The following is a 72,089-nucleotide window of genomic DNA, read 5'->3' as shown; positions in this document are numbered from 1 at the left end:
GACCAATTTTTAGTTTTCAGCGCTGTCGCACTTTAAATGACAATTGCGCAGTCATGCAACACTGTACCCAAATGAAATCGTTATGTTTTTTTCCCCCCACAAATAGAGCTTTCGTTTGGTGGCATTTGATCACCTCTGCGATTTTTATTTTTTGCGCTATAAACAAAAGAAGAGGGACAAGTTTGAAAAAAACACTAGGGGCTAGATTCACATAGATCAGCGGATCTTTAGATCCGCGTGATCTATGTGATTTAAGATCCGCTGGCGCAAGTTTGAAGGCAAGTGGCTAATTCACTAAACACTTACCTCCAAACTTGCGGCGGCGGATCGTAAATCCCCCGGCGGAATTCAAATTCCGCGGCTAGGGGGAGTGTACTATTTAAATCAGACGAGTTCCCGCGCCGATTTAAATGCGCATGCGCCATCCGCGAATTTTCCTGGCGTGCATTGCTCCCAATGACGTCGCTAGGATGTCAGTGGTTTTGACGCTTACGTAAATGACGTCCATCCGTATTCGAGAACGAGTTACGCAAACGACGTAAAAAAAACAAAAATCGACGCGGGAACCAACGGCTATACTTAACATTGGCTGCGCCTCATAGAAGCAGGGGTAAGTATACGCCGGGAAAACCGCTACGGAAACGTCGTAAAAACACTGCGTCGGGTCTGTGTACGTTCGTGAAATTCCGTATCTCGCTGATTTACATATTTCTCAGTGTAAATCAGTGAGAACGCAGTTAAAATCCGACGGTGTAACACAGTTACACCTGTCGGATCTTAGGCATATCTATGCGTAACTGATTCTATGAATCAGGCGCATAGATACGACCAGCCTAAGTCAGAGATACGACGGCGTATCAGGAGATACACCGTCGTATCTCTCTGTGAATCTGGCCCAATATTTTTTACTTTTTGATTTAATAAATATCACAATTGTATTCTTCTACATATTTTTGGTAAAAAAATCACAATAAGCGTTTATCCATTGGTTTGCGCAAAAGTTATAGCATCTACAAAATAAGGGATAGATTATTTTTTACTAGAAATGGCGGCGATCTGCAATTTTTTTATTGTGACCTTGACACTTTTGACAGGTTTTTGGGACCATTCACATTTATACAGCGATTAGTGCTATAAAACTGCACTGATTACTGTGTAAATGTGACTGGCAGGTAAGGGGTTAACACTAGGGGGCGATAAAGGGGTTAAATATGTTCCCTAGTGAGTGATTCTAACTGTAGGGGAGGGAACTCACAAGGGGAGGCGACCAATGTGTGTTCCTCTGTACTGGGAACACACATCGGTCTCCTCTCCTCTGACAGGACATGGATCTGTGTGTATAGACACACAGATCCATGGTCCTGCCGTGATTGCGGGCAATTGCGAGTGCCCGGTGGACATCGTGGCCGCCGGGCACGTGCACTGGGTCCTGAGCGATGCGGTGGTCGAGCGCGCCATCTGGCCGCCCGGGAAGCCCAAAACGTCATATGACGTTCACCCGGAGGGAGGGTTCCTGCTGACGTCATTTTACAATGACTCGGTAGGGAAGGGGTTAATGAGAATCAAGTTAAAAACATAGGAAAATCAGTTTGTTCACTGGTATACAGCGTTCATCAAGAAGATGGTCACAAAACAAGTATTTGGCTACAACAAAGGTTTCAAATTTGTATATTATCTTAACATGTTTCGCCTAGAAGCTTCATCAGGGGATATACGAATCAATCAAGGAATTTGTGAAACTATACAGAGACACAAAAAAGAAGAAAATAAATAACAGAGTAACCAAATTTAAACATATAGATGTCATTGTTATATCAAAGGTATGTAGAATTGTTCCCACGTTCTCCCCAAGGAGAGGAGAGATTACCGCCCCAAAATTCCCAGAGGTGACCTCTGCCAAAAATGGGGTAAACCAAATCCAGAGAGAAAGGTACACAGTATTGTCAAAAGAATTGGGACACCTGCCTTTACACGCACATGAACTTTAATGGCATCCCAGTCTTAGTCCGTAGGGTTCAATATTGAGTTGGTCCACCCTTTGCAGCTATAACAACTTCACCTCTTCTGGGAAGGCTGTCCACAAAGTGTATCTATGGGAATGTTTGACCATTTATCCAGAAGAGCAGTTGTGAGGTCAGGCACTGATGTTGGACAAAAAGGCCTGGCTCGCAGTCTCCGCTCTAATTCATCGTAAAGGTGTTCTATTGGTTTGAGGTCAGGACTCTGTGCTGGCCAGTCAAGTTCCTTCACCCCAAACTCGCTCATCCATGTCTTTATGGTCCTTGTTTGTGCATTGGTGGGCAGTCATGTTGGAACAGGAAGGGACCATCTCCAAACTGTTCCCTCAAAGTTGGGAGCATGAAATTGTCCAAAATGTCTTGGTATGCTGACGCCTTAAGAGTTAATTTTACTGGAACTTAGGGGCCAAGCCCAACTCCTGAAAAACAACTCTGAATGATCCCCTCTCCACCAAATGATTTGAACCAGTGCACAAAGCAAGGTCCATAAAGACATAGATGAGCGAGTTTGGGGTGACAAATCATGACCTCAATCCAAAAGAACACCTAAATTAGAGCGGAGACTGTGAGCCACGGCTTCTCGTCCAACATCAGTGCCTGACCTCACAAATGCACTTCTGGAAGAATGGTCAAACATTCTCATAGACACACTCCTAAACCTTGCGGACAGCCTTTCTAGAAGAGATGAAGCTGTTATAGCTCTAAAGGATGGGCCAACTCAATATTGAACCCTACAGACTACATGCCCTGTACACACGATCGGTTCATCTGATGAAAACGGTCTGATGGATTTTTTCATCAGATATCTGATGAAGCTGACTTTCATCAGTCTTGCCTACACACCATCAGTTAAAAAAAACGTTTGTGTCAGAACGCGGTGACTTAAAACACTATGACGTGTTGATAAAAATGAAGTTCAATGCTTCCGAGCATGCGTCGATTGATTCTGAGCATGCGAGTATTTTTAACCGATGGACTTGCCCACAGACGATCATTTTTTTTCTATCGGTTTTTTAACCATCAGATAATTTTAAAACAGGTTCTACGTTTTTTCACCGATGGGAAAAAAAATGATGGGGCCCACACGTGATCGGTTTGTCCGATGTGTACACGGCATAAGAGTGGGATGCCATTAAAGTTCATGTGTGTGTAAAGGCAGGTGTCCCGATACTTTTGGTAATATAGGCCCGGATTCAGATACAATTGTGTATCTATCGACGGGCGTAAAGTATCTCAGATACGTTACGCCGCCGTAACTTAGGGAGCAAGTTTCGTATTCAGAAAGAACTTGCGCCCTAAGTTAAGGCGGCGTAGTGTATGAGTTCCGGCGTAAGCCCGCGGAATTCAAATTCTCCATGCAGTGGGCGTGTTGTATGGTAATGAAGGCTGACCCCACGTAAATGACGTTTTTGGCTAACAGCGCATGCGCCGTCCGTGAACGTATCCCAGTGAGCATGCTCCAAAGCCAATGCTTTCGACGTGAACGTAAATTACGCCCAGCCCTATTCGCGAACGACTTACGCAAACGACGTAATCAACGGAAAATTTAACGCTGGCCCGACGTCCATACTTAACATAGGATACGCCTAATATAGCATATAGTAACTTTACGCCGGAAAAAGCCTAACGTAAACAACGTAAAAAAATGCGCCGGGCGGACGTACGTTTCTGAATCGGCGTATCTACCTAATTTGCATATTCGACGCGGAAGTCTAGGGAATCGCCACTAGCGGTCAGCGTAAATATTGCACCCTAAGATACGACGGCGTAGGAGACTTACGCCGCTCGTTTCTAGGCAACATTGAGGCGTATCTGATTCTTTGAACGCCGAGATGCGACGGCCCGCACTAGAGTTACGACAGCATATCTGGAGATACGCCGCCGTAACTGCTTTCTGAATCCGGGCCATAATGTATATCTACCTGGAGTTCAGCTTTATGGCATATATTTTATTTTTATAATCTGTCCTAGGCTACCCTACCATTCTAAGCATTTTAAATTGTACTTGTTCTTTTTCAACGAGTCCTACTATTTTTAATTTTTAATTTTTATTTTTTTTATAGTATTTACAAAAAAGAGAAAAAAAAAAACAATTTATTTCACTCCCCCAAGTATAGAGGGATAGTGGTATGATTATTAGTAAGTAATTCAATTTATTTCAGTGACCCACAGATATATAAACACATTGAAATGATTAATTACAAGCAGGAGCCATTTCAATGGAAACCTAATCTAAATAAAGGGATTTATTTCCACGCTTGAAGCGTAAATCTCACTTTTTTCTCTCTCTCCTTAGAAACTGCAAACTGAAAAAAAAAAGAGAGAGAGAACTTAAGGTTTTGGGTTTGTATGACGAGGAACATATTGAGATCTATAAAAATAGATTATACTGGCTTTTAAAGCAAACTTCTTTAAACTTTTTCCAATTCCACCAAGAAGTGAATGCAGATACCTACAGAAGCTTGCACATAGGATTATTTTATGAATGTCCCAGCTTTATTAGAGAAAGTTGAGCTTTGGTCTACCCTTCTGGCCTTCCACACCACCCTATTGGTCAATACGTAGAATAATCAAGATTTGAGAATAAATAAAGATATAGGTCCAGATTCACAAAGCACTTACGCCGACGTATAACACGTTACGCCAACGTAAGTGCTAATGTGCACCGGCGTATATGTGTGCGGCAGACCCACAAACCAACATGCGCCTAAAAACAGGCTACACCCCGCCGACGTAGCTTGCATACGCCGGCGTAGGGTGGGCGCACATATGGGCTGGGCGCATGGTGCTGCTCCCATTGATTAGCCATTCAAACATGCAAATGAGGGAAATATGCCGATTCACGAACGTGCGTGTGCCCGGCGCATGCTACGCGAGATGCGCGTAAGTTGTACGTCCGGCGTAAAGTTATTCCCCATAAATGAGGTGCAACCCGGAAACAGACATGCACAGGTCTGCACCAGGGAACACAAGCCGGCGTATTGTGCATTGGACGTGTGTCTGGCTGGGCGTACGTTATGTTTACGGCGTACGCAATGATCCGGCGTAGCTTAGGCAGTTGTGCCAGCGCGGGTTGTGAGCAGGCGCAGGGGGGTGCTGTGCATGCATCAACGTCACGGCGCATGCGCAGTTCGTAAAACGTACCTGCTTGGTGCTCTGCCCATCATTTGCATGGAGTCACGCCCACTTCCACCTACGCCTGCGTGCACCTTCGAAACCTTACGCCACTCTGGCGCAGCGTTGGGAGCACTGGCTTGCTGAATGCAATGCTTGCCTCTCCGCGCTACGTTGGCATGGCGTACGGTGTTTGCTCTACGGCGGCGTAATGTGCGCCTTGCTCTCTGTGAATCTGGCCCATAATAGTGCAGTGCTAAAATCAGGATTTTAGTGGGGATTTCGACCTGCTGATAATTTAATCAGGATGCTAGACTGGCCAGTAGAGCAGGCCTTAATACATGCTAAAGAAATCTACTCCTGAATACCCTGTTATCAGTCCAGCTTCTGCCCAACTCTCACCTGCACAAACTCTGATAAAGGGGGATTGGCAAATCTCCTGAAACGCATTGATGACTAAAAATGTAACTGTCAACCATACATTTGATGCTCGCTTTTTCCTTTAATATTTTACTATAAACAGCTGTCTAAATCAGGGGTCACTGGCTGAAGAAGGAACCAATGAGCTGTTCAGAAATGCGTCCCGCCTCTATGACACACTTCCTGTCCACTTCCTGTTTGTGTTCCATGCTGGTTTCAGTCTTGCTTCCTCTGACGTCATCCCCAGGCTCCAGCGTTATTGTGTCCTCTGAACATTCACAGCACAAGTTGGCTGTTACCTTGTGGACTTCCCTGGAAGCTTTACCATCACAGACTGGGACTGCCCTGCCACTGGAACATCTCCTGGACGCACTTACCTGCTACATGCCTGTTTCATCCACTATCTTGTAAGTGTTTTTAACCCCTTTAGGGGATATTAAAAGTTTTATACTTCTGCACTTAGAGGCGCCTTGTTTGTTTTTCCGTTTCCATTAGAGATCGCTTGTCTCCCCAAGTGCTGCCTAAAGTGTGTGAAGATTTGCTACCCCCTCCAACACAGACTTTATCTATCAGGATTCAAATGCTTGGACTGCCCTGGATATACACATTTATCTGGATCTAAAGCAGGGGTGACAAACTCAATTTCATTGTGGGCTGCATCAACATTATGGTTGCCCTCAAAGGGCCAGTTGTATCTGTAAGACTAGATGTCCAGAGCATCCCACCCCCTCTTACATCAGATGTCAAGAGCCCCCCCACCATCAGAAGTCAAGAGTCCTTACCTCTCTTACATCACAGGGCACCCCCTATCTTGTACTGCCGATAGGAAGAAGCTGGGGGCAGGGCTGAGGAAAAAAAGTGCAAGGTGTGGAGGAGGACCAGAGTCTGATGAATGTTGAGACCAGGGGAGGCAGTGATGAAGAGGTGCTGTGGCTGTACAGATCTGAACGAAGAGTCCTCCCCACTGCTTCTGACTGCTGAGACGAGGGTGGGGTAGAGTGCAGCCCCAACAGTGCCCAGCAGTGATGCCAATCAGTTCCCATCAGTGATGTCAATTTGTGTCCATCAGTGCTGCATTTTAGTTCCCATCAGTGCCTGCTCATCAGTCCCACCTATCATTACTCATCAGTGCCGCCTATCCGTGCCGCCTATTATTGCCCATAAGTACCACCTATTAGTGCCCACCAATTACTTATTTACAAAATTAAGAAAATTTACAGAAACTAAAAAAAGTTTACATTTGATTTTTTTGGGTCTTTTTAGCAAAAAATAAAAAACCCAGTGGTGATTAAATACTACCAAAAGAAAGCTCTATTTGTGTTAAAAAATGTGTAGGTGGCGCAGGCTTTTTTTTTTTGGCTGGGCGGTGGGGTTGTGTGGCGGGGGTAAGCTCACTTGCTGATTACTGCCTCGCTTACCAGTGCCCATCAATGCTGACCACTAAACTCACCTGCCTGACACACTGATTATTACACTGACCTACCTGACATACATACACTGACCTACCTACCTGACATACATACACTGACAGTAGTGACATACATACACTGACCTACCTGACATACATACACTGATGTTAGTGACATACATACACTGACCTACCTTACATACATACACTGAAGGTAGTGACATACATACACTGACATACAAACACTGACCTATCTGACATAAACTGACCTACCTGACATACATACACTGACCTACCTGACCAGGAGACAGACTTCATGTTTCCTTCTGCAGCAGTTAAGCTCAGCCGTGGTCTGCAGTGTGCCCAATGCCCATCAACACAGCAGGCAGCCAGTCACGAGAGGAGAGCCGTCCGCCCGTGCGCCGGGTTAGGAGCGGGGATGTGGCACGGTGGCCGCATTGTAATTCCCGCCTTCTGTAGCCTGCAGCACCTATGACTGTTCATCATAGGCACTCCAGGCTCCTGAACGCGGGACCTGCTATGTCACTCGGCCGCACTCGGCCGCGCTCGGCATCAGATCGGTCCCCGCTCGGGGGTAACAGAATGCTGCATGCCTGAGACCCGGGGCTTTTCGGGACCTGTTTGGGGCTCCAGCCCCCCCCCTCCCGACGCCCCTGCTGTTATGGTAACAAGTGACCCCGATGTAACATTTGCCCTCTCTTCCTGTTCTGGTGGCAGCTAAAAATTTAGAATTTACTCGCAATTTCTTTCCCTGTAACTTTGGTGATCAAGAAAATTAGTTATTAGAATGTTAACTGGGACACAGACAGCAATAAAAACCTAACAGTGGTTCTAAGCCCTCACCTAATCCAATCCTAATAAAAAAAGGTTTGCCTTTGGTTAAACTTTAACCAAAAGCCTAGACATTCGGTCTTATGATCTCCATGGGAGATCTTCATTTGCCCATCTCAGTTGGGCCACTCAAAACTTTACTTTAGCAGAGATAATACATAATGGTTTTAGGTTATACAAGCAGTGTTTACTCTAGGAAAGTTAAATATCTAAGCCGTGTATAACCCCCTTTTATCTAATACAGCTTACTGATTACATGTTCTCATTAATTTCAACTTATTGACAACTTCGGACTTTTAATTACCCACTTCAAGCCATCTTTTGTCCAATACTTCTGGTGACTGCTTTGTTGGACAATCCTGTTTTACCCAACAATAAGACACCAGTAACAGTCAGAGAAACATATAGAAAAGTTAAAACCACAATTATTTTTACAAAGCAATGTAAATTTTAACAATCTACAACCCAATCCCACAAATCAACTCATCATTCATCCCTTATCCACAATTTATCTTTTGGGTCAAACAACAACAATACGACCACATGTCATGTTGCAATAAGCCAAATTTCTCAAACAAGGCCAAATTCATCCACAATGCATACAGACAGATTTGACCGATTTCCCTATGGGATCCCATTCCTTAACTATACTGCATTGCTTACTTCATTTGCGGTTTCCAAGTGCTTGTGGCTGGAGACACACAGTACATTCCAAATATTAGTGTTTGTAAATATATTTTCTTTATTAATTATATCCAGAACTAAAAATAAAAAAATTTAAAAAACGAAAAAAATATGTTATACGGTACATTTTTAATATTGCGCATCATTCTTCAGATTAACTACTTGTAGCTAACAGTAGGAGCTCCACACATGGTCTATACTCTTTCCAAATCTTCCTTTTATGTAGATGTTGCCTGAACCCCCCCCCCCACCCACTTTCACATCTAATAGCAAGGTGGCAGCTTTGAAATGTATTAGCTAGATTCAGGTAGAGTTAGGTCGGCGTATCAGTAGATACGCCGACCTAACTCGGAATCTGCGCCGACCTAAGTTTAAGTGTATTCTCAAACAGAGATACACTTAAACCTGTCTAAGATACGACGGCTTGCGCCATCCTATCTTAGGGTGCAATATTTAGGCTGGCCGCTAGGTGGCGCTTCCATTGCGGTCGACGTAGAATATGTAAATCACTAGATACGCCTATTCATGAACGTACGCCTGGCCGACGCAGTACAGATACGCCGTTTACGTAACGCTTTATCAGGCCTAAAGTTATTCCAACAAATTGTTGGAATAGTAATGTTAAAGTATGGTCGCCGTTCCCACTTCGAAATTCGAAAATTTTACGTCGTTTGAGTAAGTCATCCGTGAATAGGGATTTACATCATTTACGTCCACGTCTAAATCAATAGACCCGTGCGGCGTACTTAGCCGCAATGCACACTGGGAAATGTAGGCAGTCACCTTCGGACCGTTTGGACCGTTCTCATCGGATGGACTGATCGTGTGCCTCAGTCTTTCTTGGGCCCTTTTTACACTTTCAAACCTACCTCTTCTTTCATATTTAATTTGTCAAAAGATAAAAACTGCATACATTAGGGCTCATTTACACTTGCGTTGACTTTAACACACATTAAAGTGCCTACCACTTCAACATGCATTTTATTGTGTTTTTAATGCTTCTGTAATGCTTCTATGGTGCTTCAGTGGTGCCTTTTTGAAGCGTTAATGAAGCTTGGCAAATGCCCTGTGTGTGTTGATTGTCATGGATATGCAATAGCCTGGCAGCTTACCTGTGTTTCCATCTGCTCATTAGAGGCCTGACCCTGTTCTGGTTCCCTTTTTATCACTTCCTCTTCCTTTATGGCCCCACCAAGGCCATCCCAGGAAGTCTATATTAACTGTTGCTCTACAGGTCTGCAGTGCTGTTCAACAGTGTAGTTTTCCAGGTTCCTGTCTGCAGTGTGCTACGATCATCTTCCTCTGTACCATTTTTGGCTTGTCCTTGACTTCTCCTGATTGCCTGTGCCCCTGACCATTTGCCTGTCTCTCGGTTTCCCTTGTCTGCCTGTTGCCCTGACCTCGGCCTACCCATTACTACCGTTTGTCCTGCTGGCTGCTACCCCTCTCTCCCTGCGGAGTGTGGCCTAGGGGATCTCGGGGGTCACGACCTGGATCCAGTTGCGGCCAAGGCCATCCTCACCATCAGAGGCTCTGGTGAACACAAAACTGGGTCTTAGACTCCGCGCCCTGGGTGATCTTGGGTTCACGCTTCCTCGCTGATAGCAGCAGGCGGCTATAGGGTTCACTACCCGGTGGTGCATCCCTGACCCCAACGGGGTGCACATGTCACCTGGCCACGGGTGACCTGACATTGATTTTCGATTTGTTTTAAAGGGGCCCATATATATAAAATACATGATGAAAAGTGAACCCCTATGCGTCAACGCGTTTCGCTGTCTAGCTTCGTCAGGACACATTTAGGGATTGTTGGAAAGAGAAAAACAGGTGGCACTATATTGCGGAGAGAGGTCTGTATGGCATAATCTTTCCCATAGAGTTTCAGAAAATTACATCCGTTGATGTATCAGAAGCTCTGGATATTCAGAGGTAGGGATGAGCCAAACGCCCCCGATTCGGTTTGCAGCGGAACATGCGAACAGGCAAAAAATGTGTTCAAAAACGCTAACCCCATTAAAGTCTATGGGACACAAACATGAAAAACCTAAAGTGCTAATTTTAAAGGTTAATATTCAAGTTATTGTCAGAAAAGTGTATCAATGCAAAAAAAAAAGTTTTAAAAAAGGAAATTTTTTCGGGAGCAGTGATTTTAATAATGCTTAAAGTAAAACAATAAAAGTGAAATATTCCTTTAAATTTCGTACCTGGGGGTGTCTATAGTATGCCTGTAAAGTAGCGCATGTTAAAGTCATTGAAAAATAAAAATAAATAAATGCGTGGGAGTCCCCCCTAAAATTCCATTACCAGGTCCATCAGGTCTCTATTTTTGTTTATAGCGCAAAAAAATAAAAACCGCAGAGGTGATCAAATACCACCAAAATAAATCTCTATTTGTGGGAAAAGAAGGACGCCAATTTTGTTTGGGAGCCATGTCGCACGACCGCGCAATTGTCAGTTAAAGCGACGCAGTGCCGAATCGCAAAAACTAACCGGGTCCTGTAGCTGCCTAAAGGTCCGGGTCTTAAGTGGTTAAAAGCATCTTGTAAATAAATATTCCTAAATAAATATAAAGCTTGAGATATTTAGCTTCGTATGCTGGTGGAGATAGAAATGACAAACCTAAAAAGGCATTTTCAGGATTTTGATCAAAAACCATATATATATTATCTATAAGAACACATTACATATTGAATTGATTTTCAACAGTTTTATTCAATAAAAATCAGTAATAGTTATGGCTTCCATTTACAGCGATACATTTATTTATTCTGTTAGGCATTGCATCAAAAAGATCTTGGAAGACTTCTTGAGGAATGTTTCTCCAGACCCGTATCACTTTGACAGTCAATTCTTCAATACTTTGAGCCAGATGTTCACTCACAATAATGACTCTGCCAATCATATCCCAAACACTGGAGAAAAAAAAAGAAGTGATCTGCTAGGCCCACTCTATTGTTGTCTATGAACCTCAGAGAACATAAACTCAATCTTGCCATGTATGGTTAGATCAAGGAAAATGTGTATGTTTGTAGGCTCTAGCCAACAATGGCAGATATCCATACCTCCCAACATTTTGAGATGGGAATGAGGGACACCTACTAACAAACGTATGTAGGCATAGGGCACGCCGCCTGCCACACCCCCTTTAAAGGAGAATTAACCAAAAAAAAGGTTAATTAAATCCACAAGGACTTTTTTTTACCACTACTATTCCTTTATATTGACTTTTAAAATGTACAAATGCAGCAATTTAGAAATTGGATGAAATGTTTAGCACTGGGAAACACTTTTTGAAAGATAAAAAGTGCATTTTATATACAACTATATAGATCAGACCAAAATGAGGGACAAATGAGGAGGAAAGAGGGAAAGAGGGACATTGCTCCAAATCCAGGACAGTCCCTCGAAATCAAGGACAGTTGGGAGGCATGGATATCTCTTGCCTATATTTTTGCAGAGGAGCAGTCTTTTGGACAGAACTGGACTTTTTTTTCACTTTTATGGGACTTTTTATGGACTAATTTCTCATTTCTATTTCAATCACTCAACGTGCAAAAATACTGTACATTCATGTTATGGCAAGAGCTCCTGGGGGCCCCATAGACCCAAAGTCTTTAGTAAAGGAGCTATCTTCAAAGTACAGTTCCGTTGTCTCCTATTAGTCTGGTTAATCAAAATCCTCATCTCCAAAGAGTAGTGTAGTATGTAAGGCAGGGGTCTCAAACTGGTGGCCCTCCAGCTGTTGCGAAACTACAAGTCCCATGAGGCATTGCAAGGCTGACCGTTACAAGCATGACTCCCACAGGCAGAGGCATGATGGGATTTGTAGTTTTGCAACAACTGGAGGGCCGCCAGGTTGAGACCCCTGATGTAAGGTAATCGAATGAGAACATCACTACAATGGGCTAAGGACTTGTTCACTCCAGCAGCCTCATTATATGGTAACCATTGGTGTGCACTGTGAAGGGAACGGTGCATAGGATAACTAGTTGAGTAGCTGATACCTAGTGAGTTGCTTTTTCCTTTTTTTCCAACTTTATTGAGTTGTCAAAAGTGACAGTTTATTCATCTTTACTTACCACAGTGGGCTGTGATGTGGTGTAATGCGGTTACAGCTGAGCTGTAAAAAAATATAGCATCTCTTAGCGTTTTTCAGGGTACATCACTGCAGCACAGTACAGATAAAGATTGAACAGGTCCTCTTTGTTAAAATGTATGGTGGAGATGTTGTAGATCAGGGGTGCCCAACTTTTTGAAGAGCGAGGGCCACAATGAGCAGAACAGGTGGATGACATGTCTGCGTCCACTCTGCATATGTGGAGCGGACACAAAGACAGCCCACACTACTCTATGGGCCCTCCAATCCGATCCACCCAGATGGAAGGGGATGGATCCTTCTGTGTTTTTTTTTAGCGGATTGGATTGGAGGTAAATGGACACAAGTCCATTTACATCTGCCACTCCATAGAGGTGAATGGAGGGTCCAATTGGGTTGGACCGATCATGTGAAATGGGCCTAAGGCTGCTTTCACACTAATGCACTATGGTTTATCCACACCATGGGTGCATCTATGGCTTTCCTGCAGGTTATCTGCACTTTGCCATAGACTTCTATTATATCCTGCAGGTGTGGTGCACTTTCTGAAAGCGCACCAAACCACTTGCCTCCTCTACTACTGGCTTCATTCATGACACTAATGCTCTGGGATGACGGATGAGCAACCCGCAATCTGGGCTTGCCAACCCGCCATCCCAGAGCAGGAGGTTGTGGGCCACATCAGAGGGCTTTGCCGGCTATATGTGACCCCCGGGTCACTGGTTGGGCACCCCTGTTTAGATAAATGACTAGCGTCCAGGGTCCATGACAGTTAAAGTGTAACTAAGGGAAAAAAAAAAAACAGACACAATGAAGTTTATTAATAGAACACAGCAGTTATTTTATTTATATTTTATCTTAGGTCTCCATATACCATTGTTATTTTATTGAATAATTATGTGGTAGATATGCTCTATTTTCTACTTTCTATCAGACCAAGCTGTCCAGCAAAATGTCCAGTGAATCAAAATGATACAAATACAAAATTAATAGCAAGCTAAAAGTCCATATTGATGAATCCCAACACCAAGTAGTGATGCTCAAATTCGTTTTCTAGTTCTTCACCACGAGTGCTCCATAGATGGATGGCCACTCACCAGAAAATGTTGAACCCTTTTTACAGGAAGGTCATACAGCGCTTCTGGAATAACAGCAGATTCCACTAACAGCACAGTTCCGCTCCACTGGCCCCTCGAGTTGAAACTAGGATAGGAAAAATTACTCCACAAGAGACATAGAGATAGGTCTCATAGTGTAGTCATTTTAATTGATTAAAAATATATGACGACAACAAAACCAGGCACTAGGTGTAATCTGCATATGCAAGCTGGCTAGTCCTAGAGGGATAGCATGGAGACTGTGTCTCCCCTAAAGGCAAAGCCAAACATATGTCGGAGCAGTGGAGCGGCCATTCCAGGTTCTCATCCCACATCCTTAACCCCTTAGAGCCAGCACCTGCTGACACTTTAAGGGCTTTAGAGGTGGGGCTTATGGTTATTTGTCTGTCACAGTGGTCACATGATTGGGAAGCTTTTAGTTAGCCACTGGTAACTGTGCCAGAAGCTCACACTGCGTGCGCTCGCGGCACGGCTCTATCGGTGCTATTGCACGCAATTATTCTGCTGCCAAGAGGACGCATATTTGTGTGCGCTTGGCACAAAAAGGTTAACCTTTAAGTCCATCTATGACTACGCTGCACTATGATTTCACTGCAGTACCAACAATGTTCTCACCTTTTAAATAAAGTAAAGAAATAACAGATCTACTGGCAGCATCAGCAGGTAAAAAAAAAACCGATAGAATTTGTATTATATAGGCTCAGCCATCACTCCTCTGCTGACCATGTCCTCTGACGCATTTCATCCTCTGCCCACCAGGGGCTTAGTCATATGACTAGGTCCCTGTAGGTGGGGCGAAATGTGTCAGTGGGTGTGGTCAGTGAAGGAGTTCTGGCTGAAGACACCCAGAACATCTTCCATGGGTCGGAAGGGAGAGCGGTGTTCATGGAAGCTTGTCATGGCCACGGCATGATGTGATACTTAAACATCAGCGCCCCTACACCTGAGGACCAAGGGGAAAATCATCATACATTCCTGCTTGGATTGGTGCTGCAAAGTCTTTTTAGGTTGCAGGCAGGGCTGGCCTGTCTATTAATGGCGCATGGGCGCCACCTCCTCTATTCACTCCACCCCCTATATGATTAATAGATATATTTATGCATAGAATGAATCTATCCACAGCTGCCACGGCCACCCCCTATTCAGGCGTCTGGACCCTTTTCAGATGCCGGCCGCATGAATTACAGCGGCGGGGGTCTTTTTTTGAAACACCCGATTACAGCCATAGGCATTGCATCACAGCCCACCCAGGTATGTTAGAAAAGCAAATAAATATGTGTGTTTGTAACACTGAATCACCTCTCCGCCAATCATGAAGCATGGGTCTGATACCCATTTCCCGATTGGCTGAAAGGTCAGGCAATCCTATTGGACGCCTAGGAGGAGGAGGAGGGGGATGTACAGCGGAAGCCGCTGTGATCCAGGGCCGGCGCAACCACCAGGCGGACCAAGCGGCCGCTTGGGGCGGGCAGGTCCGCAGCCTGGGATGGGGCGAAAAGATGACTTTTTTTTTTTTTTTTTATTGTCCTGCGGGAACGGCGTCTGTAGAGGAGAAGGGAGGGAGAAAAAGTTTCACTGGCACCGCACTGCCCCGCCCCCTCCCCCGGCGAGCTGTTGCAGAAGAACAATAACATCATTAGCATGTGACAAACCCGAGTCTCTGCTGCCTGACTAGTAACTCCCCCCAGCAGGAGATCGTGGCCGTGCTTCCCTGCTTGTAATTTTGTTTTGTGATGGACGCTGATGAGCTGACCAGCCAATCTGCATGCACCTAGCCCTATCATGTGCATGCAGATTGGCTGGTCAGCTCATCAGCGTCCATCACAAAAAAAATTACAAGCAGCCAGCATGCTCCCTTCAGCAGGGAAGGAAAATAAGTTTAGCTAGTGCTGGCCACGATCTCCTGCTGGGGTCGAGTTACTAGTCAGGCAGCAGAGGCTTGTCACATGCTAATGATGTTATTGTATAAATACCAGGAAGCAGCATGGATGGAGGGTAAGTCACAGAAATTGTGTGTGTTACTGTGCCCCCCCCCCCCTGCAGACTTTATTTAAACTCCTGTTTAAAGGGAAACCTGGCTGAGGTTGACAGGCTGGCATTGAGAAAATGGATGAGGATGACTCTGGGTGGATATGAGAGTTACATTGTGGAGATCCTCTTCACAATGTAACTCTCATCCCCACAGTCATCCTCATCCATCTTCACAATGCAACACAATCATCTTCATCCCCACCCAGCACCATCCATCCCTCTCTAACGCATCCCCTGCACCATCCATCCCTTTCCACAACACATCCCCACCCAGCACCATCCATCCCTCTCTAACGCATCCCCTGCACCATCTATCCCTTTCCACAACACATCCCCACCCACACCCAGCACCATCCATCCCTCTCCACAACGCATCACCACCCACCCCTCTCCACAACGCATCCCCACCCACGCCTAGCACCATCCACCCTCTCCACAACACATGGCTGTGGAGGAGGCGGGTACAGAGAGAGGTGGCTGTGGAGGAGGGGGGGGTACAGAGAGGTGGCTGTGGAGGAGGGGGGGTACAGAGAGGTGGCTGTAGAGGAGGGGGGTACAGAGAGGTGGCTGTAGAGGAGGGGGTACAGAGAGGTGGCGGTAGAGGAGGGGGCACAGAGAAGTAGCTTTACAGCCCTCTCTGTACCCCCCCTCCTCCACAACCACCTCTCTGTACCCCCCTCCTCCACAACCACCTCTCTGTACCCCCTCCTTAAAATGACTAAGATTGTATTTTTTTTCTTTTTTAATAATTATGAGGTGGCACTGGTGGGCAGTAATGAGGTGGCACTGATGGACACTAATGGGCTGAACTGGTAGGCAGTGATGAGGTTGCACTGACAGGCTGAACTGGTGGACACTAATGAGGTGGCACTGTTGGACACTGATAGGCTGCACTTTACCTCTCCACCCTAAACAATAACCTCCTCCCCAACCTAGATTTCCTGAGATAATGAAAAAAAAAAAAAAATATCGGCTGCAAAAATCGGCCTAAAATATCGGCCTAAAATATCGGCCATCGGCCGCCCCAATTTTGAAATATCGGCATCGGCCAGAGAAAAACCCATATCGGTCTACCTCTAGTCTGCACTGTAGGGGTGTCTGCATTGTAGGGGTGGGGGTCTGCACTGTAGGGGTGTCTGTACTGTGGGAGTCTGCACTATAGGGGTGTCGGTCTGTACTGTAGGGGTGTCTGTACTGTGGGGGTCTGCACTATAGGGGTGGGGGTCTGCACTGTAGGGGTGTCTGTACTGTGTCGGGTTGGGGTCTGCACTGTAAGGGTTTCTGTACTGTGGGGGGCTGCACTATAGGGGTGTCTTTACTGTGGGGTATGGGGGTCTGCACTGTAGGGGTGTCTGTACTGTGGGGGTCTGCACTGTAGGGGTGTCTGTACTGTGTCGGGTGGGGGTCTGCACTGTAAGGGTGTCTGTACTGTGGGGGTCTGCACTATAGGGGTGTCTGTACTGTGGGGGTCTGCACTGTTGGGGGGTCTGAACTGTTGGGGGGTGTCTATGTAATGGGGTCCAGAGGTGCAGGGTGCTATGTAATGTAAAGGGGTCCAGTGGTGTATGGTGCTGTGTAATGTAAAGGGGTCCAGTATGTTTTACATTTAGTAGTATGGTGTATATTATACTAAGAATTTCTGGTGTGGCGTGGTTACAAAAGCACAAATTAGTGTGTTTTTTTATATAAAAAAATGATTGAAAGAATTTTTTTTGCAAGGGAGGTGGGTGGCCGTTGGGGGGGGGCGCCAAAATGGAGCTTCGCTTGTGTAGGCAGAAATCCTTGCACCGGCCCTGCTGTGATCCACACCACAGGAGGAGGAAAAAAGCTGCCAGACACGCTGCCCGCCTGCCCGTCCGCTTCCTAGATGGGGTAAGTGTGGGGCTATGATGTCCCGACTGTCCTCAGGGGGGTGGGGGGTTGTCTGTTTGCCACCCCCCAAAAGAAAAAAACACCAGCCACCACTGGTCGCAGGAAATAAATTTATGTTATGTAAGGGAACTTAAAAAAAAAAACCTGATGTGTTAATGTTTTGGACAGACTGCTTTATATTTATAATTTTGGTTTTGCCCCTACATACACTTTCATTTGCTGTTGGGTATTATAGTATTGTATGGGGCTATGGAACATGCATACCATATTAACGAATAAAATAAAGTAATTAAAAAAGAAGTCTAGTATTGTAGGCTCTTGTCATACAATGAAATCTCAGATCATGGAGGCCATGAAACAGTATATGTAAAGTCTCTATGGCATATATGATGAACTGCTGTGCGTCTGCCCTGTACAGTATGTGAGAGTTCAGACACTCGGCTATACAGCAGCTGTTTACTTCATAGATGGCTGACATCCAAAGTCATGAAGCGAAATGCTGAGTGACAGCTCTGTTTCCTGAGCGTCTCTGCAGCTGCTCTGCTAGTCTTCTGTGCTGGACAAAGTGGTCATTATAGGTTTCTTAATGTACGGAAAATATTGCAGCACATATGTAATTTATCGGGAAACATGCAACATGTCAAATTCATTAACTGCCGGGACTGACCTTGTGTGAAAAGAGCGCTATCACTTTCTAATGAGAAGAAAGACGATACTGCAGCACCTGAGAGTGCGTGATTTTTTTTACACTTGACCTATGGTGGTGCGCAGGGCCTTCATTTCACTTAAAGTGTAACTCATTATTCAATTATTTTTTAGTGTCTGCAGGCTTGAAGAGTCTGGTAGGAACCCTTATCCCTTCTCTTGCTCTTTCTTTTTTAACTTCTTTCCCTAAAGCAGAACTCCAGGCAAAAAAACTTTCATTTAAAGGGTAACTCCAAATAAAATGTAGAATTGCGACACAAGTTATATTGTAATTAAATGTTATTAATAATGACCTTTCCTTTTTTTATCTACAGGTCTGTGATTTTCTGTAAAATGCAATACAATATGGCTGCCTGGAGATTTTGTATAAAATAAAAAAGAAAGGGCAAAAAGTAGCCCAAGGTCAGACTTTCAGGGCAAAATGAGCAGTGAAGAATATACAAACTTACTAGAATAATATTTATTAGATACAGTACATGGTACAAAAATCATGAAAAGAGTCCAGGTTACATACAAGATATATAAACAAAAATTTCATTCTTCTCATGAACTGAAAAATATGTAAGTCATAACTCTTACTCAGCTATTCTTCATGTCATGCATGGGCGTCCGCTCCATAGGGCAAGGGAGGGCGCTTGCCCCCCCCCCTAGAAATCAGTGCCATGGACCTTGGTGAGAAAAACAGCGGGCAGGAAGCAAGGCGGCGGCACGGCGAATCCAATTAGAGCCACTCTCTTTCTTCTAGCTCCAGCTGACAGAGAGGGAGGGGGTTATTTCCTTGGGGGGGGGTCCATTTTTTATGAAATTGTGTTTTCAAAGTTGCTAGTTGCTTGATAGTTCAGGTTTCTCAAACCTTTGCATGCCTGCGCTTTATGTGATAATGACTAAGCCCCTCCCCTTCATGACATTGTCAAAAAGGGACCTGAGCATGGATGACCTTAAAATGATGCCCCCCCCCCCCTGAAAAAAGTTCAGCGGACTCCCATGATGTCTTGTACCTAGAAATGAAGATGTCTTTCCCAATCATAAGTAGCATAACAACTAAGGATATAGACCTGAAATATACCAAAATGTCCCTATGTTTTATATATATATATACCGTATATACTCAAGTATAAGCTGACCCGAATATAAGCCGAGGCACCTAATTTTACCACAAAAAACTGGGAAAACGTATTGACTTGAGTATAAGTCTAGGGTGTCCATCTGCATGCCTCACTGTGCCTCACTGTGTCCATGTGCATGCCTCACTGTGCCCAAGCCTCACTGTGTCCATGCCTCACTGTGTCCATGCCTCACTGTGCCCATGCCTTACTGTGTCCATGACTAGACTGACGTTTAACATGGAAGGGGTGCCCGGCTTTGAAAAATTGGTGCTCCCCAGCCGTAGGTCCCCCAGACAACAAACTTTGCACATTTGTAGAGGAGAAAATTGGCTACATGCCCTAAAGTCACCGGAGAAATTACCGTTTAACATGGGAGTCTATGGAAGGGGTGCCCAGCTTTGAAAAATTGGTGCTCCCAGCCGTAGGTCCCCGGACAAGAAACTTTGCACACTTGTAGATGAAGAGTGGAGCTACATGTGTGCCACGTTTGGGGTCCAGGGGACCTACGACCGGCCAGTTCCGGGTCCCCAAAGTCCAGGAGATCAGGCGCAAAAAGGTAACTCGAGTATAAACCAAGGGGGGCATATGATGCATGCATCCTTCCACATTACAGCAAGAGCCCACAACCAGCAAGTGGTAAAGTTTATCACACTTTTTAAGTGTAGTTACTTGTGTAATTCATTTCACCAAAAATGCAAATGCAAAAATACAAAAGCCTAAACAAACAGGTTTAACATGCAAACGGGTTTGGAAAAGAATGCGCTAATAGCCAGGCCTTAAGAGTTTTTCACCACCAGTTGCCCCACCCAACTCCTACCGTGCTCCACCCCTAATTCCACCACTAAAATAGCCGTTGTAAATGATCTCATGAAATTACACTGTTAAATGTTTAATGCAGAGTTAAGCTGCAAAAATAAATATTAATAACAACAACTTTATAAGTGCCCATCAATACAGCCTATCAGTGCTCATCAATGCAGCCTATCAGCGCTCATCGGTGCAGCCTCATCAGTGCCCATCAATGCAGCCTCATGGGAGCCGATTCTCCTCCCAGCAATCGACCAGATAAAGGGAGAGCAGAGGAAGAGGAGAGCCAGCCGCATCACTCAGAGAGGGGAACACCACTGTCAAACAAAGTCCCGTCTCCTGGACTGGCTCATATGATAGACTGTCCCTCTCTCCACAGGGTCCTGGCTCTTGATTGGATAGATTGATAGCAGCGCAGCCATTGGCTCCCACTGCTGTCAATCAAATCCAATGACGCGGGCGCCTGTGGGCGGGGTCAAGTCATACATTTGGTGGCTATGGGCACTGAATGCTGGACTCGGGAGCATGCAAGGTAACCCCCTGGGAGAGAGCTTCTCCCAGGGGGTTTTCTGATGCGCGGAGGAGGCGCAAGAGCCGATGAGGGACCCAAGATATCGGTGTCCAGGGCCACTCTGTGCAAAACAAACTGCACAGTGGAGGTAAGTATAAGGCCCCGTACACACGACCGAGTTTCTTGGCAGAATTCAGCCAGAAACTCGATCGGAGCCGTATTCTGCCGAGAAACCCGGTCGTGTGTACACTTTTGGCCGAGGAAACCGACGAGGAACTCGTCGAGCCAAATAGAGAACATGTTCTCTATTTCCTCGTTAGTCAATGAGGAAACTTGGCTCGCCGAGATCCTCGGCGGCTTCACAAGAAACCTCGATGAGCAAAACTATGTGTTTTGCCCGTTGAGTTTCTCAGACGTGTGTACGGAGCCTGACATGTTTGTTATTTAAAAAAAAAATTGAAGCTTTACAATCGCTTTAGGTTCCGCTTTGGCTGTCTACACTTGCCCTAGTAGTAATCTACTGCAATGATATGTTTCTGAAGCAGGAAAAAAAGCAGAAGTTGAATCATCTTTGACCACTTCCAAGATGATTGTTGAAGGTGACAGGAAATCTTGATGGCAGTACAGAGATGTCATTGTGATTTTCTATGTAATTGTAATACACAAATACAGCAATGAGATTATACATATCTTATAAAGTGATTTGCAGTATGACCCAAAGCCCAAAAGCTGATAAAATGGCAGTGATGTAGAACTTGAATGTCATTAACAAACTAGATCTAGTGAAAACAATGTACTGTGACCTCCAATATCCTTTTATTTTATAAAAGGGATACTTTAGTGGTAATCAAAGCCAGTACTTCCCTTTGCGTTATTATGAGTCAGGCCTTAGTTTGCATTATCATAAATACAAACGGCATACAAAAGTGCTGTGTTCTAAATAAACAATAAAAAAACGTCTTGACCTCGAAATTGTAGAAAATAGACCTATTTGGTAAATCTTCGGGAACTCTAGTTTGAGGTCAACACAATAAATCCCGCAAAAGGTTTATCTGTCTGGATTTCATTTATTTGGGAACAGCCTATTTTCATGTGCAAAACACTGAATGGAAAAACAGCTAACGCATTAGCATAAAATATGCCTAGTTTATTTCTGGAAAGAGGCTTTATCGTAGGAAGAGATGGGCAGAAACACAAATGTAGAAATATATTTGTCAAATCAAGATATTTTCTTTTATTCCCAGAGTGCATGGGATTCCGAAACCCCTTTGTAATGCTTCAGCACTTATATTTATGTAAATGTGTTTATGTGTATGCGGAGCACTTGTTAAAGCAGGTTATTTAGCTCGGTTTTATGTTTTTAGGGATGATTTGCGAAGTGTACAATGCAGAGTGGGAACAAAGAGCAGATATTTCTTCGAAATCTAAAGAGGAAAAAAAAAAACGTTCCATGCGCTCATAATGCAGGTTTGATTGGACCATTGTCGGCTGTATCATCTGTTACTTAAACGCCAAACTTTTCCCAAACATCCTAAGACGGAGTTGGATTTGTGGGCAAATTACTTGTAGGGTGAATAACGTAAACATCCATATAAATGGAAATATTGCTTGGAAATATTTAGCCCTATTTATAGCAACTAAATTTCCTCTATATATTTTAAAAGACAACTCAATGAGAAATTTTGTTGCATGATGAATTATTAATCTTTATTTTTTTTGCCTTTGTTTGCACTGTTTTGTATTTAAAGTATCGTCAACCATAATTTTGTTTAGCAGAAATATCGAAGGCCTCTGCACCAGTTGGCCTTCCAGTGAGTACACATAGTGACACAGTTAGCGCAAATAATGTTTTGTAAAGTAAAGCCTTGTACACGCGGTACGATTGTTGGCCAACCGAGTGTCTGATTTTTGTCAAAAGGGCGTGTGTCCGGATCTTGTCTTTCACACTAATGCCACGTACACACGATCAGTCCATCCGATGAGAACGGACCGATGGACCGTTTTCATCAGTTACCCGATGAAGCTGACTGACGGTCCGTCGCACCTACACACCATCGGTTAAAAAAACGATTGTGTCAGAACGCGGTGACGTAAAACACAACGACGTGCTGAAAAAAACGAAGTTCAATGCTTCCAAGCATGCGTCGACTTGATTCTGAGCATGCGTGGATTTTTAACCGATGCACGTGCCTACAAACGATCGGTTTTGACCTATCAGTTAGGAATCCATCTTTTAAGTTTAAAGCAAGTTGGCTTTTTTTAACCGATTAACGACCGCCGCATGTAACGATACGTCGGCAAAATGGCACGGACAGGCAGAACGACGTGCCCGCACGTCGCTGCCTTTCCGCAGGTCGGGGGTCCTATCTGGACCCCCCGGTAAATGCGGCGTTTGGTAAGCCTCAGGGAGCGATCCGGGATGAGGGCGCGGCTAAAGCCGCCCCCTCGCAATCGCTCCCCGGAGCTGAAGAATGGGGAGAGCCGTATGTAAACACAGCTTCCCCGTGCTTCACTGTGGCGGCTGCATCGATCGTGTGATCCCTTTTATAGGGAGACACGATCGATGATGTCAGACCTACAGCCACACCCCCCTACAGTTGTAAACACACACTAGGTGAAACATAACTCCTTCAGCGCCCCCTGTGGTTAACTCCCAAACTGCAACTGTCATTTTCACAATAAACAATGCAATTTAAATGCATTTTTTGCTGTGAAAATGACAATGGTCCCAAAAATTTTTCAAAATTGTCCGCCATAATGTCGCAGTCACGAAAAAAATCGCTGATCGCCGCCATTAGTAGTAAAAAAATAATAAAAATGCAATAAAACTATCTATAAACGCTATAAAACTATTTTGTAAACGCTATAAATTTTGCGCAAACCAATCGATAAACGCTTATTGCGATTTTTTTTACCAAAAATAGGTAGAAGAATACGTATCGGCCTAAACTGAGGGAAAAAAATGTTATATATGTTTTTGGGGGATATTTATTATAGCAAAAAGTAAAAAATATTGAATTTTTTTCAAAATTGTCGCTCTATTTTTGTTTATAGCGCAAAAAATAAAAACCGCAGAGGTGATCAAATACCACCAAAAGAAAGCTCTATTGGTGGGAAAAAAGGACGTCAATTTTGTTTGGGAGCCACGTCACACGACCGTGCAATTGTCTGTTAAAGCGACGCAGTGCCGAATCGCAAAACCTGGCCTGGGCATTTAGCTGCCTAAAGGTCCGGGGCTTAAGTGGTTAACCTATGGATAAATAACCTATGGGGCCCACACACGATCGGTTTTGACCGATGAAAACGGTCCATCAGACCGTTGTCCTCTGGTTAACCTATCGTGTGTACGAGGCCTAACAGGAAACAATTGTCGTGCCCCAAACACAAACGTTGTGACGTACTATGAGGAATTTCAGCTCTTGAACGCCACCCTTTGGGCCCCTTCTGCTAATTTTGTGTTTGGTAAGCATTGATTCCGAGCATGCGTGGTTGTACTTTGGATTTTTGTGTGACGGACTTGTGTACTGACCATGCAAAAATCAGACAACAGACAAAATTTACTAGTCTGTCATCCAACATTTGTTGGCCGAAAGTTGGACAACAATCGTCAAAGGGAGCTCAGATTTTAGGACAACGGTCTGTCAACAGACAATCCCCTGCCAACAATTGTATGAGCAAATTAGCTAGATACGCCGATTCAGAAACGTACGTCCGGCCGGCGCATTTTTTTTACGTAGTTTACGTTAGGCTTTTTTCGGCGTATAGTTGTTAAGTATGTTAAGTATGGCCGTTGTTCCCGCGTCGAGTTTTGAACATTTTTCGTTGTTTGCGTAAGTCGTTCGCGAATAGGGCTGGACGTAATTTACATTCACGTCGAAAGCAATGACGATTTGTGGCGGAATTTCGAGCATGCGCACTGGGATTTTTTCACAAATGGTCACAGTTAATATACATAAAACACGCCCACATCATCCACATTTGAATTAGGCGGGCTTACGCCGACACAGATACGTTATGCCGCCGTAACTAAGGGCGCAAGTTGTTTCTGAATACAGAACTTGCGCCCTAAATTACGGCGGCGTAACGTATCTGAGATACGTTACGCCGGGCGGACAGATAGACGATTCTATCTGAATCTACCCCTATAACTTTTGAGCAACTTTTAAACAAAAATATGTAGAAGAATACATTATGGCCTAAACTGATGAATACCCGGAACACCCCCTGCGTACAGCTACAGTAGGTGAACCCGATTTTGTGTCAATCTCGCTCTCTTTCTCAGCGAGATTGAGCACCTACGAGCCCCATCGCGGGAGCCAGCGCCGAGCTGGCTTGCCGCGATGGATACAGAGCCGTCATAGAAGCGACGGGAGATCCGACTTGGATTCCCGCCAATTCTACACGTGTGCGGCGTTTGTTATGAATCCTGAGGGGGAAGTCCCCGCCGGATTTTAAATAAAAATCCGGCATGGGTCCCCCCTCAGGAGCATACCGGGCCCTTAGGTCTGTTATGGGTTGTAAGGAGAGCCCCCCTACGCCGAAAAAAACGGCGTAGGGGGTCCCCCTACAATCCATACCAGACCCGTATCCAAAGCACGCTACCCGGCCAGCCAGGAAGGGAGTGGGGACGAGCGAGCGCCCCCCCCCCTCCTGAGCCGTACCAGGCTGCATGCCCTCAACATGGGGGGGTTGGGTGCTCTGGGGCAGGGGGGCGCACTGCGGCCCCCCCACCTCAGAGCACCCTGTCCCCATGTTGATGAGGACAGGGCCCCTTCCCGACAACCCTGGCCGTTGGTTGTCGGGGTATGCGGGCGGGAGGCTTATCGGAATCTGGGAGCCCCCTTTAATAAGGGGGCCCCCAGATACCGGCCCCCCACCCTAAGTGAATGAGTATGGGGTACATCGTACCCCTACCCATTCACCTGCAAGAAAAGTGGTAAAAACACAAATAAACCACACAGTGTATTAAAATATTTTATTTTTCTGCTCTGGAGGCCCCCCCTGTCTTCTTTATTAGCTCTTTTACCAGGGGGAGCTTCTTCTTTGACGTCTTCGGGTGGGTGGGGGCCGCCGTCTGGTTCTCTTCCACCGCCGGGGGGGGGTGGCTTTTAAAAAAGCCCCCACCCCCCCGGCGGGTTTCCTCCGGCGTCTTCGGCGGGGCTCTTCTTCTTCCGCTATCCCGACGGGTCTTCTCAACTCTCCGGGGTTCTCCTTCTGTCTTGGCCGCTCTCCGTTGTTGACTCGGCGCACCCCGGTTCTTCGTCTCGCTGTCCGGTGTCTTCTTCCGTGATGTACGTCTTCTCCTTCCGTGCTGTGATGAGTTCTTCTTCCGTGCTGTGACGTCATGTTCTTCACTTCTCTCCTTCTCCCGATGTTGCCACGCCGGTCCTCCTCGCTGAAATGACGGATGCGCGCCTTGCATCGGACCTATATAGGCCTCACAGTCCCATCATGCTCTGTACCTACCCATGTGATACCTACCAGATTCCGATAAGCCTCCCGCCCGCATACCCCGACAACCAACGGCCAGGGTTGTCGGGAAGGGGCCCTGTCCTCATCAACATGGGGACAGGGTGCTCTGAGGTGGGGGGGCCGCAGTGCGCCCCCCTGCCCCAGAGCACCCAACCCCCCCATGTTGAGGGCATGCAGCCTGGTACGGCTCAGGAGGGGGGGGGGGCGCTCGCTCGTCCCCACTCCCTTCCTGGCTGGCCGGGTAGCGTGCTTTGGATACGGGTCTGGTATGGATTGTAGGGGGACCCCCTACGCCGTTTTTTTCGGCGTAGGGGGGCTCTCCTTACAACCCATAACAGACCTAAGGGCCCGGTATGCTCCTGAGGGGGGACCCATGCCGGATTTTTATTTAAAATCCGGCGGGGACTTCCCCCTCAGGATTCATAACAAACGCCGCACACGTGTAGAATTGGCGGGAATCCAAGTCGGATCTCCCGTCGCTTCTATGACGCGCTTGCTGGGATGTGCTGTCACTATTCCAGTGAGTGTGAGATGTCGGCGCGATCTCGGCACCCTGTCGCCGAGTATCAGCGCGACGCTGTCGTGCTAAAAGCACAATATCACAAACACCTACTGTATGGCCTCCAGTAAGGGGAAAAATGAGCAGCTCAGTAATGACCTCATCAAATCTCACTCTGAATCCCTTGAGACCAGCAGTCAGGGGCAGCATTGCCTTAGATCTCACACTGCAGATATACAGCTAAGTGCCTAAGCACTCTCACATATCAGAAAAGGGCACTGCTATTTTTTGGGGGGAATTCTAGACAAATGCTTGATTTTTCAGGGAGTCTTATTCAGCACATTTAACCTTTTTAGATATTTTCTATAGCAGAGCTAATCTTCAATTTTTGATTTCAGATCCACATTTAGATGTGAATTGTAGTGCTTGCTATGACTTTGATCCAGTACTTTATGCTCATATGCATTCTGGGCTGTTTGCTACTCACCATGTTCATTGTAACACAGTAATAGCACAATGTTAAAGTGGATTCGTCATAAAGCATGAAATTGCCTTTACTGGAAAAAACATTACATTTCACATACTGTATAGATTTTGTTGTTGTAAAGCATTAGTTGCAGTTTGGCGCCACTTCAGTTTATAATTTCCTAATCGGCTTTCTTCTGCTATTGACATCATTTCAATATCTATGTATACTGTTGGGAAAGTTCAAATGGCAGAATCTAAAGATAAAAACTGAAATATGTGAAACGGTTTAAAGTTGACTAATTTGCATTTATCCAAATTTTGGGTAACTTGCCTAATTTTATCTTTAGGCAATGCAAGCCGAAACGGGAAACAATTTTACAATTTGAAGCCACCTGGGATAGGCAAGCAGCTTTAAAAAACAACTAATTGCTCCTGTGCACTGGATTTATCATTAGATAATTCCATGCACTCTACCTCTTGTTCTCTGTTGGCTTTCCCCATGTTAGAAAAACATTAAACTGCAATGAACAACACCAAAAAATATAGAAAACAAGCAAAAAAGTAAAATAAATATAAACAAATGAAGTAGAAGCAAAGGAAAACATTTTCTTTTCATTTTGAAGGAAGGGCTATAACTAGAGTTGGGCGAACTCCTGCTTGTCCCGAACTTCGCCTGTTCACCCGTTTGGCCCCGCCGAACGCTCTGCAATGCCCTGCGCGCTGCACATCAGCACAGTGAAAAGCTGATTGCTAAGGAACAGGGCGGGAAGCCAGCCGCGGCGTCCTTAACAACCGATGAGACATCAGCTGTCAATGGGCTTTCCCATTGACAGCTGAATAAAAAAAAAACATTGCCGGCAATCAAAAAGTGAAAACAAAAACGGTGTGGCCCCCCCAATCCATACCAGGCCCCTTGAGTCTGGTATCGATTTTAAGGGGGAACCAGAAGGCAAAATAAAAAAAAAACAGTATGGAGTCTCCCAAAATCCATACCAGACCTTTATACAAGCATGCCACGTATAAGGCAAGGCCTGGACTATACCAAGCCACATGCTCTCAACATGGGGTGTTTTTTGGGAGGCACCAAATCACCTTGTCCCCATGTTGATGGGGACAAGGGTCTCTTCTCGACAACCCTGGGTGGTGGTTATGGGGGTCTGTGGCTGGGGAGCTTATCAAAATCTGGACGCCCCCTTTAACAAGAGAAGCCCAGACCCTGACGACCCCCCCATGTGAATGAGTATATGAGTACATAGTACTCCTACCCATTCACCTAAAAGTGTCAAAAAGTAATAAAACCACAGAGAGTTTTTGACAATTCCTTGTCCGTCAGTGACGTCACAAGGGAGGTGGTGCCACCAGATGATGTCGCCAGGTGACCCCGTTATTACCTATATAAATGCGGGGAGTGTTTTTGTTTTGTTTTTCCGGGTCCAGCGGTGGCGTTGGCATCGTGATTGATGCTGGATCTACAGTAGACACTGTTTTTTTTTTTTAAATAAAGGAATTATAAAAAACTGCCTCCTGTTCTTATTTATCTTTACACTTTTTTGGTGAATGGGTAGGGGTACTATGTACCCCACACTCATTCACATGGGAGGGTGTCAGGATCTGGAGGCCCCTTGTTAAAGGGGGCTTCCAGATTCCGATAAGCCCCCTGACCATAGACCCCCACATACACCATCCAGAGTTTTTGGGAAGAGGCCCTTCTCCCAATCAAAATGGGGACAAGGTGCTATGGGGTGGGAACGGGGTAGAACCCCATGATGTCTATGTGGATACACTCAGGGGTTAATGCATCAACTGTAATTCCTCACTTTCTTCACATAAATCCTATCTATACTCAATCTATTTAAGTACTTCTAACAGAATGTTCCTCTCCTTAATATTCCAAACATATCAGAAAAGTAGTTTATTTTTAACTAATTTATGACTTGTTGCTACATTGCTTCAGTGGCTTATCCACCATTGATATATTTTCTTGCTTTTCACCTGGAAGTAATTTCCCCCAATTAACATTGTTCTTTGCCCTACTGCTTATATATGTATAAGGTCACAAAGTTCTCTGGTTAAGTGTGATAAGATTTTTTTGTATTTTGTTCTAAAAAAAAATTATACTTGGAGATCCAACTGAATGATTATAAGAGAGGGGGGCTGTATATACCCTAATTACATTTCTGGGTCAGTGCTTAGCACCCCCATTATAGACACCCCCATTATAGATCACTCAGCAATGATAATGTATTTACCATTTATCTTTCTTTGTGGTAATTAATGCAACCCCCAGTATACATGAAGGCACAACTATGGATCTACTACATTATCACTTGCATATTTGTATGGCCAAACTATGGCCCTCCGGTTTTTCAAGAACTACAGTTCCCATAATGCCTAGTCATGTCTGGGAATGTCAGAGTTTTTACAATGCCTCATGGGAAGTTTAGTTCCGCAACAGCTGGAGGGTCTTAGTTTTGAGATCCCTGGCCTAGACCATGGTCAAGGGAACTAGGTACTACTAATGCTGAATGGAACACGCTAACTGAAATTTATTTAATACTTCGTACAAAATCCTTTGTTGGTAATGACAGCTTCAAGGCATTGCTCAGGTGTGATTTTGGCCAATTTTTCCACACAAACTGTCTTTAAACCTTGAAGGTTCTGTGGACCTCTTCTAGGAACTCTGGGCCAGATTCACATACAATTGCGTTACGCTGCGGCGGTGTAACGTATCCCATTTACGTTACACCGCCGCAAGTTTACAGCGTAAGTGCTTGATTCACAAAGCACTTACCTGTAAACTTGCGGCGGCGTAGCGTAAATCCGCCCGGCGCAAGCCCGCCTAATTCAAATGGGGCGGGGAACATTTAAATTAGGCGCGTTCCCGCACCAAATGTACTGCGCATGCTCCGTCCCTAAAATTGGTCATTGGTTTCGACGTTGACGTAAATGATGTCCAGCACCATTCACGGACGACTTACGCAAACGACGTGAAATGTAAAAACTTGACGCGGGAACGACGGCCATACTTAACATTGGTTAGACCACCTATAGGGCATGCTTAGTTTTTTTACGCGACGCATCTCTACGGAAACAACGTAAATTTAGATCGACGGGCAAAGCGGACGTTCGTGAATCGGCGTAACTAGTCATTTGCATATTCTATGCCGACCGCAATGGAATCGCCACCTAGCGGCCAGCCTAGAATTGCAGCCTAAGACAGTTACACCTGTCGGATCTTAGGGCTATCTATGCGTAACTGATTCTATGAATCAGGCACATAGATACGACAATCGTATCTCAGAGATACAACGGCGTATTAGGAGATACGCCGTCGTATCTCTTTTGTGAATCTGGCCCTCTGATCTTTAGTTCTTTTAATAGATTTGCTCTTAAATTCAAGATAGGTGATTGGCTGAGCCATTCTAGCAGCTTTACTTTCTTTCTTTGAAACCAGTTAAGAATTTCTTTGGCTTTGTGTTTGGGATCATTGTTTCGCTGAAATATCCACCCTCATTTCAGCTTCATCATCCTGGTAGATGGCAGAATTTTTTTTATCAAGAATGACTTGCCGATCAGTGGGTGCAGGCAGACATCCATTGGCTGGCACCCGCTGATCAGTTTGGTACGCCCTCTACCCGGTAGTGCAGAATCATGTATATATGCATGCACGCATATCCTCTACTGAACTGTACCAGGCTACATGCCCCCTCTCTAGCACAGCACCTTGTGCCCAAGGCTTATCAGAACCTGAACACGTCCTTTAACAATAAGGTAGTACCCAGATACAGAATGGATAGGTGAATGGACACGTGAGGGAAGGAAATGAAAATTGGTATAACTGTGATTAGGAGCGGTATAGCCAAAATGGCATAAGCATAAAAATAAAAATGATCAGTGAACAAATAACAATACTGGTGCAAATCATATAACTCCACAAGTTCCTCTTGATGTGATGAAATACACTATGAATAAAGTGATGGATGGTGCAAAAAATTTACGTGTAATACAACGTCCAAGTAACTGTGATGGGTAACAGTAATAAACTGGTGATAAACAGTCCATAAACAGGGCTTAAACAATATCAGCAAAGAATATATAAATAATATTTCAAAAGTCCAAAAAGTAGGAAAAAGTGCTAGTGTGGGTCCGCAATATGAAGTGGAAGGGGGATGGGTATCCAGTGATCCTTTTGAGATGAATAAGGATGTCCCCTTACCTTACTGCTGTAAGGTAACAGCATATAGATCCAACCACATTAGATGGTTATCCCGATGGGCTCTGATCCAAAAACGGCAGGTCCTTCTTGGAATTCTCGTCCCAGATTGGTCAGTTTCTCGCCCCAAAGAAATAAAGCATCGATAGTGTGATATCGTTTTAAAATTTTAATTCTCATAAATAATAGACAAGGGTACTCACATAATTTAAAATACAATTAAGCATGTAAAAAGAGGGGCAGTCTGTCGCCAACGTCACCTCCGATACCTCTCAGTGGACTCATGCGCATTCGTCACTATCATGTGACTTCCTCATCCCCATTATCAATTACATATGGTTTGATACACCTTTCAGTGCCACAGCTTTACCCCCACCCCTCCTCACTTCCATTTCCCCCCCCCCCCTTTTTTTCTTCCCCTCCCTTGATAAGCGCGGTAATATCCACTTTTTCAATAAGTACCCAGATACAGCCCTCTCCATATGAATGAGTAAGGCATACACAGTACCATGATGTAGATCACCGACAATCTCAATGCCTGATGACCACCAAAAGAAAACAAAAATCCTCACTTCCTGTTCTTCTTTCTGTAACTCCAAACAGTAATGCGTGCAAGGCACAGGAAGTGAGGATTTCTCAGAAGAAATAAGGACATTTAAAAGCAAAATGGAAGGATGAGGTAAGTGAAGGAGGACTGCACTAAGGTAAAGGAAGCTATTTAGGAAAAAAATGTACCTTTACAACCCCTTTAAGTTCCTTTGGTGTTAAGAATCTCTTTTAAAAGGTTTCTTTAAACACAGGTTAATTCCTTACCCAAAAGTTGCCCAGTTACACCACTGAAATTAAATACTTGTGCTTCCAAACTGCAAGATTCAAAACAAAAAAATAAAGCGACTGTGGCATATTCTTAGTTTCAATATCTTTCCCTATACAGTGAAGTAGTCTAGTCTGGGGTGTCAGGCTAAGCAGCCAAATCGGGCATCAATAAGTTATTCTGACGTGTAACACTTAATCAAATACCTCAGCCTCCTATCTCAAGCTTGGATAGCATCATGAATCACCTCACTTGCCCAGTAAATCCGCTTGTAATCCTTGAGAAGTACAACTTAATTTGAAAACAAGTTTATTTTTCAAGCATATTTTGTGCCAACCTCACAAGTGTGTATAGAAGCTTCAACACATCCGATACTAAGTATCTTTATACAATAATACAGAATAATACAAGTCCTTATGACTCCAGAGGCACTTCATTGGTGATGCACTGCTACTTTGTTAAAGTGGAATTCCATTCCGTATAAAGATCTCCAGCAAACCAACTTTTGTCTTTTTTTTTTTTTAATCTTCTAATCTGGTTATGAGTATTAATAAATCAACACAATATTAAAATACTCTAAACTCTCATGCCATGTACACACGACCGTTTTTCGGGTTGTAAAAATGACTTTTTTTAATGTCATTAAAAACGATCGTGTGTGCGCTCCAGAGCATTTTTCACGATGTAAAAAATGGTCATTAAAAATTTCGAACATGCTCTAATTTTTCACAACGTTTTTAAAGTTGTCGTTTTTTTAACGTTGTAAAAAATTATCGTGTGTGGGCTTTAATGACGTGAAAAAAAAACGTGCATGCTCAGAAGCAAGTTATGAGACGGGAGCGCTTGTTCTGGTAAAACTAGCGTACGTAATGGAGTAAGCACATTCACCACGCTGTAACAGACTGAAAATCACGAATCGTTTTTTACTAACACGAAATCAGCAAAAGCAGCCCCAAGGGTGGCGCCATCCGAATGGGACTTCCCCTTTATAGTGCCGTCGTACGTGTTGTACGTCACCGCGCTTTGCTAGAGCATTTTTTTTCCGATCGTGCGTAGGCGAGGCCGTTTTTACGATCGGGTTGAAAAAAACGTTGTTTTTTCTAGACCATTAAAAACGTAATTTTTTACAACCCGAAAAACGGTAATGTGTACGCGGCATGAGAGTGCACAATAATAGAAGCACCAGACACAGACAAAAGAAGGTTTAATAAGAGGGTCTGCACAATTATAATGATTTAAGAGTGAAAGCTTAGATTCCTACCTAAAGGGGTTGAGTTGCAAAATCTGTCTCTATAGAAACCAATCAGCTCCCAGGTTTATTTGTCAAAGCTTAAAGCGTTTGTTAACCCAAAAGAAAAAAAAATACCCTGCGCCTTTAAAGCATGTTATATGACACAGTGCATCCCACTGTAACACCTAAAAAAAATGGCTGATCCTGCCAGTTTCTCCCCACCCCTCTGTAAACTGACCACGGTGTATCATGGCTGCTGAGACCAGACACCGTGGTCAGTTTATGTGCCTCTGTCATCAACAGCCTGCTATCTGCTCTCATAACACAATCTGCATACACAATCAGCACTGCCTCCTATTGCAGTGTCCCCCTCTGTGAATGATTTATAAATATAAATGCTGTTAATACCTCATTTAAGAGCCGAGATTCTGATCACATAACCAGCCAGCTCTCTCTTCCTCTACTACTCCCCTCCAGACTGACAGGATCAGCCAGGTATTGTACATCATAGAAAGGAAAAATCGACATGGCAAGAGCACTGTGCTATATCTCGTGCCATAAGCACAAGAGCATGTTTTTTTTTTTGTTTTGTTTTTAGGGTTGCAACCACTTTAAGCCTCAACACTATGTAACATGGAGCTTACATAAGGTTTGAACTCTTAACTCCAATGGAGCAGCGAGGAGCATAGCAAAAGGGAGAAAAAGTAGGACAGGGGAGGTCATTCAGTATCTCTAAATAAAAATATCTTTGAGACTGGGTCCACAATTAATTAAGGAATTTGCAAGATATTACTGTTATTTTCAAAACCTTGATATACTCAACAATTTTATTTTAGAAAATATTCATTACACTTCACAATTCATGCTAAGTAAGGGGGTAGGGGAGTAAGTAAGGGGGTAGGGGAGGAAGTGAGGGAGTTTTCATGTACAGTAAAACCTTGGTTTGAAAGCGTTTTGCAAGACAAGCATAATTTTTAACTAAATTCTGACTTGATATACAAGTGATGTCTTGATATACAAGTAGCGTCATGTCACAACTGAGTATAAGAGAGGCGCCTCTAAATGTAGCAATATGGTTACATTTAATGAAGGTAAAACATTTAGCAACTTATGGCTACACTGATGCTGTGTACACACGATCGGTTAAACCCATAAGAATGGTCTGATGGACCGTTTTCATCGGTCAAAACCGATCGTGTGTGAGCGCCATCGGTTATTTAACCATCTATCTTTTCTATCTTTTCTATCCTAACCGATAGAAAAAAAAACGATCGTTAGTAGGCACGACCATCGGTTAAAAATCTACGCATTCTCAGAATCAAGTCGACGCATGCTTGGAAGCTTTGAACTTCGTTTTTTTCAGCACGTCGTTGTGTTTTACGTCACCGCGTTCTGACACGATCGTTTTTTTAACCGATGGTGTGTAGGCGCGACAGACCATCAGTCAGCTTCATCGATTAACCGATGAAAACGGTCCATCGGTCCGTTCTCATCGGATGGACTGATCGTGTGTACGCGGCATTAGAGGTGCCTCTCTTCACTTTTATACTCTGTAGCTCCTTATGGATTTTGCTTCTAATCCCCTTGTGGCTGGACATTTTATGGCTACACGACCTATAACATTGCTATAATCTTTGTATATGGACTATAAACTGAAAGACCTATGAATAAATGGTTGTGGAATGAATTTGTTTCCATTATTTCTTTTTTTTTTTTTTTTTTTTTTTATTTCTCATCAAAAAGTCAGTCCTCACGGACCACCAATATACACAAGTTACAGTAGCAACAGTATAAATCAAACACAGTCACAGAGATAAATGTAGTCCTTTGGTTGTACAAACAATGTCACAGTGAGATAGTAAGGCATAACTGAGAGCTCTCAGAACTTGTCTCTTGGAGGGTAAGGTTGCCCCCAGCTGCTCTGGCATTAGGACCCGATCGGACCGACCTCCAGATCCGTTTTCCATTTTCAATAGAAGAAATAGAGTAAAGGTTAGAGAGTATATTAGAGAGGGGTAGAGAGAGGTTTATCAGAGTGGAGACAGGGAGGGGGGAAGAGAGGCGGAGAGGGGGGGGGGGTGGTGGAGTCTGCAGAGGTTCGGAAACTGTAAACCCAGTGGACTAGCGGACTGCACTCTTGGGTGGGCAGATGTAACATTTTAAAAATGACAATCCTTCCCAAATTTCTGTACCTCCTACAGGCCCTCCCGATTTACATCCCTGGGGATTATTTTAAACAAGTACACTCAGCGTTCATTCACTTTCTTTGGGCAGGGAAAAAGTCACGGGTACACAGATCAATTCTGTCCCTCCCTAAACTACATGGGGGCTTGGCCCTACCGGACATCCGGACATACTACCACTCAATACATTTGGTGAGACTAATTGATTGGTGCCGTCACGGGCATAATAAGCTATGGACGACAGTAGAACAGGACCAGACCGACATCTCCTTACGCCGCGCCCCGTGGTGCTCCGCCCCACTCCCTCCCGCGATCAGAAGCCACCCCTTAATAGGGAACACGGTTAGGGTCTGTGCGGACCTCTTGGTTCGACGGTCCTTGGCCTCTGGAGACTCTCCTCTCAGTTTCCATTATTTCTTATGGGGAAATTTGCTTTGATATACAAGTGCTTTGGATTACAAGCACGTTTCTGGAACTAATTATGTTTGAAATCCAAGGTTTTACTGTATTATTTACATGATCAGTCAAAGTGTTGATAATTTTAATATCTAGGGGCACCTCTAAATCAACACAGCATAAAAGTCCCCAGTGTTGCAATAATTGCCAACACGCAACATCTGGACTTTTTGGCACTTTAAAAAATAGTTGGCTTCATGGAAATGGAAAGTTATTTTTAATAATAATAGACTATAAAATGGCAAAGTTGCATTTTATTTTTTTCATTGTTTTGTCCAAAGTGGAGTATTTCTTTAAGAGAGTCAGAAGACTGAAATAACAATTTATTGTACATACACTACAGGGAAACCTGTTTTTCTTTTTGGAATGTGAAGCCGAGGTTAAGTAAGTTCTTAAAGGCGACCATGCCACCGGCACGTATGTCAACAGCAAGAGCAAATATGTGCAGTGTTCCCAAAGAAAGATATAGAGATGACCTGTGTTACAGTTTGCTCAACTTTATCAGCAGCTGTAAACTAAGCTGTTAAATTGTCTGTCATTCCTATTAACTGCAAATAATCTGATCTGTGTTTGCCGCCGTTATGAATAAGCTCATTGTCCCAGATAGGACACAGAACTCTTGTTTGATTGCTAAAAAAATTTTTTCCCATTTTCATAACAGGGCAAAAACAAACATAAGAAGGCTATTATGCTTTTATAGTGTGTGAAAGTAGGTCTAGGAATCATGATAATAAAACAAAATCATGATAATAAAAAAAAAACTTGTGTCATTGATCTGGTAACTGGGAAATACAAATTGGGATTTGTTCAGTGACTGGAACTAAGATGCATATCAAATTCGCATGGGCACGTAGTTGTGCACTTGGTGCCAGGATCTTCTTGACTTTTTGCCCAATAAGAGTTTTACATGACTGTTATCTAGTGGGCAGATTATTTTTGGAAATGGTTTTGACATGGATCACATGTTCACACAATTAAAAATCTTACTTGGATTTGTGATGCTCTACGTTGGAAACTGATATTATTCTTGTTTGTGTTGGTACTTATAAAATATTTCATGTTTAGGTTTGTAATCTCTCTATTAGTGGTACACTCTTATAAATAAATATTAATTTTTTTTTTTAAATGTATAAAAAAATACACCCTTTTAATATACTGTAAGTAGTTTTAGGGGTTTGGACCCAATAGGGTCCTCTCCTGCCTGTCAGGAAGTTAAAGTAAGAGATGATTCAGAAATGGGGTTGGGTTATGGGTAGAATGATGTTGCCCTTTTCAGCCATTAATAAAGCCCTGTACACATGATCGGTCCATCCGATGAGAACGGTCTGATGGACCGTTTTCATCGGTTAACCGATGAAGCTGACTGATGGTCCGTCGCGCCTACACACCATCGGTTAAAAAAACGATCGTGTCAGAACGCGGTGACGTAAAACACAACGACGTGCTGAAAAAAACGAAGTTCAATGCTTCCAAGCATGCCTCGACTTGATTCTGAGCATGCGTGGATTTTTAACCGATGGTCGTGCCTACTAACGATAGTTTTTTTTCTATCGGTTAGGAATCCATCGGTTAAATTTAAAACAAGTTGGCTTTTTTTTAACCAATGGTTAAATAACCGATGGCGTCCACACACGATCGGTTTTGACTGATGAAAACGGTCCATCAGACCATTCTCATCGGTTTAACCAATCGTGTGTACGCGGCATAAGAGATGATTCAGTAATGGGGTTAGGTTATGGGTAGAATGATGTTGCCCTTTTCAGCCATTAATAAGGCTATGGATTGGAAAGGTCAAAACTCCAGCTCCTATTGTCCCCTGTCCACATACAGTGTTTTGAATATTAAACGCTCCCCGTCCTCCATACGTATATACACGTCATCAGACAGGAAGGATGATACAGCTACAGCAATGATTGAGATACAAAAAAAATTCTGCTGGCAATTCCCTACAAAGTAAGAGTAATCCTAGTTACTATAGAGCTGCTGGATCACTTTTACAGGAGACGGAATACAAGCCCACCCACTGCCACCGCTAGGATAGCCCAGTAAGGATGCAACCATCGGGACTGGTTCCTGGGACAAAGTGATAGGAACTGATGTTGGTCCTGCCACTGTGTGATGTCAAAAATCTTTTTGATCTGATGCTTTGGAGGCCAAAAGAGAGATCTGGGGTATCATAGACCCCAGATTTCTCTGTAAAGGGGACCTGTCACGACCCATGTTATCACAAGGGATGTTGTTCATGCCTTGTAATAGCAATAAAAGTTCAGAAATGCTGTGTAAAATGTGTGTTTTAAGAGGATTTAGAGGAGAGATGGCTGCAGATATACAGGTACCACTTATGTAGGGGGATCTGTTTCATCTCTGTGAATCATCTGAGGCTAGACACATACGTGGATATATGTAAGGTTTTACAATCACTTTAAGAAGAGATGCAATCCAATTCATAGCATAGGGCCAATATGAAATCATGGTACATACACTCACCATTCCCTTTATTAGCTACACTGGTTCAATTGCTTGTTAATACAAATTGCTAATCAGCCAATCACATGGCAGCCACTCAATGCATTTAGGCATCTAGATGTGGTGAAGCCAACTTGCTGAAGTTCAAACCAAACATCAAAATGTGGAAGACATGGGATTTAAGTGATTTTGAAAGTGGCCTGGTTGTTGGTTGCAGGTAGGCTGGTCTGAGTATTTCAGAAACTGCTGATCTACTGGGATTTTCACGTACAACAATCTCCAGGGTTTACAGAGAATTGTCTGAAAAATAAAAAATATCCAGTGAGCAGCAGTTGTGTATAAGAAAATGCCTTGTTGATGTCAGAGGCGAATGGGCAGACTAGTTTGAGATGATAAAAAGGCAACAGTAACTCAAATAACCACTCATTACAACCAAGGTATGCAGAATACCAGCAGAAGAGTGCCCTCCTGCCAGCTAAGAACAGGAAACTGACGCTACAATACACACAGGCTGACCAAAATTGGACAATAGAAGATTGGAAAAATGTTGCCTGGTCTAATGAGTCTCGATTTCAGCTGCGACATTCAGATGGTAGGGTCGGATTTTGGTGTAAACAACATGAAAGCATGGATCCATTCTGCCTTGTATCAATGTTTCAGGCTGGTGGTAAATGGTGTGGGGAATATTTTCTTGGCACACTTTGGGTCCCTTAGTACCAATTGAGCATCATTCAAATGCCACGGCCTACCTGAGAATTGTTGCTGACCATGTCCATCCCTTTATGACTACAGTGTACCCAGGGGTCAAGTCCTGGGGAAAGTGTGGGAACTCCCACCCAAGATCCACTCCCCCACCAAAACAAAAAAAATGATACGCTTATATGCATAATTACTAAACCGCATGTTTTTTTTTTTGATCCACTGTACCTTAATAATCCTTTATGTTACTGGCCACTTCCTGTATATGGATTCATCAGGTAGTGTGCGGTATTCCGTCACTTCCTCGATGGCGCAATGTCTCCTGGGAGCTTTTGTCATTGTTCCCAGGAGACATTGCGGAGGTCTGCCACGAGTTATCGCGGGATTTAGAAAGAAGCAAGTTCTTTCTAAATCCCGCGATAACTTGCGGCAGACCTCTGCAATGTCTCCTGGGAACACGGATTGGCTTGGGCGGCTCAGCTGTTCTCGGCTGCTCTAGTCCTGCAAAGGGAACTGAGTTCCTCTTGTGAAAAAAGTGCAGGAACTCCGTTCCCATGCGTTCCCGCAGGACTTGAGCCCTGAGTGTACCCATCTTCTGATGGCTCTTTCCAGCAAGTTAATTGTTGGAAGGCAACATGATTTAATATAATTTATTTGATTTCACTCCCTGGATGATACAGGCAGATGGCCCCCAAGTTGGAATGTAACCAATTACGCCTCTAACTGTGTAGAACAAAGGGGCCTGGCTCCTGTCCGGCTAGGACAATAAGATGAAAATCAGTGATTACCACTCTGCAAGTAATCTTCAAAGAGAACAAGGGCTAACTAACACTGAAGACGGCCCTAGGCACATAGACATGATACATGGACAATGCTGCCCCTAGGGGCCAATATAATATATTAAATGGACTACCTCTTGGCAATATATTATTGGACAGGAGGCAAGTGGGGGTGGTTCCCAGTGAGTGTGAATGATGTGTAAAAAGTACACACAGAAGAGAAATTGTCCCTTTTTGATGCTGGCTCTTGTCTGAGCCTCATGGCTCTTTCTCTTATACCATCTTGAGCCCAGTCGATGATACCATGCTCATAGGATGTGATAAGTATCTTTGATGTTCTTTAGTCATATACTCTGTATAAGTCTCGGTAGTGTTTGATGTTAGCATATTCCTATTCTCTTGAGAAATACATGAAACATTGTTTTACTAAGCAGTGTGTTTACTTTCATAGATAACCTTATATCATTGTGCTTATCAGTCTTAATAGACTAGCTAATTATAGGTATAGACAAATTAGTACATACAGTCCTGATCAAAAGTTTAAGACCACTTGAAAAATGGCAAAAAATCATATTTTACATTGTTGGATCTTAACAAGGTTCCAAGTAGAGTTTCAACATGCAAGAAGAAGAAATGAGAGTGAGGCAAAACATTTTTTGAGCATTCAATTTAATGAAAACAATGAATAAACTGAAACAGGCTGTTTTTCAACTGATCAAAAGTTTAGGACCACACCTCCAAAAAAAAACGAAACCCCCCCAAAACAGAAATCTAACTTCCAAACATGAACTCAGTAATGAGTAGCTCCGCCGTTATTGTTGATCACTTCAAAAATTCGTTTCGGCATGCTTGATGCCTCGCGTTTCCATGAGGTGAGTGGGAACATTTCTCCAAGTGGTGAAGACAGCCGCACGAAGGCCATCTACTGTCTGGAACTGTTGTACACTTCCCTTGCCATCCAACCCCAAAGGTTCTCAATTGGATTTAGATCAGGGGAACACGCAGGATGGGCCAAAAGAGTGATGTTATTCTCCTGGAAGAAGTCCCTTGTCCTGCGGGCATTGTGTACTGTAGCATTGTCCTGTTGAAAAACCAAGTCGTTACCACACAGACGAGGGCCCTCAGTCATGAGGAATGCTCTCTGCAACATCTGGACATAGCCAGTGGCTGTTTGACGCCCCTGCACTTCCTGAAGCTCCATTGTTCCACTGAAGGAAAAAGCACCCCAGACCATTATGGCGCCCCCTCCACTGTGGCGCGTAGAAAACATCTCAGGTGGGATCTGCTTGTCATGCCAGTAACGTTGGAAACCATCAGGACCATCAAGGTTAAAACATTTTCTCATCAGAGAATAAAACTTTCTTCCACCTTTGAATGTCCCATGTTTGGTGCTCTCTTGCAAAGTCTAAACGAGCAGTTCTGTGGCGTTCAAGGAGACAAGGTTTTTGAAGAAATGTTTTGTTTTTGAAGCCCTTCAGTCTCAGATGCCGTCTGATGGTTATGGGGCTGCAGTCAGCACCAGTAAGGGCCTTAATTTGGGTCGAGGATCGTCCAGTGTCTTGATGAGAGACCCTGCTTATGCAGTTCAGCAACCCAACCACGTTCAAAAAGGGAGAGTTTTTTTGTCTTTGCCATCACAACGTGTGACTACCTGACAGAAGATGACAATGAATCCACATCTTTGCACAGATTTGGCCTTTTAAAGGCATGTGGTCCTAAACTTTTGATCAGCTGAAAAACAGCCTGTTTCAGTTTATTCGTTGTTTTCATTAAATTGAATGCTCAAAAAATGTTTTGTCTCTCTCTCTCATTTCTTCTTGTTGCATGTTGAAGCTCTACTTGGAACCTTGTTAAGATCCAACAATGTAAAATATGATTTTTTGACATTTTTCAAGTGGTCTTAAACTTTTGATCAGGACCAGGGCTCAAGTCCTGCGGGAACGCGTGGGAACGGAGTCCCTGCACTTTTTTCACAGCAGGAACGCAGTTCCCTTTGCAGGACTAGAGCAGCCGAGAGCAGCCGAGCCACCCCAGCCAATCCTTTACTAAGTGGCGATGCCCAGCTCGAGTCACTGTCAGGGGCAGGCGAACCTTAGTAATCCTTTATGTTACTGGCCGCATCTTGTATATGGATTCATCAGGTAGTGTGCGGGTATTCCGTCACTTCCTCGATGCCGCAATGTCTCCTGGGAGTTTTTGTCATTGTTCACAGGAGACATTGCAGAGATCTGCCGCGAGTTATCGCGGGATTTAGAAAGAACTTGCTTAAAAAAAACATGCGGTTTAGTAATTATGCATAAGAGCATATCATTATTTTTTTTTTGGTGGGGGAGTGGATCTTGGTTGGGAGTTCCCACACTTTTTTCCCCAGGACTTGACCCCTGATCAGGACTGTATATGCAATAAATAAAAGGAATCCGTAACCACCTCCGGAAGAATAAGTTTCACCCCTGGTTTCTTGAACATGACAATGAGATCACTGTACTCCAATGGCCTCCACAGTCACCAGATCTCAATCCAACTGCGTGATGCTATCATGTCACTATGGACCAAAATTTCTGAGGAATGTTTCCAACACCTTGTTGAATCTATGCCATGAAGAATTAAGGCAGTTCTGAAGGCAAAAGGGGTCCAACCCAGTACTAGCAAGGTGCACCTAATAAAGTGGCCGGGGAGTGTATATTTTTGCAACTGATAAAAGGGCTTAAAGTCATTAAGGAGCAATCGTGAGCTTTAGGTGCATTGGTTACGTGACGCAAGGGATTTTTCCAGTTCCACTTTAATTTATTAACAAGTAACTCACAAAACTGCTGTTGAATATCATGCCATTTGCTTTAATATGAAGTTGTGTAAAAGAATCCATAGAAGAACAACAATGGAACGTAGGAACAAGTGGAATTCTGAGAGAGCACAAAAAGTCATTATATTACTTCTGCTGTGGGAGAAAAGGACTCAGCAAAACAGCATCAATATGATTTCATTCAAGCGGCCTCTGAAACCACAAAACAAATGGTTAGGCTTGGGGCGATTATTTTCCCCATTTCTAAATTCTCGTTTACTGGATTGCCATATATTCTTAGATGTACAATGTGCGCACTTTCCATGTTCGAGATTTAACAACATCTTTGTTGCAGATTGAAAGCTCTGGGAATTCTTGTCAAGGTGGATTGAGAGGCAGGCAGTGTAATTCTGGGGACGGCAAAAGCTGCGCCAAGCAAAGCTTGCAGGGTTCTGGCTTTAAAGGGTTATCTCCCAAGTGCCTATTGTTACACAGAGAGATAGTGAACTCCCAACTGATAAGAAGGACGGAGGCCTCACGTACACTGGACGTTTTTGCAGTTGCTCCTAAGGGTGTCTGGTGTTTTTTTTTCCTGCCTGCATGTTAGTCTATATGTCCATGCACACGTAGACTTTTAGAAGCGTTTGAGGGTGGCAACTTTTCCGGCATTTAAAGTGGAGGTTGCCCTAAAAATAAACTTTTAACATTGCATTTCCCACATTAATGACAATTAGAATCGGCTGGTTTTATTTAAAAAAAACGTCCGTACGTACCGTTTTCTATATGCGTTCTCACCTCCACTTCCGGGTACGATGGTGGGGATGGGCTTTCCTAATTGATGGACAGGCATCTGACCGACGCATACATCGCGTCACGAGATGCCGAGATGGCGGCGAGAACGCATATAGCAAACGGTACGTACGGACGTTTTTTTTATATAAAACCAGCCGATTCTAATTGTCATTAATGTGGGAAATGCAATATTAAAAGTTTATTTTTAGGGGAACCACCCCTTTAAAGTTTTACTAAACCCAGGATCCTGCATTTACTATATATGGTCTCCCACAGTACACAGAACATAGAAATGCAATTACTTTAGTAACTGCCTAATACCTTTTTTCATCAGCAGTTAGAGCAGTCTTGTGACTTCTATCAGTGTCTGGTTAAATCTTGTAGGAGGAGTTTTCATTCTGCTCTGACTGTCCTATGAGGCTGCAGGCCCCCTGACCCTCTGTTTGGACAGCGCTGATTGGCCCTGTGCAGATCACATGCACTCTCCCAAGGAAAAAAAACTTCTAGCTATAAATGCCAAACTGAGCATGTGCAAGGCTCTGTGGGGGATCAGAGAAGGCAGGATCAAACTGTCTTTTTTATACAATGCAGAGGATTAACCCCTTCCACAGTGAATATAACAAGTATGCTTTACTGCATATACAGACTGATGTTACTGTTGTGGGTTTAGTAACACTTTAACTCTGAATGACGGCTACAGTGCGGATCTGCTTTGCCGGGAGGTCGTCAATAGACGCGCCCCCTGCAGGGCGCACGCGGCGCGTGCTGTGATCACAGAGTCACTGAGACTTGGGTGATCACAGATCGGAGTCCCCGCCCCCTTACCACGTGATCAGCTGTAAGCCAATGACAGCTGATCACGTGAAGTAAACATAAGCTCGATAATCGTTTTATTTTTCTCCTCACGCTGGCAGCAAGGGACATTGGTCCCGAAGAGGAAGAGGCACATCCGCCCACAGGTACCGCCTGCCAGTGCCACCTGCCAGTGCCACAAATCAGTGCCCACCAGTGCAAAACAGTGACTCCTATCAATGCCCACAAGTGCCACATATTAGTGCCCACCAGTGGTGCCAATCAGTGCCTCATCGGTGCCACCTATCAGTGTCACCTATCAGTGCTGATCAGTGCCCACCATTGCCACCCATCAGTGCCGATCACTGCCATCTATCAGTGCCCATCCCTGCCAGCCTACCACCACCTATCAGTGCCACCTATTAGTGCAACTTCTCAGTGCCCACCAGTGCCAAATATCAATGCCCTTCAGTGCCAGCCATCAGTGCCACCTCTCAGTGTCACTTTTCTGTGCCCACCAGTGCCCACCAGTGCCGCCTTATCGGTGCTCATCAGTGCAGCCCATCAGTGCAGCCTATCGGTACCCATCAGTGCAGCCTCATCAGCGTACATCAATGAAGGAGAAAAATTACCTGTTTGCAAAATTTTAAAACAAAATATAAAATGGTTTTGTAATTATTTTTCAATATTTGGTCTTTTAAAAAAAAAAAGGGTCATCAAATACCACCAAAAAAAGCTCTATTTGTGGGGGGGGGAAATGATAAAAATGTCATATGGGTACAGTATAGCATGACCGCACAGTGAGAGTGAGAAGCCGAAAATTGGTCTGGGCAAGAGGGGGGTTTAAGTGCCCAGTAAGCAAATGGTTAAGGCCATAGGCTGCAGTAAGTGATAAAGCCCATTGCATCTCGGTGTGAATTGACCCTTATAGTATTTACGTATTCTTAACAAGTAGTGACAGAGCTTTAGTTCCGAAAAACTTTTTTTTGGCTTTCATTACACTTTAAGAGATGTAGGGATTAGGGTCTCCTAGGATAAACCATTTGTGGAGCTATCTTGTTATCAAGGAATGGATACACCAATAATGAATTGAACAACACATAGATATGTGTAGGAATATATGTATATTTTTCTCCTAGCTATCTGCATGTAAATGAAGAGCAGAAAATGTCATACTTATTATGTGTTCTCTACCTTGTCCTTGTTGGCAGCGGAGATTCTACTGTCCAAACATTTATTATCCAGCATTTCAGCCGGCGAGATTACCCAGAATTCCATTCTCGCGGCAGCGACCTGCTCACTCTCACCCAGAAACTCAATGCCTCTGAGCGAGCTGATAAGTGTTACACAGATTGTCCTAATATTATTCCAGCACCATCTGAATTTATTTAAATACATGATACAGACCTCCATAAACACAGCTGCATGCAGGCAGCTCAATTGGCGATATTTTAGGAAGTTTACCCGGTCGGTGGCTCTGCTGTAATAGAAGCTATTCTGGATACGAATTCTTGAGCACCATGTGGTTGCATTAGAAGACCTGAAAGACTCATTCTAGAAGACAGGTAGAAGCACTGGGGAATTGCACAGGTTTAATTATATTTAGAGAAAGTATGAAAGAATATTAAAGCTGTGTGGATTTTGTTGCATAGCTGTATTGGTCTAGTATTGGGACGCCTGTCTTTACACGCACATGAACTGTAATGGCATCCCAGTCTAAAGCCTCGTATACACGATCAGATTTTCAGACGGGAATTGTGTGATGGTAGCCTGTTGGCGGAAAATCCGACCGTTTGTACACTCCATCGGACAGTTGTTGTCAGATTTTTCGATGACAAATGTTGGATGGCAGGCTTTCAAATTTTCCTTGGACAACGGTCTGTTGGTTTTCCGACCGTCAGACAAGCAATGCTAACCATAACACAACATTAGCAGAGGGTGCCCAAAGGGTGGCGCTAAAGAGCTGAAAAACCACGTAGTACGTAAATACGTTCGTGTTTGTTGGCTGCCGTTTGTATGCAAGACAAGTTCCTGGCCAACGTTCTTCGGACAAAAGTCCAACGCTTTGTCTGCGGAAAATCCGATTGTGTGTACCAGGCTTTAGTCTGTAGGGTTCAATATTAAGTTGGCCCACCCATTGCAGCTATAACAGCTTCAACTCTTCCGGGAAGGCTGTCCACAAGGTTTAGGAGTGTCTCTATGGGAATGTTTGACCATTCTTCCAGAAGCGCATTTGTGAGATCAGGCACTGATGTGGATGAGAAGGCCTGGCTCGCAGGCTACGCATTAATTCATCCCAAAGGTGTTCTATTGGGTTGAGGTCAGGCCAGTCAAGTTCCTTCACCCCAAACTCACTCCATGTCTTTGGAGGGGGATTATGGTGTAGGGTTGTTTTTCAGTGGTTGGGTTTGGCCTCTTTGTTCCAGTGAAGGGAATTCTTAAGGCTCCCAACTTTATGGGAACGGTTTGGGGGTGACCCCTTCCTGTTCCAACATGACTGCCCTCCAATGCACAAGGTTCATAAAGACATGAATGAGCGAGTCCTGACCTCAACCTGATAGAGCACCTTTGGAGATTAATTAGACCCGAGACTGTGAGCCAGGCCTGCATTTGGTACTATGCCATCCAGTTGCCATTCATTTAAAAAAGTAGAGCCTGCACTACTTTTGGTGAAGTGTGATTTCAGCCCGTACAAAACGAAAGGGCTGAAATCGCACTGCACAGAACTGCAGGTGAATCACACAGGAATCACACACCGTTTCTGTGCAATTCACATGCAGTTCTTGTGCTTTTTGCATTTTGCAGATTTGCACTACAGGACGTGTTCCATAGGAAACCATGTTAACAACTTAAAGTGGAGGTTCACCCTATACAAAATGTCTAACACTGCATCCAGCCCAGTTGTGCATATAAAATTACACTGACCTTTTTTTTTTCTTTTCCGTAGATAGCGTTTAGCCGTGGAATTCACCGCGGCTTCCGGGTAGGGAATCCCGCGGGAGTGGGCGTTCCAATTGATTGACATGCTAAACGACGGCGCACAGAGCGCGTCACGACTTCCCGAAGGAAGCTCGGGTCGGCTCGGCTCTATTCGGCGCCTACGCACCGGCGCGGAATAGAGCCGAGCTGAGCTTCCTTCGGGAAGTCGCGACGCGCTGTGTGCGCCGTCGTTTAGCATGTCAATCAATTGGCATGTCAATAGGAACGCACACTCCCGTGGGATTCCCTACCCGGAAGCCGTGGTGAATTCCACGGCTAAACGATATCTACGGAAAAGAAAAAAAAAAGGTCAGTGTCATTTTATATGCACAACTGGGCTGGATGCAGTGTTAGACATTTTTTATAGGGTGAACCTCCACTTTAAGGACCGCCTCACGCCAATATACGTCGGCAGAATGGCACGGCTGGGCAAAGTAACATATATATATGCCGCCATGCGCGCGCCTGCCACGAGCTCCGTGACCGTGCCCGTTCGATGTCCGTCGGGTGCCGATGATCGTGTCACGGAGCTGAAGAACGGGTAGATGCCAGTGTAAACACAGCATCCCCCGTTCTGCCTAGTGACAGGACAGTGATCACCTGCTCCCTCTCATTGGGAGCAGCCATCAGTGTTGTGTCACAGCTAGCATATCCCCCAGACAGTTAGAACACATCCCTAGGACACACTTAACCCCTTCAGCGCCCCCTACTGGTTAACCCCTTCACTGACAGTCACATTTACACAGTAATCAATGCACTGATCGCTGTAGAAATGTGAATGGTCTCAAAATATCGCCAAAAGTGTCTGATGTGTCCACCATAATGTCACAGTCACGATAAAAATCACTGATAGCTGCCATTAGTAGTAAAACATTTTTTTATAAAAATGCCATAAAACTATCCCCTATTTTGTAGACGCTATAACTTTTGTGCAAACCAATCAATAAACCAAAAATATGTAGAAGAATACGTATCTGCCTAAACTGAGGAAAAAAAAAATTTTTTTTTATAGATTTTTTGGGGGATATTCATTTTAGCAAAAAGTAAAAAATATAGATTTTTTTTCCAAATCGTCACTTTATTTTTGTTTATAGCACAAAAAATAAAAACCGCAGTGGTGATCAAATACCACCAAAAGAAAGCTCTATTTGTGGGAAAAAGGACGTCAATTTTGTTTGGGAGCCACGTCGCACGACCGCGCAATTGTCAGTTAAAGCGACGCAATGTCGAATCGCAAAAAGTGGCCCGGTCATTTGGCCCTAAAATAAAACCTTTCAGCGAATGATCGGACACTGGAGTGAAACTACGACAATTTTTGCAATTAAATGCCCTTATCAGCCTATATCAGCTGCTTATATGAAGAGGCTGTGCAGCCACGTTAAATACTATGCCAGCTCATGTGTTGAACACTGTAGCCCTTCTGGATAAAGTCATTTTTGTGTTTTAATGGCCTTTTAAAAATATACTCTGTCAAAACAGCTAAACTCAGCCTAAGTGACATGTTCCCTTTAAGCAATGTAGGCCCACCATCTCCTTGAAGAAGTATATTCTATCATTAGCTGCTATCTAGAATTGACAGCGCAGTAATTTGAACTGTGCCTCCCAAGGGCCTACTCCTTTACTTCCTGCTCAAGGAATAAGGTGTGTATTGATTAGATATCACACTGTAATTGGGCTCCTGTCTTGCCGATGTATGATGGAAATGACAGGAAACACATACCCTGTTGCTTCTTGTAAATAGTCCATTTGAACAAAATGGCTTGTAAGCTTTTACGTCCTTATCAATGTAATATTTTTATGTGATTTAAAACAATTATAGTGAGAGCAACAGAACAGGCTGACAATATCGCAGTAATAATGATAGCAGCTATGTCAAGGCACGTTGTTTGATTCAGAAGTCACCCGTTATCTAATGCCAATCATACAGCTGTGTAGTATCATGGAAGGGGCAGAGAGCAAGGTTTTGGTGGTGCAGTGAATGACAGTGACATATCCCTCAAAGCATGGAGGAGCATCACCGATCACTGATGCTCTACCTAGTACTAAGTGATGGTACACTTTCAATTACAGTTTAGTGACTTGGAAAGTATTATCAAAGGTAGGCAGGTGTGTAGGCACTACAGCCTTTCCACTTGACAGGAATACTTTTTTTTTATGTCATCCCTCTCTATTATCAAAGGGAGGTTTGCCACCTTTTCCTGGGAAAAAATTATGACCTTATGGTAAGGTAACCAGATTTTCAAAATGAAATCCAAGGACACCCTACTGACCATACTTGCTCTAATTGGGGTGGAGTAGGGGTTGGAAAATATGGCGGCATGCAAAGCACACGACACCAAATGTTGGGTATAACCAAATTGTGCTAACAGTGTGTAGGCAGGTGCAGTCTACTTTCACCACAGTAATCCTGTTGCTGGAGAGGGAGTCAGGAGGAACAAGGTTACTGTAGCGCTCACCCCCGAAGGAGCCGCTGGTTATAGATTGGGTGGCATGCTACCTCTGTGACTCCGCTGTCTAGGGTAGTTGATGAGAGCCAAAGCAATGGAATGTCCACACAGCAGGTGTCTTTTTCTTGTGCTTTTATTTACCCAACAAGGTAAAACAGGAAAACTTGAGGTAGAGAGTAAAGATGTATGAGGAGAAGAAACAGCAGATTCAGGCCTAACGAAACGGAAGCAGTCCTGCTTCCAACGACATTTTTCTTTCGTCACCACTCCAGCTGGAGGTGGTATAGTGTACCTGGACAGGCCTCTCACACCGACCTGGCAGCCAGAGTATCACACAGAACTTTTGAGGGAAAAGATCTCTGCCACAGATCCTCCCTAGAACATAGATCATGGAGACAATCCTCCTTGGTAGAATTTGTGCCTGGATCAGCTTCAGGTAGTTTTCAATTAGGTTACCAACTGACAGGTGGCTAACATCCAACCTTTCAGTATCCGGTTACCTTGATCCCCGATGAATTGTCTAGGCCCTGTTGGATCGCCAGCCTCTCTTGGCTCTCCTCAGGCGGACTCCCCATCGAACAGCTATCTTGCTTGGGATCTTCTAAGAATGGGGGACCCAGTCGATTACTGGGGCCCGCCACAGCTTTAAATGTCCCGGGCCAACATGGTCCCGGAACCAGGAACACCGCGTGGCACGCGCACCCCGTCCTGGTAGGCCATCTCGCCAGGGCCGTGATGTGTGGTCACCCTAAAGGTGGGTGCCACATCAGGAAAAAAACCCCGCCTTAATGGCGTCTGCTCCAGAAGTACCCTCTCCCAGCATGCCCCACGAGAGAAACTCCCTCCTGATTGGCTGCTGGCAAGAGGCACCCCAGCCTGGACTCCACTGGCGCCACCTGTCGCCCCGGGGTGGTATAACACCATGGCAACAACAGAATGAGCCCACAGTACAGCCCAGCTGAAACAGAGACCCTTTGTAGAATTGAAATCAGAATCAGAATCTGTACACTCTGATTACCCCCTAAATTTTGTCAGCATCTGTACTTAGAAGTAACCAGGCGCTACATTCCTCTATGGTTTCCTGAGTCACCGGGGAAGGTATCTGATTGGATGTGACTCAAGCAGCCATCCTGGGTCAGGCAGAGCCTTTTTAAGGCCATGGCTCTTGGTTTTTGGTGCACTGTGACGAGTGAGCAAAGTAGGGACATTTACTTCCTCTGTGAGGGACAGTAACAGTGTTAGGGAAAGGTTCCTGATGAGGAGGGTAAGAGTAGGGCCTCATCTTTCTGGACATTTCCCCAAATGGGGACAGGCGGTCAGGCCGCATTCAGTCCCCTCACAACAGACACTGTCATTCCAGTTGGAATCTACTTCTGTCACGCTACTGAACTGTGAGTGTGTCCAGAACAGAATAGGCTCCTCAACTAGACACAGATGGGGCCTTGGTAAGACAGGCAGAACCTTTAGCAGGAAGACCAGAAGGGCTGGGAATCTCTCCTTCTGGGGAAGACACTTGCTCCCTGGGGCTCCAAACTATTTATGCACTACCCAACCATTCTACCCTGCTGATTACAGAAGCGCCACAGAACTAAATTTGCCTAACCAAACCTAGCAGCCTGTGACAGACCCAAATACAAAATACACCAGGGACACCAGGTGTTAGTCACGTAGACGCGTTTCACACATCTGATCTGTGCTTAATCAGATGTGTAAAACGCATCTACGTACCTAACACCTGGTTTTGACCGTCTGCCATAAAAGGCACTTTTGGAAACTTTGGATGTGCAGCCATTTCTTCTTTTTCTCAAGTTTTTATGGAGGTGGGCTGGGGCCAGCACCCTTCTTGGTTCCACACACCTGGAGCAGCAGATTCCTTGGTTCCACGCTCAGATCAACAGCAGCAAAAAAAAAAGGAATTCGGATATTTGGAGGAGGCTGCGAGCAATATAAGGGACTTTTTTAGTTAATTACTAGACATTTGCACACTGAAATATTTTGTTTAGGAATTTTGTTTTCGTCTGAAATTTTTTTTTATTTAGTTACTCCCGAAATTTGTTTTTATTTATTTCATTTGGTTAAAAGATGCATTAGTCTGAAAATCCGAATTAATTAAGGTTGAATCTGTCATTGAAGGCTTATGGTGTCTGTCGAATGTTCTAAGAAGATTCAACGGAGCAGCTAAACTGTATGACGCCGCAATCGTACATTTCCAGTCGAATGTTCCGCCTACAAGCTATAGAAGAATTCTAATGTTGTATGACACTAATAATAATTATATTTATAAATTATTATTACTAGTCAACCAACATTCAAATTCTTCTATAGCCTATGGGCCGAGCATTTAACCGGAAATTAACGATTGCGGCGTCAAACAGTTTTTTCGACAGACAAAACGTCGTACAGGACTTTCGACAGACACCATAAGCCTTCAATGACAGATTCAGCGTTTGTATGTTTTTCTCGCTTTGTCGAATCTTCGTCCTTCATTTACGAATGGTCTACCCCAACACTGTCTCTATAATGTCAAATCTTTTCTCTCTATGTCAAATCTTTCCTCTCTATGTAGAATAATCTTGGACTACTAGAGTTAGGTTAGGCACATTCGACCGCAGATTGCTATTGTCAGCGTCATGTCGAATCTCCAATCAATATCGAACTGTTGTAGCAACGAAAACGAAAATAAAGCATTTTTTTATGTCGGATTTTTTGGATTTCATATTCTGCACGTTCATTTTCGTTTGTTAAAATGATGACGAAAATACCCGAAATTCGGACGAAAATGCATTCGGATGAAAACGAATGCACATGTCTATTAATTACACATACTTGAATATAAAAAAAAAAATTCAAGACAGAATTTAGTGTCAGTCTAAAGCTTTTATGCAGCCTAAGGCCTCGTACACAGTTTCCGCGGACATGTTCGGTCATCTGTACGGCCGACCGGACAATTTTCCGGCGTATCGGACAGGTTTCCAGCGGACAAATGTTTCTTAGCATGCTAAGAAACATGTCTGCTGGAAGCCTGTCCGTCGGACATGTTTGGTCGTCTGTACGACTCACCGGACATGTCCGCTCGGCCGAAAGCCCTCGCATGCGTCGAAGTGTTTAGACGCATGCGTGGGAGCATTGACCTTCCAGGGTCGCGCACGTCGCCGCGTCATCGGCGCGGCGACGGCACGGCCACCTCACCACGTTCGCTGTCCGCGGGAAATTTGGTCTGATGGTGTGTACAGCCGTCAGACCAAAATCCACCAGCGGACATGTCCGATGAAAACGGTCTGCGGACCGTTTTCATCAGACATGTCCCGTCGTGTGTACGAGGCCTTAGATATTGGGTTCTGGTGTACCAAAAGGTTAATCAAATGTATTCTCGGACTGCATCATCATTAGCAATTCATTGATTGACTTTAGTTGTTACTTGGAGTTCCTGTTTAGACATCGTGCTCAGACAGAAAGTTACTGCATGGCCCTTTTACAGAACTTTATGATGATATATATCCCCTTTGCTCCTTTGGAAAGCCAAAGTCTCTAGAGGACCCAACGTACTACATAGTGTATCTATAATGTGACTTACCAGCTGTATCTCAGCCACCACTCAAGGTATCTGTCACCACGGATTTATAGATATACTCCCAAACTCTTTGGTCTTATAACAAGTCTCTGCTATTTTCTTGACAGCGTGTCAATGTTCAGCCATGAAAACAGCGGCTCAACTGAAGAAATAATTTATGTTTTCTGTCACTGAGCCTAGGCAGTACAGGACTCTGAAGTCAAGTGCGGATTTCTCGGGTGCAGACCTAGGCGAGGTGGTTGTACGGCTTGGGACTGATGTGAGAAGTGCCAGAGTTTCTCACAAATAAGTGTACAGCTGATGGCCTGAGATGTGCCTTATTCCTGAGAATTATTATTATTGGTTACAGCAACTCATGATGAACTGTCAGTCCTGCAGATTAAAGCAAAATACTGCAAAACCATCAGTCAAGTCAACACCTAACCCGTGAATGTCCTGTCACTGTGCTGAAATAGAATACACGCTATACAAGATGGAAGTGCAAGACAGATATCAGAAATCAATTTAGATCAGGGTACGGGTGCTTTAATACTTGAATGCAAATACAGAGGAGGCCTCTGATGTGTAGAAAATCGGATATACAGGTTATTTCTCAAGCATTAAAGTAACTCACAAAATTTTTTAAATTTAAATAATACGTCTCTTGCACTCAAGACGTTGGATGCTCACCTCTCCGGCTGGCGATCACTGCAGTAGTGAAGAGAAACTGCCAGCTGCAGAATCCGACACTTCCGGGAGTGTCAGGTTCTCTGAGCTCAGCGGCTTCATCTGCCGGCCTCTATGTCACTAGTGTATCCTGTAGAGAATTTGGGGCTGGTGGGCAGGGCCGGGACAAGGGGTGGGAAAAAGGAGGGGGTGCCCTGGGGCACTGTGGTTGCATGTGAGGTGGTAAGGCACCATGGGGAGATTGGGGGGAGGGGATTTGTGTTGGAAGGGGGAATTTTGGGGGTGGCAGGGGGTAAAAATTGTTCTAGAAGGGGAAATTTGGATGGTGTGCTAAGAGTGGTGATTTATGAGGATCTGTGGTGGGAAGGGGGATTGGGGAAGACGATTTGTGCTAGGAGGGGGGATTGGGGGGTTTTGTGCTAGAAGAGGAGATATGGTGGTAGAGGAATTGTGCTAGGTGGTGAAACTTTTTTTTTTGTGGGGGGGGGGGGGGGGCGGTTGTGTTAATAGGGATGATTGGGAAAGGGGATTTGTGATAGTAGGAGAAATTGGGGGGGGGATTTGTGCTAGGATGGGGGATTGGGAGGGGGAGATGTGCTAGGAGGGGGGCTTTGGAGTTGGGGGGAGAGGATGTGTACTTGGAAGATTTTTTTTTTTGGGGGGGCGGGGCATTTGTGCTGGAGATATTTGGGAGATGGGGGGTAAAGATGTCTTTTGGGAGGGGGAGTTTCAGCGGGGGGGTGGATTTGTACTGGGAGGAGAGGGGGTTTATGCTTAGAGGGTAATCATTCAGATTAGTGCTCAGTTTTTTTGGGAGGGATTTTTGCTGACACATAATGCGCATACATCTTGGGGAGGGCACAGTTTGACATGTTCGCCCTGAGCTCTAGATGACCTTCTCCTGGCACTGCTGGTGGGGGTCAGGGGCCACAATTGACCACTACCTCTATAACCTCTGTTTCCTTGCTTGAACGATTACCCTAATTTAGATATGTGGGGTTCGTTTCGTTCCCAATGAAAATTCGGATGAATTTTCGATATTCGGATGTAATTAGAATAGTACCGAATTTAAACGATTCCGAAATAACAAAAAAAAATACAGCTGAAATTCTAATTTGAATCATCTTCAAATGGTTTTCAAATTTTTCGAATTCGAAAACTTTTCAAATTCAAATAGTTGGAAAACTATTCGAATTCCAAAAGTTTTCAAATTTGAAATTTCCAAAGAGAATAAAATAGGATAGAAAATAAAGGAATAAAATAGAAAAAAAAATGATATTCCATTCCTTTATTTTCTATTCTATTTTATTCATTTTGGAATTTGGAAAACGATTTAAATTAAAAAAACTTTCGAAAATGATTTGAAAACTTTTAAATCGATTTGAAAACGAATGAACAAAACTAATTCCATAAACAAATGAAACTAGTTAAAGGGGTTGTAAAGGTAAAAAAAAATCCCCTAAATAGCTTCCTTTACCTTAGTGCAGTCCTCCTTCACTTACCTCATCCTTCCATGTTTCTTTTAAATGTCCTTATTTCTTCTGAGAAATGATCACTTCCTGTTCTTCTGTCTGTAACTCCACACAGTAATGCAAGGCTTTCTCCCTGGTGTGGAGCGTCGTGCTGGCCCCCTCCCTTGGACTACAGGAGAGTCAGGACGCCCACTAACACACAGCTCCTTTCTCTATCTGCAAAGTAGAGAGTGTCCTGACACTCATGAGGCTTCCTCTACATTAGGGAGAAAGCCTTGCATTACTGTGTGGAGTTACAGACAGAAGAACAGGAAGTGAGGATTTCTCAGAAGAAATAAGGACATTTAAATTCAAAATGGAAGGATGAGGTAAGTGAAGGAGGACTGCACTAAGGTAAAGGAAGCTATTTAGAGAAAAAAAAAATTGTACCTTTACAACCCCTTTAACCACTTCCTGACGGCCGCAGGACTTTATATGGCCGCAGTGTGGATCTTAATTGCCGGGAGGCCGTCTATATAGCCACTGGGGGGCGCGCGCGCGCCCGCCGCATCACTGAGATGCCAATGCGCATGCCTGGCAGCCGCGATGTCCGCCAGGCACCCGCGATTGGCGGTTACAGAGACAAGGACGTGGATCTGTGTGTGTAAACACAGAGATCCACGTCCTATCAGGGAGAGAGGAGACCGATCTGTGTCCCTTGTACATAGGGACACAGATCGGTCACCTCCCCCAGTCAGTCCCCTTCCCCCACAGTTAGAAACACTATGCAGGGCACACATTTAACCCCTTCCTCACCCCCTAGTGTTAACCCCTTTAATGCCAGTCGTATTTATACAGTTATCAGTGCATATTTATAGCACTGATCGCAGTATAAATGTGAATGGTGCCAAAAATGTGTCTAAAGTGTCCGATGTGTCCACCATAATGTCGCAGTGCCGATAAAAATCGCAGATCGCCGCCATTACTAGTAAAAAAAAATAATAATTCTGTCCCATATTTTGTAGGTGATATAACTTTTGCGCAAACCATTTGCTTATTGCGATTTTTTTTATTTATTTTTTTACCAAAAATATGTAGAAGAATATGTATCGGCCTAGTCTGAGAAAAAAAAGTTTTTTTAAAAAAAATGGGCTATTTATTATAGCAACAAGTAAAAAATATTGATTTTTTTTTCAAAATGTACGCTTTTTTTTGCTTATAGCGCAAAAAATAAAAACCGCAGAGGTGATCAAGTACCACCAAAAGAAAGCTCTACTTGTGGGGAAAAAAGGATGTCAATTTCGTTTGGGAGCCACGTCGCACGACCACGCAATTGTCAGTTAAAACGACGCAGTGCCGGAAGCTGAAATATCACCTGGGCAGGAGGGGGGTATATGTGCCCAGTAAGCAAGTGGTTAAATAAATGTATGTAAATAACGAATCGAAACAAAATAAAACATTTTTTTTCTTTCCGCACATGTCTTCCCTACATTTTCTGTCCTGGAGTCTCACTCTGTGTCAGAAAGGGTGTCACTGGGACAGGAAGTGATTAGAAATCTCCCTGACACGGGTACAAACAACCATGCAAGCCTCACAGAGGTTCTACAATAATTTCAGCTTGCCCTCATTTTTTTTTAAATGGTTCCTTATTTGAATCAATCTGCTCTTTTTATATTATAATCACACTGGAGTTTTCCTGAACAGAATAATATATATCAAACCAGTTTGGGTTTTTATTCTGGCTTTGGCACAGCAGCCTGATGGTAAATGTGTCTAGAGCCTCAATCAGCGTGAGAGAAAATAAAGACAATTTAGTGTGATCCCTGCAACATCTTGTGGCATTAAAATACAGAAATCAATAAAACCAACCTTAAAACAGGAAGCGCTAAAAGGAAGAAAAAGCTTTTCATTTACTGTAGCGGTTGCCTTGCAGTATCAAATGATGCCTGCTTATCCTGATTGGGAGTCCTGCTCTCTTTCTCCTTTTCTCTAATCTTTCCTAACAGAAATCTATACGGGAAGGTTTGGCCAGGAATCTGTCGGTTGCACATGTTTATACCGGTGTCAGCCTAGGCTAATCAAGATATTTATGTGTGTCTCCCCAGCAGCACAAGATGCTTCATTTTGTATTCGGTACATGGAACACATTGCACCAACTTTGCTAAAAAGTGTGTAGCCGAGCGATTATTAGGAGTGATTACACTTCTTCAAATAAAAGTTTTTTCCAATAATTCGCCCCTGCAGTCCAGTTAGAAAAAAATGAAAATCTAAAACATTTATCTAAATCTGAGAAAAAATATAATATACTGCAGCTTATCCATCCTTAGATGTGGTGGCTGCAGTGGCGTAGCGTGGGGGGTGCAAGGGGGCCACCGCCCCGGGCGCAAAATTTAGAGGGGCGCTGTCACGAGTGTGGAGAGGAGGGAGTGCCAACAACAGATGGGACATAGGAACATATGCACCACTCATTATCAAGCACGCTCTCCTCTTCCCTACAGCCACAGCTGTCTCACACAGTGGATCATGTGACTAGACTGGAGCTAGCTGAAAATAGGCAAGTCCATGGGTCAGGGAGGCACAAATTACTTGCCTCGCCCCAGGCGCTGACAACCCACGCTACGCCACTGGGTGGCTGCATTCTTTTTTTTTTCTTTCTTTATATTCACCAGGTGATCCTGACAGTGACAACAAGTGGCGGCTAGTGCTCTGTTTTCGGTTGGTCGATCAAACCCCCATCCCCCTGTTGCTTGCCCGTCTGCCCACCAGCCCCGCACTTACCCCATCCAGGTCGCAAGCAGCTTCGGCGGCTTTTACCCTGCGCCTCTTTCTTGGAGGCTTCCCCCCTGCTTCTGCTCCTGGGCAATACAGTCAGTTCTTCTTTCAGCCAATTGGGTCTCAAAACCTGCTTCCTGATTGGCCGGGAAGAGAAGCAGGAAGACAATTGCGAATATTCATTTGCTATTGTCGCGTCCAGCGCCCTGCATGTAGATTGGGGTCCATGCGTATAGATTAACCACTTCAGCCCCGGACCATTTTGTTGCTAAATGACCGGCCACTTTTTGTGATTCGGCACGGCGTCAATTTAACTGAAAATTGCGCGGTCGTGCGACTTGGCTCCCAAACAAAATTGATGTATTTTTTTCCCCACAAATAGAGCTTTCTTTTGGTGGTATTTGATCACCTCTACAGTTTTAATTTTTTGCGCTATAAACAAAAAAAAGAGCGACAATTTTGAATTTTTTTCCTCAGTTTAGGCCGATACTTATTCTTCTACATATTTTTGGTAAAAAAAAAAACGCAATAAGCGTTTATTGATCGGTTTGCACAAAAGTTATAGCGTTTACAAAATAGGGGATAGTTTTATGGCGTTTTTATTAATAATTTATTTTTTTACTAGTAATGGCGGCGATCAGCAATTTTTATCGTCATTGCGACATTATCCCCCATCCCCATCCAAGTTTAATCCTCTAAATAAAATAAAAAAAACTTCCGCTTCAGATTTCATCTACAGGTATATGTCATTCCAGAGAAAGGAAAACAGAGGGCCGGATTCAGAGAGAATTTACGCCGGCGTATATTCAAATCTGCGCCGGCGTATCTACTTTCTGTATTCAGAAAGCTAGATACGCCGACATTAGCCTAAGATCCGACTGGCGTAATTCTATTACGCCGTTGTATCTTAGGGTGCATTCTCACGCTGGGCGCTAGGTGGCGCTCCTGTTGTTTTTGGCGGAGAGTATGCAAATTACCTAGATACGCCGATTCACAAGCGTACGTGTGCCCGGCGTTTTTACGTCGTTTGCGTAAGTCGTTCGTGAATAGGGCTGGACGTAATTTACGTTCACGTCGAAACCAATACATCGTTGCGGCGTACTTGAGAGCAATGCACACTGGGATATGTACGCGGATGGCGCATTCGCCGTTCGTAAAAAACGTCAGTCAGGTCATCACACATTAGCATAAAACACATTTGAATTACGCGGCCTTACGCCGGCCCCATTTACACTACGCCGCCTCAACTTACAGAGCAAGTGCTTTGTGAATACTGCACTTGCTCCTGTAAGTTGCGTCGGCGTAGCGTAAATACAATACGCTGCGCCGCCGTAACTAGGCACGCAGCTACGTGAATCTACCCCAGAATATATATCATGACGATGATCCAGGCAGGATAAACAACACTTCCAGAGGTCCCTGGGACTAGAGAGCCGAAGCTGGAAGAAATTAGACTGGAAGGTTTGCATTACAAATTTGTGAATATTATAAATGGAGACAAGTCTGACCTAATTTCCTGTTTTATAAATTATAAAATGAAGGGATAAACTGTTTAAGTTTCAAGTTCGGTGTGAGGTCTAGTTGAGATCAACAGTGAGCTTTCAAAACTGAGCAATGAGTTTAAATGTTGCTTTGCATAAGCCTAGGGATAGCTGGTGAGATGGGACAGAATTAAGCCAGATCTATTTATTACAACAGGTCATAGGTGTGAGCACAGGGTGTGCCGAGTGTGCTTGGGCACACCCTAATCATCCCGTGTGGTGCAGATTCTCCCTGTTTAGACCCCTAATATTTCACCTAAGCCCCCTAGCAGGGCTCTTAAAGAAATTGTAAAAAAAAAACAATTGTAAAAAATAATAAAAAATAAAATAATAAAAATGTAAACTACTGACACCATCCATTGCTCTGCTGACGCCGTCAGTATACATACACACACACGCAAATGTGTTTGAGCTTTTGGGGTGCACACTCTAATGCAATAGGCTGTGCACATCTATGTTACAGGTATTTATATACTATAGCACTGACAATTTACAGACTGGACATTCACATCAGTTTCTGCCCTCAAGGAGCTTACAATCTAAGGTTCCTATGTAACATACATTAATACACACACATACTAGGTCCAATTTAGACAGGAGCCCATTAACCTACCAGAATGGTTATGGAGCTTGAAAGAAAACTTGTGCAAGCACTGGAATAACATGCAAACTCCATGCAGATAGCATCCTGGTTGGGATTCAAACCAAGAATCCAAGTCCTCAAAGCCTGTCCTCAATGATTTTTTAAATATTAGCAACCTAAATTAAGTGGGTTAACTGCTTGCCGACCAGCCGCCGCTGTTATACGGCGGCAGGTCGGCTCTGCTGGGCGAGAGCACGTAGCTATACGTCATCTCGCCGAGCAGCCAATAGGGGCGTGCATGCGACGCCAGAGGTGCGCACGCGCGCCGCACGCTAGCTCGATCCTGACTCCCGCGTGCGTGCCCGGCGGGCATGATCGCCGCCGGGCACCCACGATCACTCGTTACAGAGCGAGGAGCTGTGTGTGTAAAGAAATGCCTGACCGTCTGTTCATACAATGTGTGAAAAGCGATCAGTCATTTCCCCTAGTGAGGCCACCCCCCCTACAGTTAGAACACACCCAGGGAACATACTTAACCCCTTTCCCGATCCCTAGGTTTAACCCCTTCTCTGCCAGTGGCATTTTTATAGTAATCAATGCATTTTTATAGCACTGATCGCTCTAAAAATGCCAATGGTCCCAAAAATGTGTCAAAGGTGTCCGCCATAATGTCGCAGTACCGAAAAAAAAATCGCTGATCGCCGCCATTACTAGTAAAAAAAAAATATTAATAAAAATGCCATAAAACTACCCCCTATTTTGTAAACACTATAACTTTTGCGCAAACCAATCAATAAACGCTTATTGCGATTTCTTTTACGAAAAATATGTAGAAGAATACGTATCAACCTAAACTGAGGATTTTTTTTTATATATATATATATATTTTTTTGGGGGATATTTATTATGGTAAAAAGTAAAAAATATTATTTTTTTTCAAAATTGTTGCTCTATTTTTGTTTATTGCGCAAAAACTAAAAATCGCAGAGGTGATCAAATACCACCAAAAGAAAGCTCTATTTGTGGGGAAAAAAGGACGCCAATTTTGTTTGGGAGCCACGTCGCACGACCGCGCAATTGTCAGTTAAAGCAACGCAGTGCCAAATCGCAAAAAGTGCTCTGGTCTTTGACCAGCAATATGGTCCGGGGCTTAAGTGGTTAATATCTTTTTTAAACTTGTCTATATTTATATATATACAGTATATTGCTACATTTTATTAAATGTGCTTTACTTTTTCCCAAGCTCAATGAAAGTCTATCATCGGGTCTAACGAACTGAGAATTTCTGTCTCTTTTCCAGTATGCTTTTATCTCAGCAGTCATTCAGAAAGTGGATAATTGAGCTTGTCTGGCATATAAAGAACACTCAACAATTTATACACAACAAAAAATGAACAGCAAGCATATGAAATGATTAAGTTCCTGTGAAAATAAATTTCATGTAAACATTAGGTTGCCTAAAACAGAACACGCATATTTGTTATGCCGCGTACACACGGTCGAACTTTTGACTGGGAACCTGCTCTCTATCTAAGTCCGTCGGAAATTCCGGCGGAAGAAGTCCAATGGGGCATACACACGGTCGGTAGATCCGATGAAACGCTCCCATCGGACTTCTTCCATCAGAAATTCTGACCGTGTGTACGTGGTTTTAAAGTGGAAGTCTATCCTTAAAAACTAAAGTCCCTGGGCCAGATTCATGTATATCCGCGGCGGCGTAACGTATCGTCTTTACGTTACACCGCCGGAAGTTTTCCTCGTAAGTGCTTGATTCACAAAGCACTTGAGTGTAAACTTGCGGCGGAGTAATGTAAAGACGTCCCGCGCAAGGCCTCCTAATTCAAATGGGGCGGGGACCATTTAAATTAGGCGCGCTCCCGCTCTGAATGTTCTGCGCATGCTCTGTTTGGAAATTTCCCGCCGTGCTTTGCGCGAAATTACGGCACCCCGACGTTTTTTTTGAACGGCGACGTGCGTAACGTATTCCCGGACGTCATAGAAAAAAAAAAATTGAAATTCGACGGGGGAACGACGGCCATACTTTAACATGGCTGGTCTAAAGTTAAGCCATGAAAAAGCAGGCTTAACTTTCGACGGGAAAAAACAACTTGCGACGACGTAACGCATGCGAGTACCTTCGTGGATCGCTGTAAAAGCTAATTTGCATACCCGACGCTGGAAAACGACGCAAACTCCACCCAGCGGCGGCCGAAATATTGCAGCCTAAGATCCAAAGGCGTACGAAGCCTGTCGGATCTTAGCCAAATGCCGTTGTATCTTGTTTGTGAATCACAAATTAAGATACGACGCAGCAAATTTGAAAATACGCCGGAAAATCAGTAGATACTCCGTCGTATTTCTTCTGTGAATCTGGCCCCCTGCATCTACAGACATCCATAATCTAACACTAACCTATCTAGTCCTTTTTGAAGCGGATCCGACACAATCTCCAGAGGTGGAAGCTCTTCAGAGGAGACAGCCGACAACGGCTGTGAAATTAATAGGAAGTGACGTCACCCATAGAGTTACTATGGGTCTCGGCTGTGTCCTCTGCACCCACCCACACAGCGAAGCCGCAGCTGACAGCGGGGGATCGGGTCACATCATCTTTAAAGTGGTTGTAAACCCTTTACAATCATTTTATGCTACAGGTAAGCGCACTGCCTGCTTCCAGGTTCAGGGCATCGCCGCTAACACCCGCTGTAATTGTACACAGCGAGAGTCTGTCAGCAGGACCCGGACAATGATTAGATACATATAGCTAGATTCACAAAGAGTTAAGCCGGCGTATCAGTAGATACGCCGTCGTAACTCGGAATCTAAGCCGTCGTACATTTAAGTGTATTCTCAAATTGAGTTACACTTAAATGTAGCTAAGATACAACGGCCTGCGCCGTCGTATCTTAGCTGTCTAGTTCCGCCGGCCGCTAGGGGCGTGAACGCTGATTTACGCCTAGAATGCGTAAATCAGCGAGATATACGCCGATTCACGAACGTACGCTTGCCCGTCGCAGTAAAGATACACCGTTTACGTAAGGCGTTTTCAGGAGTAAAGTTAGTCGAACAAATAGTTGGCCTAGCCAATGTTAAGTATGGACATCGTTCCCACGTCGAATTTTGAAAATTTTACGTCGTTTGCGTAAGTCGTCCGTGAATGGGGCTGGACGTAATCTACGTTCACGTCAAAACCAATACGTCCTTGCGGCGTACTTTGGAGCAATGCACACTGGGATATGTCCACGGACGGCGCATGTGCCGTTCGTTAAAAACGTCAATCACGTCAGGTCACGAATCATTTACATAAAACACGCCCCCCTGTTCCTCATTTGAATTAGGTGCGCTTAGGCCGGCCCATTTACGCTACGCTGCCGTAACTTAGGAGGCAAGTGCTTTGTGAATACAGCACTTGCCTCTCTGACTTACGGCGGCGTAGCGTAAATACAATACGCTACGCCGGGTCAAAATTACGCCGCACTACCTGAATCCAGCTAATAGTGATCTATAGTAAAAAGCAGCACACATTACACATTGTTAGGCATACATTTACCCCTTAATTACCTGAGATGTTAACCCCTTCCCAGCCAGTGTCAATAGTACCGTAACAGTGCACAGTATTAGCACTGATCGCTGTATTAGTGTCACCAGTGATGTCAGTGGCAGTCTGTTCCTCCCAGCGCCAGTTAGTGTCAGATTTTCTGCCGCACTATTGCAGTCCCATTATAAGTCGCTGAAAAAAAAAATCCAGTATATATACCATAGTTTGTAGATGCAAACCAATCAATATACACTAATTAGTTTTTTGTTTTTTTTACCAAAGACATGTAGCAGAATACATTTTGGCCTAAATATATGAATATGTTTAAGTTTTATAGCAGAAAGTAAAAAATATAATTTTATTTTGCAAAAATGTAGGTCTTTCACAGCCGAGTGTATCTATCACTCTCAGTGCCATCATGGGGCCCCCAAATTCGGGGCAGCATGGGCTCAAGCACCAGCTGCTTTGGGGAAAGTGCAGGGGCCCCCCATGCAGCTAGGGCCCTGGGCAGTACCCAGGTGTGCCCTTTCATTAAGACAGCCCTGGCTACAGGTAACTACAAGTAACGACATCAGTTTGGCTCTTATGTGGGCCCTTAGTGCCTCTACTGATCTGTTCTGCACATGAACTGCTGGCTGGCAGAGTGGAACATTTCTGGTATTCCCCCGGTGTGATGGATAATTCAGCAACCCAAAGACGTATGTTCTTCTTCCTCTGACATATTTAGAAATAAAGTCATGAAAACATTTACTAGACGGAACGGTTTTCCTTCCCTGGAAGCCGAGCCAAAGTGGTTGCAACCACAGAGAGACGAGTGAAGGATTTTTGGAGAGTTGTATCATATAGGAAAATAGGTTTTGATTGTAAAAATGTTAATATTCAGGAAGCTTTGCAGCACAGCCTGACCCCTCAAAACTTTGATGTCTTCAATAAATCAGTGAAACATAAAAAATGAATTACTAATTCTTCTGACCATTCCTATTCATAGCGGAGCTTGTCTGTTTTACACTGTATATTCACATTTACATACAAACACCAATAGGGTAACTATAGATTTGAAACAAATTACTGTGGTAATTTAAAGGGTAACTCCACTTTTATGGGGAACAAATAGCCGCCCGGCACTTAGACGCCACTGCGCATGCTCCGCTGCGCAATAGCCAAGCATTTTTGGGCTTTCCCGAGCAGCGGCGGCGCATGTGCAGTGTGCCTGTCGGGGCCATCAGCAGCCATTTTTTTTAAGGTGCCACAGCCGATGCGTTGCTCTCCACCCAGTCCCAGGGCAGGGCGACCTGGCAGCGCCTGCTGCTGTGACTCGTAGGAGTCGGACTCCTGTGATGATCATGTGAGTAACTGACTGCGACTCACATTCTGCAAGCTGTGATGGCTGCACGGCGCCCCTGTTGCCCATGACGCCCTGTGCAGCCGCACAGCTCGCACACCCCAAAGGCCGGCCCTGACAGAAGTTTTGGATATTTATTTGCACATTTGCTGTTTGATAGTATTTGTGTTGGTTTATACTTATGCATTGTTATAGGCTTTATTTTGTTTTTTTAGCATTGATTTATAATGCAATGAGAATATTATTACATTTAATATTTGTAGTTTGATGTTGTTTAGGATTGAGCAGTGCGACACCTTTTCTATTTATTTACTCTCAGGTAATGTGGGAATACATTTGGGTCCGGATTCACAAAGCACTTGCGCCGATGTATCTCGAGATACGCCGCGTAAGTGCAAATATGCGCCGTTGTATCTGTGCGCCTGACTCAGAAACTAAGATACGCCTAAAAATAGGCTTCATCCGACCGACGTAACTTGCCTACGCCGGCGTAGAGTGGGCGCATATTTACGCTGGTCGTATTTGGCGCTCCCATTGATTTTTTATTCACATATGCAAATGAGGGAGATACGCCGATTCACGAACGTACGTCCGTCCGACGCAGTGCGCGTAACGTCATACGTCCGGCGCAAAGTTATGCCCCATAAAGGAGGTGTAACTCAGCAGCATCCATGCAAAGGGAACACAAGCCGACGTATTTTACGTAGTTTACGTAGGACCAGGGCTGTCTTTACCACAGGGCAAATGGGGCAGGTGCCCTGGGCCCTGTCACTGTTGGGGGCCCAAAGCAACCCCCAGGGCCCCAGATGGCAACCCCCCCTTTTTTTTATTTATTTTTAAATAAAATAAAAAAATTATATATTTTTATTAAAGGGACAATTTTTTAATATATTTTTATTTTATTTTTTATTAAAGGGCCAATTTTTTTTTAGAGAGATAGTTCCCCAGGGCCCCGGATGACAACCCCCCTTCTTTATATATATATATATATATATATATATATATATATATAAATGTTTATTATTATTATTATTATTATTATTATTATAGGACCCAGAGGTCCCCAGGGCCCCGGATGGCAACCCCCCTTTTTTTTAATAAAAAACATTTTTTTTATATATTTTATTTCTTTTTTTCTTTTTTATATATATATATATATATATATATATATATATATATATATATATATATATATATTTATTATTAAAGGGCTCAGAGGTCCCCATGTGGCAAACACCCTTTATCTTTTTTATAAATGTTTATTTTTTTATTTTTGTTTATATATTTATTTTTTATTTAAGGGCCCAGAGGTCCCCAGGGCCCTGGATGGCAACCCCCCCTTTTTTTTATAAATGTTTCTTTATATATATTTTTTATTAAAGGGCCCAGAGGTCCCGGATGGCAACCCCCTTTTTTTTGTAATTTATTTTTATTAAAAAAAAATATTAAAGGGCCCAGAGGTCCCCAGGGCCCCAGATGGCAACCCCCTTTTTAAAATATATTTTTTATTTATTTTTTTCTTTTTATTAAAGGGCCCAGAGGTCCCCAGGGCCCCGGATGGCTACACCCCTTTTTTATATATATTTTTCTTTATTTCTTTCTTTATTTCTTTTTTTGTAAAGGGCCCCCCGCTTCATAATTTGCGGCAGCCCCCCCCTGCTTCTCAATTTCAGGCGGCAGCACCCCCCATCCCGGTTCTCTGCTCCAGGGGGCCCATGCCTGAAGCTGTGTAAGTGGCCCCATAATTCCTGATGGCGGCCCTGTCGCCCGTTAAGCCCCTGTGCTGCCCACAAATCAGGCTGAAAATCATCAGCGGCACGCAGCCAGTGACAGTACTGCTTCCCTTCCCAGTGTTTTAAAATGTACAGCACCCCTGGCTTCCCTTTAGACGCGCACTTCTCCCTTCCTGCCACTGGGTGCTGCTTGCATATAAAAGTGAATTAGAATGTGATTTTATAACATCCCCAGTTTGCTCTTCCTGAGGCTGACTTCTTCATGTCCTGCTCCTCAAGGTATGCCACTGTTTGCTAATCTATATTGTAAATTAAAGTTTTCTGTAGAGTGTGCCCAAAGTCTTTATAATATTTGATGATTCACTGCAGGTCTGGTCAGTGTTTTAAAAAGTTCCTCTATTTTACACATGGCATGGCATGGGGTCACAGCACCGTCTGTTCATTCTGCTTTAGCACCATGGGACCCCATGCCATGCCATGTGTAAAATAGAGGAACTCTTTAAATCACAGGCCAGACCTGCAGTCCAGGCTGAGTAAAGCCTCAGAGTACATGACATTACTGTCTGTATTTAACTGCTTGATGGGCTTATTTTGGGCCAGGCTGGTTCACATGTATGTGTTTTGGCGGCTCACATTTGCGCAGGCACAGCAGCCCATTCATTTGAATGGGCCGCCATGCCTGCGTTTCCTGCAAAGAAAAGCGCATGCCTCATGTAATAGGCTGCGCACACGGCACGCCTATGCCCATCAAGCACTGAAATACAGCACTGTCTGTCCATTCTGCTGTCTGCTGTGACTTATCTGCAGTTCCCGCACTGTCAAACTTGCTGCATTTTTAGATGTTTAGGTCACGCTTTTAAAAACACAGTGCGTTTGTGTGTGCAAGAACTGCAGGTAAGTAGCATGGTGCAAAAGCAGAATGGATTTCAAGGCAACTGTATTTTTAAAATGCTGAATGCACCTTTTTTCTGCAGGAAACAAAGGCATGGCAGCCCATTCAAATCAATGGGCTGCTGTACCTGCACAAATGAGGACCGCCAAAACATACATGTGAACCAGCCAGGCCCAAAATAAGCTGGAGGGGGGCCCAAAAAAAATGTTTGCCCTGGGCCCAAACCATATTAAAGACGGCCCTGCGTAGGACGTGAATATGACTAGGCGTAGGTTACGTTCACGCCGTAGGCAGTGACCCGGCGTATCTTAGGGAGTAGTTCCGATGTGATTCTGAGCATGCGCACTGGGATGCGTCCACGAGACGGCGCATGCGTTGTTCGTTATACGTATCTGTCTGGCTCTCGGCCCATCATTTGCATGGGGTCACGCCTCATTTGCATGGCTCACGGCCACTTCCACATACGCCGGCTTACGCCTAGGAAACCCAGCGCAGTTTTGGCAGCACTGGCTTTGTGAATCCAGTGCTTGCCTCTCTCTGCGCTGCGTCGGCGTAGCGTAAAGGAGATACGCTACGGCGGCATAAATATGCACCGCTGTATGTGAATCCGGGCCTTGGTGTTTTGCAGCAGCTCCAGGATTAGGTGATTCAGTAATAGGATAGCGGCAGCGCATGAGTTACCGTATTTATCGCGGTATAACGCGCTCCCGCGTATACCGCGCACCCCTAAAGTGGCCCCCGAAATGCCTGTAAAAAAAAATGTTATATGATTTTATTACTTACAGTTTTGGTGTCTTCCCAGCGTCCATCGTACGGTCCGGCGTCCGTCTGCGGCCTTGATGGTGTCCTCCCGGCTTCTCCAGCGCGCACCTCAAGTCGAGTCCCCGCTTCCCGCGCTCAGTTCGAACGCCTCCGCCGACATATACCGAGTGCAGTACACTCGGGTACATTCGACAAGGCTCGGCGTCGCTCGCGCTCTCGCTCTGTGACGTTTATGCCTGAGCACGAGCGAAGCCGAGACTAGCCGAATGTACCCGAGTGTACTGCACTCGGTATATGTCGGCGCAGGATTTCAAACTGAGCGCGGGAAGCGGCTATCGGCGTATATCGCGCACCCACGATTTTCCCCTTATTTTAAGGGGAAAATAGTGCGCGATATACGCCGATAAATACGATAGTTTATTTATTACATTTTCTCAGTATATATAGAACGTATTTTCTTTTCTGCTAAATACTTTGCACAACCTAGTTTTGTACCATGAAATCCTATTTCTTAACAAAATATAGCATGTTGTGTGGCGCACTACGATATCAAGTTTATCAGAAGTGATTTCCCAGCATTAAAATGCCTCCTGAAAACCATTTTCACAGGTTAGGTATCTTATTTAAAATCGCATCTGACACAGATCTAATTTCTGCGCTCAATAACATCATCATTAAAGAGTCACACATCACCAACAACATGTTTATCATCTTAACATCCTTCCCTAGGATTCAATTTAGATTACAGCCTGTAAAATCACCGCGGTCCGGCCTTTAAAAAATGATCACAGTCAGACTCTTTCTGTAGAATGAACGCTCAACTCCGGAGAGAAGACCCTTTCCAAGTGCAGTTCAATTACATGACTTTAACACGGGGGATTCTAGTAATAGACAACGCTGCTTGTGCCTGAAAGAAGGAATATACTACAGAGAGAACACACACAGAGGCAGGCACAGATAATACAGAGCTCTTACCTATAGCAGCTATTTAACCAGCTCCGGAAAATTGAGATGTGGGAATTCATTGGTTGCTATAGGAAACTACTTTACTTTTTCTGAAAGGCATTTGCCAGTGCTAAGTGATGACAATGCATTATGCACGCCAGTGGCGACTGGTGCTCAAATTTTTTTGAGGGGCAAACAAACTGAAAAAAAAAAACCCCCCATCAATTGCACTCAATTGCATCCACTGTGCCCATCAAGCTCAGCCACTGTGCCCTTAAAACGCAGCCACTGTGCCCATCAAGCACAGCCACTGTGCCCATCAAGCGCAGCCACTGTGCCCATCAAACACAGCCACTGTACCCATACATTGCCGCCACTGTGCCATCAAATGCAGCTACTGTAACCATCAATTGTTGCCAGTGTGCCCATCAATTGCCGCCAGTGTGCCCCATCAATTGGCGCCAGTGTGCCCCATCAATTGCCGCCAGTGTGTGCCATCAATTGCTGCCAGTGTGCCCATCAATTGCTGAAAGTGTGCCCCATCAGTTGCTGCCAGTGTGCCCCACATAGGCGTGCGCACAGGGTGTGCCAGGTGTGCCCAGGCACACCCTAATCACCCTGTGCAAAACAGTATCCCCCTATTGATCTGGCTCCTCCTCCTTCCTCCCACAGCACTGCCGGCTTCCCTCCTCTCCCACCTGTTGTTGCTGTGGATGTTTTAGGATGAGTGCAGGAAGGGGCCAGTAAATATGCCATTTACCGGCCCCTTCCTTCTCTAAATGAACATCGTAAGTGTTCATAGAGTGTGTTTGAGCTTTGGGGTGCACACCCTAATGCCAAACGCTGCGCACACCTATGGTGCCCCATCAATTGCTGCCAGTGTGCCCCCCCGCCTGGAACTTAGCTGTCTCGGGTCACGGCGTTGTCCTCCACGCTCCCTCCGAGTCCTCGATGTCTTCTCCCGTCCTCCCTGATAGGCGTCCAATCACAGCGCCTGTCGCTTCAGGCAATCAGGTGACAGGTAACCAGACCCGGTGCACCTGATTGGCTGAGAGGCTGCTCAGTGTTAGGGAAACTATTTATTCGCTTCTCTAACACAACACTGTGTAAACAGCGAACGCACAGCATTGCACCCATTCTTTACCAATTTGGAAGCCTATTAGTGCCAAAGGCTCTAATCAGGACGCCTATTAGAGCCAACGGCTTCCTAAAAATTCCCCACCACTGTAATTCAGATGCCCGACACCTGAATAGGGGGCCGGACACCTGAATAGGGGGCGGCAGTGGCAACAATAGATAGATTCATGTAAGAAATCTACATCCTTCTTTGTAGAGTGGGTTACAGGGCATGGTCAGTTTAATGCAAGGTGGATTCGTTTGGCGCCAGACACTTCTTGAATGCAAAGAGATTTATTGTCACTTAAACAGAACTGTGGGAGAGTGGGTTAGGACCAGGACACCCTTAAAGCGGTTGTAAACCTTAATTTTTCACTTTTACCTACAGGTAAGCCTATAACAAGGCTTACCTGTAGGTAAAAAGAATATCTCCTAAACCTGTACGGTTTAGGAGATATTCCCCTCGCAATGCGGGCGGCGCATGCGCAGGAGGGATCCACGGCGGAAGATCCGGCAGCCGCCGGACCTTGCCGATTTTAAATCTCCCGCGCGCACGCGCGGGAGTGACGTCATCGCCGCTCCAGCCAATCACAGCGCTGGAGCGGCGCCGCTCCAGCCAATCACAGCGCTGGAGCGGCGATACCCGGAAGACACGCCGGAGCAAGATGACATCTCGCTCGGCGTGAACCAGGTAAGTGTTGTTCACCTCGTTTTGAGGTAAGTATTTCATAATCAGCTATTATGCGGTGCATACTAGCTGATTATGCATTTTGCCTTGCAGGTAAAAAAAAAAAAAAAAATTGTATATGCGGTTTACAACCGCTTTAAGTAGATGCTATGTTAAGGCTGCATTCACACCTGAGCGGTTTTGACCGCGATTTGCCGCGACAAAACGCAGCGTTTTTTACTGCGATTTTGTACAGGTCTAGGGTCACCAATGTAAGGCACCCAAACGCCCAAATGCACAAAAAAGGGTCCAGAACTTGTTTGGGCTTCAGGCGTTCGGCGTCAGGCGTTTTGTAGTGGAGATGTGAACCATCTCCATAGAGAACAATGTATTTTTTCTCCTCTAGGGTTTTGGGGCGTCGCGCTTCGGGCGACAAAACGCTCAGGTGTGAATGCAGCCTAATTGGCAGACTCTGAGACTTCTATAGGCAGACAGCCATGCAGGGTAAGGTATCCAGCTAGACACCACGTCTGCATGAGTAGGAACGCTGTCTCCTATGGCAACAATCTTGTAACAGTTTCTAACAAAGGTTTCAATGAACTCTCCCACTTCTTCTACAGTCTCCTATTGTAGAACTTCACTCTATCTCCTTTTGTAGAACTGAACTCCCAGTCTTTCACTAGACTTCATGATCCACTCGCC

This window comes from Rana temporaria, chromosome 11 (assembly GCF_905171775.1).
Source record: "Rana temporaria chromosome 11, aRanTem1.1, whole genome shotgun sequence".
NCBI lineage: Eukaryota > Metazoa > Chordata > Amphibia > Anura > Ranidae > Rana > Rana temporaria.
Note: the sequence above shows the minus strand (reverse complement) of the source record.